Genomic DNA, 70268 nt, shown 5'->3' with positions numbered 1-70268 from the left:
AGAGTTCCTTTCCCAGACCTCTAAGCCTGCGCCTGCTTTGCCTCATTCCCAAGAGGCCAGTGCCGGAGCCCCTTTGCAGGTTCCGAGGTGTAGGGGGGCCTTCTGCCAATTTCTCTCATCTGGACTAGGGGCGGGGGCGCTGCAGCCGCTCCCCTCCCACCTGGGCTCTGAGCGTGGGGGTTGGGACCAAACAGCCGCCAGAGCCGCCCACCTGCCCGCGGTGTCATGGCAACGACTCTGTTCACGTGGACGATGGGGAAAGGGAGGAGAAGAGAGGAGAGGAGACATCAAGGCAGACGTGAAGGTGGGAGGGGGGCTCCTCAGGGGTCCTGCGTGCTGGATCCCCCATCCCTCCAGCTTGGCCCGACCTGTCTCCTTTTTCACCCCAATACCCCAGGGCCTGGTGGGACTTGTGCTCCGGTGCTGGCCTCAGAGTGTGCGTGTCCTTGGGTGTCCTGAGTATGATGACCTTGGTCTCCTGTGCTTGGGGCCAGCAGAGTTCTGGGGGAGATGGGGCTTCGGCGTGTGCAGACCTCTCCTTCTTTCCCCACCCGGCAAGTTCTGGATGGTGCCTGGGGCTGAGGGGATGAGAGCCCGACCTACTTCTCCATTTCCTCACTATTTTTCAAAAGGAAAACGACCCACTTTTCAGCCAATCGGACTGGAGCCCGTTCCCAGGCTGATTGCCTTAGCCCCCCTGCCCAGGCCTCTTCCCCATCCTCAGCCCATTGGCCACGTGCTGGACCCGCTTCCTGGGGGAAGCAGGTGCACTTATGTGGAAGGGTCCTTCCCTGCCGCCTGCGCCAGGCTGCGGAGGGGTCTGTTCTGATTGGAGCAGGCGTGGGCCAGGGCCGGACTGATCCTACTCTCAGCTCCACTTTGGGCAGATCCCTTCGAAGGCCACAGTCCTGGGCACTTTGAGTGTCCTGTCCAGCATCTCCATGCTCTCCCAGGACTGACTTTGTGGAGGGGCAGGTTGGGCCCTGGGTATGGTGGGAGGACTGTAGCCCTCCTCTCTCTATGAGTGGATAGTCGTGGGCTGTTATCCCAAACTGCTCCATTTCCACCTGGAAAAGGAGAGCCTGCAGCACTGGAGAACCAAGTGGGCCTGTCTGTCTGTCTGCCTGCCTGTCTGTCAGAGCTCCTCCCAAAGAACCCTCCTGGAGGGTTCTGTCTGTGCTTCTTTTTCCAAGCCCCTCCCCCCCTCTCTATGATATTGGTCTGGGCCTCAGAGCCCCCTCCCTCCCTCAGCTTATTGGCCTGGCTGACTTGGGGGGTGATTAGGGATTTAATTATTTAGTTTCTCCAGCTCAGTAGATTAATTCCATCCATCACAGGCAGGCTGAGCCTTCTACCCCTCTCAGGGCTGCCTGGCTAGCCCCAGAGGGAGGGAGCATCATTGCTCACCTGGGCCTAGTATTGGATCTGGGAACAATGGATAAAGTTCTTGTTGGGGGAGGATTTGGTGTGTGATATTGAGGAGATTTGAGTGCCTAAGTGATGTGAAATGCAAATGTATATGTGTTGCATGGGTATCAACATGTGGACACGTATATAAGGTTCTGTAGCTGTGCAGCTGTGCAGTTTCTGTGTTCACAAGCATCAGTGTCCATTGGATGAAAATGCACATGCATGTGAACCCCTTGGGAATGTTTGCATTATGTGATGACTGTATATGTGAGGGTAGATACCATGTGAGTTGTGTTGGGTAACTCTGCATGTCTTGTAATTGGCCTCTGGATGAACACGTGTTCGATTAAGAATAAGCAGTTTGGGGAATATGTATGCCCATGTGTGAGGGAGAGATGGCAGGGGTGGAGGTTTCCAGAGGCTGAGTAATGAGTCAGGGCTCCCTGGGGGTCCATCTGGTGGCCTTATCAGACCAATTTGGTCAGAGAGATACACTACTTTAGACCTCCAGGACTTGGTCTCTTAGTGCTGAGAGTGCCAGGGCCTATACTCAGACCCAGATTTAAATTCCTCTTCTATCACCTGTTGTGACCTTGGGCAATTTTCTTTACATTTCTAAGCCTCAATTTTCTCATCTATAATGTGGGAGTAATAATGGTATCTAATGATAGTTTGCAAGGACTACACGAAAGAAGTGCATCTAAAGCATTGAGCATAATGCCTGCTCAGTTGTAGCCACTCTGAACCTTAGACTTCAGAGGTTGTCCGGTCTGAAATGTGCCCAATGCTTGAATCCATCCTGTACCAACTTCCAAAGTGGTCCTCCAACCTCTGCTCCTATGCCTCCCTGGACAGGACATTTCCAGCTCTACAGGGAGCCCACATCACACTGGATCAGCTCTGCCTGTTGAGGAGTTCTGATTTAGCTGCAGGAAGTCATTTCCCTCCCGCCTTTTCCTGTTTCTTCCCTTCTCCCTATGGCCCAGCTGAGGGGTACTACTTCCTGATGGCTCAATCACTGATCCTGAATGTATTGAGCATCTACTATATGACAGTCTTGTTGATACAGAGATAGATCAGATGAATACTAGTTTTCAAGGAGCTCATGGCCTGCAAATATTTACCCGATTGCATTGAAGTATGGGACCCAAGATGAGGTAGCAACTGCTGTGCCCTGGGGTTGATGGGGAGGGCACTTGTAGGGAAGCTTTTCTAGAAGAGAGAAGACCTGAACTGCATCAGAGGGCAAAGTTGGGAGGACAGTCTTGTAATATGGAAGGATCTCACAGTCTCTGCTGCCTCCTCTCCCCATGCTCTTTCCTATTGTGGTCCTGGCTATGGCTAAGCCTAGAATCCAGAGAGGAGAGCAGTGGCTAAGGTACACTGAAGGCTGGAGCAGGATCAGGCAGTGCCAAGGGGTGGAAGGTGCCACCACATAAACCTAGCAGTCAGCCAACTCACTAGCTCCAACGAGTCCTGCGAGGCTCATCCCTGTGCTTGATTCCTCTATGAGAGAGGCCCAGAGGAGGAGACAGGCCCTGGTGTAGGCAGCCTCTGTCCCAGGTCACAGAAAGAGCTTATAGGAGAGTGTGCTAACCCAGGAGGCAGTCTCTAAGCTCTGGACTCCACGGGGGAACCCAACATTTGGGCCAGAGAGTAGGAAAGGCCAATGGCCTAGTCTGGATGAGAAACTGCTGCCCAGCGGACCTTGCTGTTGACTTTGGACCTTACCTGTTTTTCTCTGATGGTCCTGACAGGTTCAGGTCTGGCAGCATCCTGGAAGCCAAGGCAGCATCAGCCCAAATCTCATAAAATACATACAAATGAAAGAAGGCACCAGGATGCTAAAGTCAGGAGACGTCAACATATGGAGATATGTGTGCTAGTTGCCTTGGGTAGATCAGTTTATTTACTCATTGCCACAAACCTAGGAGGTAGGTATTGTTATCCCTATTTTACAGATGTGAAAATTGAGGTTTAGACAGATTAAGCAAATTGTTCATGGTCGTGCAGGTAGGCTGCAATGTAATGGTTGGAGGCAGATGATTGCCTTTCCAACACCCAGCAATAAGGTTGCCGGGTTTTCCCTTCCAGATTCCTGGAGATGTAAGAGGAACCACCAGCCTTGGCTGAAGGGGTTGGTGGGGTCTGCAAGTCAAGTTCTCTCAGATGCCACCATCTTTGGCCACCAGGGCTACTATGCAGTCTCTGGCATGCTCACGGAGTGGGAGGTCTTAAAAGGAGTCCAGACAAACAGAAACCCAGGCTGGATTTCCAATACGGAATCCTCCAGGGACTCTCTGAAGCCTCTAGAGGAAAAGGAGTAGAGGTCCTTTCTGAGGGCTGTTGGGCACAGGAGTAGAGTAAATGAAGACAGCAAGAGAAGACTTTCATTCATGCAGTAGGTAGTTTTTAAGTACCTGTTCATGCCAGGCATTGTGCTAGATACTGAGAATATACTACAGGCATGAGGCAGACATAGTTCCTGCCCTCCTGGGGCCTATATTCTGCCATGGGGAGACATACTATAAACATGTCATAGATAAAGAAAATAATTTTAAAGAGCAATAAGTGTTATGCAGGCAATGGAACAGGTGATGTAGAGAGTACATGGGGGATGGGGCTCGACTTTAGTGAGTGGTCAGGGAAGGCCTCTCTGTGCTGAGACCCAGAAGATGAGACAAACGCCGCCATGGGAATATCTGGGGCAGAGTGTTCCAGCAGAGAGAACATCAAGTGCAAAGCCCCCTGAGGTGGGATTTTCAAAGAGATTATAGGTAGTGTGGGTTATTCACAGTCTGAGCGCTGTCCAATGGGTTCAGGAGATAGATTTAGATTTGGGTCTGCCTAAATGTCTTGAGTGTTTTGGAGCAGTAAGTCCATTTTCTGTGACATTCTTACCTTAAACCCCTAGAAAGAATTGATTAAATACGGTAAAGCGATAGATGAAAAAGACCCAAGGCCTCCCTCCTATTTTGTTTCTCCTTCCTTCTCCATTTTCTGGGTGCAGTGAGAGTAGAAGGAGGTTTTCCTTTGGGGTCGTAGGGACTGGGGTTGGGAACAAGACATGTGGAGTCTGCAGCAACAGGGCTGGATAGGGGGGTGGAGAGAGGCCAGGGGTGAGGACACCAGCCCAGCTACAGAGATCCTGTCAAAGGCAGCTGGGCAAAGCCAGTGTTGAAATGGTCAAGGGGGCTCAGGCAGAAGTGGATGCAGGAGGAAGAGAGCCTAGGGGAGGAGGATAATCCATGGGCTCAGGAGTGTGGGCTGCAGGTCAGAGGCTCTGTGTTAAGGCTCCCCAGTAGCTAGCCCTTTCACAGTGGACATACAGCCCCAGCCACTCCAGCTGCGTCAGGGTGGTGGGGGGTGGGGTGTAGAGGACTGGACAGAGAAACTGCAACAGAATCCTGGCCATTCTGGTTAAGCCAACACAGGGAAAGGGGATGGATAGGCAAAGCCTGAAACTTTGGGGTCCCAAGGGCACACATGGCTCACACACAGGCATGGAAGAGCCCAGGCCTGCAGCAGCCAAATGAGTTCCAGGCCGCGCTGTAAGTTCTGCTATGTTGGAACTGGTATGGGGATGACCTCATAGGCTCCAGTGTAAGGGACAAGATGGGCTGTTCCCCAGCAAGAGAGCAACTGTACCCCTTTGCTGCCATCTGGACTATCATGTCCAGCTTATAGCTCTCCAGACAGCTTCCTGAAGGAGAGTAAATCAGTTAAATCATATTTAAAATCTTTATCGCTGCCCAAGGCATCACTTTGCGTCAACCACTAAGATGCTGGCATTTGTCAAACACACCTTTGGTCTTATATGGCTGCCCAAGAGGGATTAAGTGACCTACCCAAAGACACACTATAAACCAATGGAAATCATAAACATGAAAGTGCAAATAGTGATTGCTACCTTTATTGAGTATTCAGCATGGTTCAGTACTAAGGGATTTATATGCTTCACCTTGTTAACCATCATGTCATTAGTACCTTTCTGATGGCTCTATTATTATCCCCATTTTATTTATTTTTATTAAATTAATTCGGGTGACATTGGTCAGCATGAACATATAGGTTTCAGGTGTGGGTTTCTATGTTACAAGATCTGTATATTGCACCATGTGCCCCACCCCTGTCTCTCTGGAAACCACCAAACTGCTGTTTGTGTTCACAAGTTTCCGTTTTATATCCCACATATGGGTGGAATCATATGGTTCTTAGCTTTTTCTGACTGACTTATTTCGCTTAGCATAGTGTTCTCAAGGTCCATCCATGTTATTGCAAATGGCTCTATTTCATCCTTTTTATGGCTGAGTAGTATTCCACTGTGCATATGTTCCACATCTTCTTTATCCAGTCCTCTATCTCGGTACCCTTTGGTTGCTTCCATGTCTTGGCCACCGCGAATAATGCTGCAATGAACATAGAGGTGCATATATCTTTGCGAAGACATGATTTTGAGGTTTTTGGGTATATACCCAGGAGAAGAATTGCTGGGTCATATGGTAGCTTTATTCTCAATTTTTTGAGGCTTCACTAGATTGCTTTCCATAGTGGTTGTGCCAGTCTACATTCCCCCCAGCACTGGATGAGGGTTCCTTTTTTCTACAACCTCTCCAACACTTGCTATTGCTTGTCTTGTTGATAATGGCCACTCTAACAAGTGTGAGGTGGTATCTCTGTGTACTTTTGATTTATATTTCCCTAATTGCCGGTAAGGTTGAATATCTTTTCATATATCTATTGGCTGTTTGTATGTCTTCTTGGGCGAGGTGTATTTTCAAGTCCTCTGCCCACATTTTGATTGGGTTGTTTGTTTGTTTGGTGTTGAGTTTTATGAGTTCTTTATATATTTTGGAAATGAAACCTTTGTTGGAGCTACTGTTTGCAAATATCATCTCCCATCTGGTTGGCTATCCCCATTTTACAGATGAGGAAATAGGCTAAGGGAGATGAATCATCTGCCCAAGTACACATAGCTAGTAAGTGAGTGGAAAGGGACTTGACCCAGAGAGTCTACACCAATAACTGCTTTGATCCAGGGAGTTCGTGAGTCACCTAGGTCTCAAGAAAGGAACATCAACTGATCTGGCTGGGCACGGCCCCCGGGGGAGGAAACCGCCCTGACTCCTTCCTCTGCAACCCTTTTCCTTCTCTCATTTTCCATTCTTTTTCTGGAAGGTAATTGCTTGGGGCAGTGACAACCTCCTGGTGAATTACACAGCTGGTTTCCCAGTGAGATTTGTAACAACAACCCCGCCAGCCTGGCAGCCCCCAGCAAGTTCCGGTTTAGGAAATAATTGCTGGATTGTGTAGTTGGTGCTAAATTGGGTAATTTCTTGGTGACGGCATGTGTGCCACTTCTTCCATTCCCAGATAGATTCGAGCTGCATCAGAGAATTTGTCACATGCGGCACCCTCCCAGGCGCCTTCACTCCCCCACTCACCAGCCAGCCACAGGCAATTGCAGACGTGACTGCTTCCCTGGCCCAGAGGTTCACCATGTGGGCAGCGCTCTGTGTCCTGGGACTGTAGAGAGATGACTTGGAGCAGTAAAACGGGAAACATAACACCGGCACCCAGAGTTGTCACAGGGCTGCAGAGAGCTTCTTTTACTCTGTACTTATCTGACCTTGGACTTGGAACAAACTCAGTACTCACCACACAGGGGAAAAGGCTAAACCACACTCTGGTTAGCTCTAGAGTATGTGGTATGTGGGAGGTTTTTTTTTTTTTATTTGTTTCCTTTTCTTAGAATTCATTTTCATTACTGTGTTTACTTCAGAATGGTGTTTAATACGTTTGACTTCTCTGGGCTGGCATCCCAGGTGAGAGAAAAGCTAAGGCGTGGGAGAGGCCACACTGGCTTTGCCACCAACTCTGTGACCTTAGCCTCTTCAAGCCTCAGTTTCTTCTTCGGTAAATTGGGGAGGGGGGTAATACCTTTCCCTTGGAATAGTTGTGGGAATGAAATAAAATGTCCTAAGTGAGAGGATCTTGTTCTTGGTAGGCTCACATTCACTCAACAAACACCTGCCACATGCCAGGCATTGTTCTAGTGGTTGGGGATGATGCAGTGAAGAAGATGGATGAAATTCCGGCGCTTACATGGAGCTTACATTCTAGTGGGAGAGACAGACAATCTCTGCATCACTCAAATTGAAAATGGTAATAATTTAAGAGCTATCCAGGCCCAGAGTGCCTTGAGAGCAAACAGCAGGGGGATCTGACCTAGTCAGGGAGGCCAGAGAAAGCTTCCCTGAGCAAGCAACAACTGGGCTGAGATCTGAAGCGTGTGTAGGAGTTAGCACGGCAGAGGTGGGCAGGCAAAGCTTTCTGGACAGGGGGAACAGGCCCCATGATGGGAGGGATCCTGGGACTGCAAAAGACTGGCCTGGCTGGAGCAGAGGAAGTAAGGGGGAGCATGTTGTGAGAGGAGGTGGAAAAGTAGGAAGGGCCAGACCTGCAGGCCTTGTTGGACAGGTTAGGGTGTTTTATCTTAAGAACATCAATAAGCCAATGAAGAGTTTTAAGCAGAGAAGTGACATGATCAGATTTGTGCTATCAAATGACCATTTGGATTGGATCAGGGTAAGAACAGCAGCAGGGACAGCAGTTAGGAGCTTTTGCAGACGTCTAGGCAGGAGGTGATGTTTCGGAGGTAGTTGGATTAGTTAGCAGTGCTTTCTGCTGCAAATACAGAAAACCTGGCCAACAGTGATTTAAATAAAGAGGAGTTTATTTCTTACCACATTTAGGCCTGGAGGAAGGGAACTGCTTGTGTTGGTTCCCAGGCTCAGTGACTCCAAGACTAGCATTTCTGCAATTCTCTAGGCTTTTCTCTCCTGTTGTCAAGACAGCTGCCCTCGCTCTGGCATCATGGTTGTATTCAAGCCAAGAAGAAAGGGGGGAAAGATGATACTAGCAAGCTTCACCCTTTTTATAACAAAGGCCAAATCTTCCTTAGAAAGACTCATTCAATTTTTATATACATATCATTAGCCAAACGTGAATGATATGTCCTCTGGTTCCAAGGGAGGCTGGGAAAGGAGGTTGAGAGTGAGTTTTAGCTACTCAGCTAACCATGATTTGGTGGATATGGAAATAAGTGGGCAGATCTATTGTTAGGAAGCAAATTCCAGAGGACTTGGTGATGGATCACATTATTAATCTCCTCTTTGTTTTTCCTTCTTATTGATTATGTTTAGTAATAAGATGGCATCAGGAGGAATGTGATTGTAAAACATAACACAAAGGAGAAAGCCTATGTAATTAAATCTATATCAATTCAGTCTTTTTTCTGTGTGTGTGTTAATTCTCACTCGAGGATATTTTTCCCATTGGTTTTGAGAGAGAGAACGAGAGAGAGAGAGAGAGATAAAGAGAAACATCGATGTGAGACACATTGATCGCACATGACCTCACCAGGGAATCGAACCTGAGACCCTTTGGGCTGATGCTCTAACCACTTAGCAACACCAGCCAGGGCTCTTCCACTACTATTAATCATGCCCGAAAAGCTAGCTCTTCTCCCTGATATCCCTGTGTCTAATAATGGCATCATTAGTCTTCCAGTCACGGCTGTTGCAAAATTTAGAGTCGTCTTTCTTTCTGACTCTCTCTCTCCCACCTCTTGAAAGTATTTGCCAAACCTTAAATGTCTACTGGAACCCTCCTACCCCATCCCTCAGAATTCCTTACTTGGCCCCCTCTTCTGCCTTTGTGCCTGTTGTTTCCACCACTGGGAGTTCTGTCTTCCTGCCCCACCTATGTCTGTGGAACACACAGCCATCTGAGACTGGAGCTGGGAGAGCCATCTTGTTCCCATCTCAAACACACTCTGCCTTTGGAAGTCTTCCTCAGTTTCCCTCTGTTGCATCTGGTCTTGCTCTCATCTGAACTATCCCAGCATCTTGGTACCTCTTTCCAGCACAGTCATTTACTCATCTACATAGTGAATATTTATTAAGGACCTGCTCTGGGCAGAGCCCTGAGTTAGGTGCTAGAGATCCAGAGATAAATAAGCATTTAGTTCCTACCCTGCAGAAGACCACGTTCTAGTTGGGGGTGGGATGGGGGAGACAGAAACGGAAGCAGACAATTTCAATGTAGTATGATAGCTGCTTTCATGGGGAACCCGGGGTGTTATAAAAGCCCAATAGAGAGGCATAACCCAGAATAAGAGTACAGAAAGTCTTTGAGGGAAGGTGGGGCTTAATATGAGCAAGTGGGAAAGGGAAAGGGTTGGGGTGGGGAGGTGGATGAAAGGAAATTCTAGGAGGAGGGACCAGTTTGTGTGAAAATACAACGACCTAAAATAACCCTGTTATGTAAGAGGTTGTTCCCCTGTTAGACTATAAGCCCCTCGATGACAGGGATCACACTTACATCACCTTTATACAATTCTCACTCAGAATCTTGTTTATGGTAGCTGCTGAACAAAATTTAGTGGAATGGAATCATATTGGAGGGCAATGAAAATGCAATGGCTCAGCACCATGGACAGATCACTAAGACACCTGCAGTTGGAGGTAGTCCAACCTGTAAGCTCATTTCCATGTATTTGCATAATGAAGTCAACCACATTTCCCTAGGGGTCCAAAGGCTCTGCATCATGGGGGATACAATCAGTCCTGGTTTGGGGGGTTGGGAACGGAAATGGGCAAAGCCAGAGGCTGGTTCTCTGAGGACTCTGGGAGACTCTCTGTCCTTTGCTCTCTTCACCATCCTTTTCTTTTTCATCAGGAGCCAGTGGTCCTGAGCCTTCTGAAGTTAGGATTCTGCCTGGTGGTGGGGATCCTGACACCAAGGATGGGACACCCAGGATGGTGAGTCTGGTAGGGTAGTCTGAGAGATGGGGGATTAGATTGAGGTTCTCAAATCAGAATTAACTTGAGTTTGAATCTTGATTTAAAGTGACTCACCCACTCACTGGCTTTGTGACTTACCTTTTGAGCTCAGTCTTCTCACAGGTAGATGTGGATAATATCGACACACAGGATTTCAGTGGGATTAGAGAATATTATGCACGGCACCTGGTACATAGCAAGTGCTTGGGGAATAGTAGGAGATGAGCTGTGAGTAGGATCTGGAGGAAGGCTGAAACACGATGGATATTAGGAGGTGGTGGGTGGGGAGCAAGGGAGGATGAGTCTTGAAGGGGCTGTTGTCTGGAGTCTTTGATGCTGTCATCCCCTCCTGGTCAGCAGATGGCCCAGGAGCCTGGTCTGGGATGAGGGAGGGCGCCGTCTGCCAGCATCTCAGTCCCCATTCCTCCTGCTGTCACCCCCTCCTGCCATAGCTCCTGTCCTGGCAGCTCTGGAGTCCTGATTGGAGGCAGTTCTTGCTGAGAGCTGACCTCTCTGTCCTGTAGCCGTGGCAAGCCTGGGATGGGGGCCAGGGGCACTGCTTTCAACATTTTCTCTCCATCACTCCCTGCCCCGCGAGCCCGCTGTTCCTGGGAGGCAGAACTCCTGGGTTCCAATCCCAGTTTAGGATTCAGATGCTGCCTTGTACAGCCAGCGTTCCTCCCATTTATGGTCTCTCCACCCTTCATGATTCCCCTGTAGTGGAATGGGGGTGGCAGGTAGGGGTAACAGACCAAAGGGGAAATTCCAGTGGGGAATATTTGAAATCTGGAAGAGAAAAGGAGTCATCTTAGGTTATTCCTTCCTACCTCAGTCTTGGGGAGAGGGAGAATGAGCCTGCAGCCAGATGGAGGGACCTGAGTGTGAAAGGAAGGGGAGGGGCTTCCTTGCATAATCAAGCTGGATGTTTAGATTTGGGTCTGTATTCTCTTTGGTTATTGCTGCTGGGCGTTGTGACCCTGGGGCCTGGCTCTTCACAGCAGGGGAAGTGGGTAGGGATGGGTTAGAGGGTGTGTCTCTGGATCAATTTGCCTAAAGTCAGCTTGTTAAAAGCCAGTTCACTTAATGACTGGTTTCTTTGAATGTTTTATACATCTGTGTGGGTATCCTTTTATTTCTGTTAACCCTGGGATTTAAAAAAAACCCCACCACACACAGCCATTTGGCTGCAGGCATTTCCTTTTGTGAATAAATATTTATCAGATTTGCAGCATTTGATGAATGACAGTATTATTTTGTGCCCTTGTGAGTGTCTTTGTCTAGCATGATTCTTTTAAGGACTCTAAGCCCATTTGTGGAAAGATAGTACAATTAATCACCATAAATTGATATGCATTATCTAAAGGGATACCAGAATCCTAATAAAAGATAGTTTTAGGTAAAGTGGCCTATTGTTCAATCTGAATCCCTTTTCTCCCTGTCTCCCAGGTGGTTCTTGGGGCCTGGCCCCCAACACTATGAAGAGCCCTTGCTGAGGCCATGAGGGGTTACCATGGCGACCGAGGCAGCCATCCCCGCCCAACCCGCTTTGCTGACCAGCAGCATATGGACGTGGGCCCAGCTGCCAGGGCCCCGTACCTGCTGGGCTCCGGGGAGACCTTCTCCACCGAGCCCCGCTTCTGTGCCCCGAGAGCTGGCCTGGGACACCTTTCTCCGGAAGGGCCCCTGAGCCTGAGTGAGGGGCCATCAGTAGGCCCTGAGGGAGGGCCAGGGGGGACTGGAGTTGGGGGGGGTAGCAGCACCTTCCCCAGGATGTACCCCGGCCAGGGCCCCTTCGACACCTGTGAAGACTGTGTGGGCCACCCACAGGGCAAGGGTGCCCCCCGCCTGCCTCCTACACTCCTGGACCAGTTTGAAAAGCAGTTGCCAGTTCAGCAAGATGGCTTCCACACGCTACCTTACCAGCGAGGTCCAGCAGGGGCCGGGCCCGGGCCTGGGCCGGGATCTGGCTCTGCCCCAGAGGCCCGCAGCGAGAGCCCCAGCCGCATCCGGCACCTTGTTCACTCCGTGCAGAAGCTCTTTGCCAAGTCCCACTCTCTGGAGGCCCCGGGGAAGCGGGACTACAATGGGCCCAAGGCTGATGGGAGAGGTGGCTCTGGGGGAGACAGCTACCCTGGCCCAGGCTCCGGAGGCCCCCACACCTCCCACCACCACCACCACCATCACCACCACCACCACCACCAGTCCCGGCATGGCAAGAGGAGCAAGAGCAAGGACCGCAAGGGTGATGGGCGGCACCAGGCCAAGGCCGGGGGCTGGTGGAGCTCTGACGACAACTTGGACAGTGATAGCGGCTTCCTAGCGGGTGGGCGGCCTCCTGGGGAGCCAGGTGGTCCCTTCTGCTTGGAGGCTCCAGATGGGTCCTACCGGGACTTGAGCTTCAAGGGGCGCTCAGGCGGGTCGGAAGGTCGCTGTCTGGCCTGCACTGGCATGTCCATGTCACTGGATGGACAATCGGTTAAGCGAAATGCCTGGCATACCATGATGGTCAGCCAGGGCCGGGATGGATACCCAGGGGCCGGGCCAGGCAAGGGGCTCCTGGGTCCAGAGGCCAAGGCCAAAACCAGGACTTATCATTACCTGCAGGTGAGGCTTGGTGGGGGTGGGGAACAGGGCATCAGTCCTCATAGTGTTGTCACCCAGTAAGTTCTGGAAAGGGTTGGATGGGAGCCAGCTGTTGCCATGATAGAGGGTCTAGATGCAGGGAGGGTCTGCCCTGCTTCATTCTGTAAGACCCTGAGCCACTTTCGGGACCTTGGTTTCCCCATTTGTGCAATGAAGGGGCCCTTTGATTCTGACGTTGTGTGGCAGTGCCAGGAGGGCTTCCCCTTGACTTGCTGTTTTGGACAAGCTGTGCTGGCCTGTCTTGTGAGGTTGGAGGCAGAATGAGGTTGAGGGTAGGCAGTGGACAGGACAGCATGGTGCTCCCTGGCTGTAGCTTCCCTTAAGATGGAAGGTCAGCAGTTGGAAAGCAGCTCTCCTGCCCCAGGCCTTCTCCAGACCTCTCTCTTCTCAAATCTGGGTGGTCCAGATATTGTTGGAATATGAAGGTCAGTTCTGGAATGTTCCTCTGTGGAGTTTGTCATTCTGGGGTGCCTGTGGTAGGATACCCGCGAGGCTGTGGAAGAGCCCTGGGAGCCTGTGCTCTGGGTTTTCCTAGGCTGGGGGCCACACTGGAGTCTGAGCCAGGACAGGGCTTCCTGGGATTGGATGGTGTAGCTAATAGCTGGCTTGCTATCCCCATCCGGTCTCACCATTGTCCATGATCTCTGTAGATGAGGCTAAAAGCTCTGACCTCTTCTTCTTATGGAGTCTTCATCCATCCCACACTGTCCACTCTCCATCTTCTTACTGAGATGGGATCTGGGGCTCATCTCACCATCAACTTTCCTCTTTTCTGTCTCAGACACCCCTCACGTACCCCCTGAGCTGTTTCCTTGAGCCTTCTCCTAGTTTTAGGAGGAAAGGTCAATACAAATTCTGGAGTCCAGCAGACTTAGGGTTACCTCCCAAGCCCACATTCCATATAGTTAATCCACAGTCATTCATTCAGTGAGCATTTCCCGGATGCTGTGGATACAAAGATGAAAACACAGATGCTGCTTGCAAGGAGCTGTTTAGAGGTGGGACAGATAAGGAAGCAGATAGTGTATAATGAAAGAAGGCTGTGATAGGAGAGAGTGGTGGGCACCATGGGAGCACAGAGGAGGCATCTCACCTGCCCCGGGATGATGGTGGCCAAGCACCTTCTGGGAAGAATGTCCTCTAAGTTGAACCTCAGTGCAGAAGTGGATTGAGGGTATTTCAGGAAGAAGCCACAGCACGTTCAAAGGGATGGGAATTGAGCTTGCATGTGTCTCTTGTGTGTCACTGGTCTTACTGGTAGGTTGTTCACACGTTAGGACTCTCCTGGGTGGGGAGCTCATGAAAGCTCAAGGGGACAAATGGGTCACAGTGGGAGCAAGAAGGGGTGGGAGACAGAAGGGAGGTTGGAGACTGCTAGGATTCAGGACTTCTGGGTTGGCCTTGGATTGCCCCCTCCCTGGGTAGAGAGCTTCTCTAAGCTGCAATTGAAGGGTCCAACAAAAAGGGCTGAGGAGGGAGTACTGACCTTTCTCCCATAACCGAGCCCTTGTCATTTCTGGAGCCTCACCGCCACTCGGCTGCTCCCTGCTGCTACTCCAGGGCTGCCCTGACCTCCCTGGGGGCTTCCTTGTTAATATGCACCTCACAGTGTCCTGCAGCAGCAGCTACGGAGTGGGAACCCTGCAGTGTGGCAGAGCGTGCCCTGGCTTTCCCGTCTGCTAGCCTGCCTCTCTCTGCCTGCCTGTGGCTCCTCTCTGTAGAGTATGAAAAAGGGGAATGATCCATCAGGGTCTGGGGTTCTAGGGCATCTTAGGACTAGGAGGTCTGAACCCATTTGGGGGAGAACAGGGGATGCAGGGACCTTCCAGACAGCTTGGTGTTCCCCTGACACAAAAATGGGAAGCTGACCCCATCAGAGTAGGTGTCTTTGATGGATTCCCAACCCTTTTTATTGAGACCCTGTTCCTCTCACCAGTCTCCAGCTCTCCCTCAACCCTGTCTCTGCGTGGGTTCCTTCATGGGGTCCCATCCCATCCCTGGGTCTCTGTCCCCTCACCTAGCTTCATCCCAGAGTCTGTGTCCCTTCCATGAACCCTGACCCCTCAGACCTCCAGTCCCACCCCAATTTAACCTTTTTTTTTTTTTTAAATAACAGGTGTTTTAAATCTTCCCTCCCTGCCCCAGCTGTCTCCTCCACACCTTCATTTACACTCATTCTTTACAGTGTAAGCCAACCAGCATGGACGCCCTCACTTTTCTGTCCGCCCACTCATGTAGATCCCCAGCCACCCTCATCCCTTTCCTTCTTGGCTCAAGAGATGCCAGGACCACCCATACCAGGCTGATACCTCTAGTGGGTTTAAGCCAGTCTGCCCAGGTTTCCCTCCATCCCTGAACTGTCTGTACCCCCCCCCCCCCATTTAAAGACTATCTTTACGGGCTTTTTCACTGGTCCTGAAAACCTGTCAAGTCTCTCATCCAAAGAAGAAATTTTTCATCAACATTATTCCCCCTTCCATCTCCTAACTTCCCTTCATACCCATGGTTTTAGACCACAGACCCCACTTCTTCACTTCCTCTCATCCTCCCCTTTACCACAGTCTGGAGAGGAATCCACTGACATCTAAAAAAGGGATTTGAAATGTCCCAATCGTGGTCTCTTGCCAGCCTTCCCTGAAAGGTACCTTCCAATGCTTATAATAATAATAGTTAACACGTATTAAGCATTTACTATGTGCCGGCATTCTATACGGCTCGTTTATCCTTCCCCCCAACCCTGCGATGTAGGGCATAATTATTACCAATCACAGATGAGGAAACTGAGGCCTAGAGATTGATCAGTTTTGCTCAAGTTCACCTACTTAGCAAGACATGGGCCCAGAATTTGAACATAGATCTAACTCCTGAGCTTGAATTACTAACCTCTGAATGCTCTTGACATTTGACATTATCAACTCCTTTTATTCTTGAAATGTCTCCTGTTTCCACGACATGTCATTCTCCTGACTTCCCTCCTACCCCTCTGCCCACTCCTTCTCAGGTGACTTCACAGGCTCCTCTTCCCTTCTTTGCAGCCCCCTTTTAAATGTCAGCGATTCCTCCCCGGCTCCTTCTTTTCCCCTCTGGGTACTTTCATTCACTCCTGTGGATTCGGCTGCTGCCCACGACTCCCACACGTCTGCCTCCAGCCCAGATCTCTCCACGGAATTGCAGAACCAAACATCCAGCCACCTGTTCGACAGTCCTCGCCAAACTCGCCATGCTCAACCCTGAGCTCTCACCTTCCCCCACCTGTTTCTCTGGGATTCTATGGCTCAGTGAGCAGCAGCACCATCCCCCAGGTCCTCAGCCAGCAGCCTCCAGTCATCCCCGACTCTTCCCTGCCCCCTCACTCCCCACATCTAATCAGGCTCACTGATGCTCCTCAACACCTCTCATTTCCATCTCCTCTTCCCCTCATTGTCACTGTCTTAATTTAGGCCTCATCATCTCTTGCCTGGAGAACAGCATCAGCCTCCTAATTGGTCTCTTCTGCCGCTTGCGCCCCTGCCCTGCTCCTGGCCCTCACAATCCATCCTCTGTTTGGACTGTTAAAATGTTCTTTCTGAAACACAAATCTGATGTCACTCCCCTCCTTAAAACCCTCTATGGCTTCTCACAGAGGAAAGGGAGGAGAGATGGAGATTTGGGGATATAAGCAGCTTATGAGGATGAAGGACAAGGAAGGGTGAAAGGTGACTGAGGTCAGGTGACACTTCACTGATGAGGGTGGGTTGACAGAGGTCACTTTGGCCTCTGATCTTTGACCTTTTGGCACCTACATGTCACTGCCCACCCAGACTCTCCAGGGCAGCGGTGCCAACCTTTTGAATCTCACGCAGACCACCGGTTGGCGACTGCTGCTCTAGGTTGCCCTCAATTAAGTAGCACCAGGTCCATGCAGGATAATGAGGCATCTCCTGGAAGGGAGGGTACGGCCCGAGCCCTGCCTCCTGCTCTGAATCTGCATGCTCCTGAGTATGGCCTGCCCAAGCCAGGGTAGAGCGCCTCCCACTGGCAGTGGAGAAGAGGGTCCTGGCCTCAGATTCAGCAGGGATGTGTCTGAGAGACAGAGGCCCCTGTTCCTGCAGGTGCCGCAAGATGATTGGGGGGGTTACCCCACTGGGGGCAAGGATGGAGAGATCCCCTGTCGCAGGATGCGGAGCGGCAGCTACATCAAAGCCATGGGGGATGAGGAGAGTGGAGACTCAGATGGCAGTCCCAAGACATCTCCCAAAGCGCTGGCCCGGCGCTTTGCCTCCCGCCGCTCCTCCAGTGTGGACCAGGCCCGGATCAAGTAAGGACTGGGAGGGGAGGGGAGGGGAGGGTGGGGGGCAGGGGAAATGGGAAGCTGATACTGGGTCCCTGCAGGAGGTGTGTGTAGAGTGAGTACCAGTCTGCTCCCTGCTTAAGGTTCAACTGGGGCGTGTCAGTCTGCTCCATAGAAAGAAGGGGTCCTTCTAAGGAGACTTATGTAATACTTTAAACAATAAAGAATTTAAATTAAAAAATATATAATTATACTAAAAAGAGGAAGAAGGGGTCCTTCTGATAACCCCTATCTGAGTGCCTCTTTGGGAGAGTCCTTTTACCCAGGAGTCTTCTGTGGGATCTTGTCTGGGGGATTCTGAGGGGTAGAACCTGCTCAGGGCCCCCAATCCTCTCATTCCCCTCCCCTGCCTCCTCACAGACCCCCATTCTGAATCTGGAATTTTGACCTTTCCCAGCTGCTGCGTCCCACCCCGGATCCATCCCCGGAGCTCCATCCCTGGCTACAGCCGTTCCCTCACCACCGGACAGGTAGGGGGAGGCCCAGCAGCATGCCTGGAGGAAAGGGTGGGGAGGGGATTCAGTCCATGCTCAGCCTTGGCCTTAAAGTCCAAGGTCTGGCCAGGGAGAGAGTGCAGGTCTGATTCTGGGGGAACTGGGAAGCCGGCCTTGGGACTCCTGGAACTGACTGAGATTGGGGATCTCAGAGTCATCCTTAAAAACCAAGCGTCCTCAAAGTGATGAGCATGTGAGGGCACCCTCAGTTCTCTCAGTTCTCCAGCCCTGCCCTGGCCTGGTTGCTCCCAGCCCACCCCCTGCAAAAGGCAGGATTGGTTGTCTGGATGGGTCAGGCAGAGCTGCAGTCTCAGATGATCTGGGCTTGAGTTCTTTCCCCACCACCTGCCCCCGTGGGACCACCAGCAAGACTTTCTCTCAAGGCCCCCGTTTTCTCATCTGTAAAATGACAAGAGTAGTGGCATTTCTCTCGCAGGGGTTTCGTGAGTATTCAGTGAGAAAATGTATGCAAACCCAAATTGCTATTTTATAATTTTGAGTTCTATATTTAAGTGTAGACTTTCCCTTGACTAAAGGGAAGCAAGGCAGTTTAGTAATTAAATGCATGAGATGGGTTTGAATTCCAGCTCAGCTACGTACCAAGCTGAGTGACCTGGGGCAAGTTAGTTGACTTTTCTGAGCCCCATTTTTTCCTATTTAAAAATAGGCAGCATAATAGTGTTCTTGGCCCAGAGCCAACAGCCCATGAAGGTTGGCTGTTTCTACTGTTTGCTGGGGGGGAAAAGCAATGCAAAGGCAATGCCAAAGGCTGTCCTATTGGCTCCTATTGTCGGCTGCTGCAGTCTCTCAGCATCTCTTTGTTACATTTCCTGAATCAGGGAATCTGACTGGCCCAGCTATCTTTTCACATCAGACCAGCCTCTGTGGCTAAAGCCACTAGTTAATGCGCAGTTCTTGTTTTACCTGACCCATCAGCAACATCTAACACAGCCGGTGACTCTCTCCTTCCCGAAACACCTTAGTTGGCTTTGAGGACACCACACCTTTTAGGTTCTCTCTCTGACTGCTTATTCTCAGTCTGTGCCTACAACTCTCCAGGATCTGAACATTGGAGTTTTTCAGGCCTTAGTTCTTGGATTTCTCTCTACACTTACTTCTTAGGTGAGCTCATCTCATCAGGCTCATGGCTTTGATTATTATCGAGAGCCTGATAACTCCCAAATGTATATTTCCAGCTCAGACCCTCCCATAAATGCCAGGCATGTATATCTAATGGTATATTAAAATCTCACTGGGATATTTAGTAGACATCTCAAATCAAGATGTCTAAAACTAAACTGCTGATACTCTTTCCCCCCAAATTTCCTGCTCCATCCAGTGTCTTCTCCATTTCAGGTACTGGCAACTTTATCCTTCCAGGAGCTCTGGTCTGAAAGCTTGAGCCAGTCTTGACTTCCTTCTCTTTCTCCCATCCCACATCCCATCTTTCAGCAAATCCTTTTGGTACCACCCTCACAGTGCATCCAGGATCCCACCACTCCCCACTGCCTCCACTGTCACCACGCCGGTCCAGGCCACCATATTCTTTTGTCTGGACTGTTGGACTGCCTTCTAGTGTGTCTCTTGTTCACTTCATTCTCTCTCAACATAGTCAGAACAATCACTTAAAAATAGAGTTATACTCACTCAAAACCCTCACCTTACTTAGAGGACAATTCAAGGACTTTACTATGATATATAAGGCCCGGCATAATCTGCCCCTTGCTACCTTTGAGTTCCTCTCTCACACTGTTCCCTCCCCTCACCTACTCCAGCCGTACTGACACCAGTCTTAGAGCCTTTGCATCTACTGCTCCTTCTGCCTGGATCGCTCCTTCCTAGACACTCCCATGGATCTCTCTCTCAGTTCTTTCAAGCATTTCCTCAAGTGTTGTAAAATCTAAATTTTAGTTCTCTCCTACCCCAAAATTTCCTATTCCTCTTCTCTGTTTTTTATTTTCTTCTTCTTAGCACTTTGTGTACACATTTCATATTTCTTCTTGGAGATATAGCTTATAATCTTTGCTTTACAGAAGAAGAAACAGGTTTAACACACTAGAGATGTCATTCTATTATCTATAATAATTTTTTTTGCCCTTAAGTCTATGTTTTGGTTTAGTATTTTCCCAGAACATTCTTTTTCCATATTTCAAAAGAATTTTGCCTCCTTATGTTTTATGTATGTCTTTTGTAAATAGTTTATAGCTAGATTTTATTTTATCTACATTCTGACAATTGCTTGAGAGTGTAGTACATTTATATTTATTGTGATTTGCTGATATGCTTAGATTTATTTCTGTCATTTTACCTTGTGCCTTCTATGTATACTGCTGTTTGAGCGATGCTTCTTTTTATTTTTAATATATTTTTATTGATTTCAGAGAGAAAGGGAAAGGGAGAGATAGAAACATCAATGAAGAGAGAGAATCATTGATCGCCTGCCTCCTGCACGCCCTCTACTGGGGATCGAGCCTGCAACCCCAGGCATGAGCCCTGACCAGGAATCCAACCTTGACCTCCTGGTTCATAGGTCTATGCTCAACCACTGAGCCACGCCGGCTGGCCGGGCTGGGTGATGCTTCTTTACTCCTTTGCTGCCTTCTTTTGGGTCAATTGAGTTTTCTTCATTTTTTCCCCCACCACATATCACACTGGCTGGCAGTTATTATTCTATATTGATTTGGAAATGTATTTTTACTTCATTTTTGGAAGATAGTTTGCTGATATAGAATTACTGGTTGACAGTTTTTTTTCTTTAAGCACTTTGAATGTACTATTCTACTGCCTTAGCTTATGATGAAAAGCAAATTGTTAATCATATTGTTTTTTTGTATGTGATGAATTGTTTTTCTCTTGGGTGCTATTAATGTCTTCAACTTTCAACATTTTGAATGTAATATGCCTGGATATAGATCTCTATGTTTAACCCACTTTGGGTTCATTGAACTTCTTTGGCCATTATTTCTTCAGAGATATTTTTTCTTCCCCTTTATCTCTCTCTTCATCTGAAGTTCTCATTACATGTACACTGGTATACATGTAATATTGTCTCATAGGTCTCTGAGTCTCTCTTCATTTCTAGTGTTTTTCCCCTCTTTTCTTCAGATTAGATAATTTATACTGATCAAGCTTCAAGTTTACTGATTATTTCTTGTTCTGAGCCCTCCTAGTAAATTATTTTATTTCTGTTATTATTATACTTTTTTTCTGTTATTATACTTTTAAGCTTCTGACTTTTCATTTGGTTCTTTTTTCTTTTAAAAATAATTTCTAGCTTTTTGTTAGGATTTTCTGTTCATTAAATCATTGTTGCAGTGCTTTCCTTTAAATCTTCCTTTACTTCTTTGAACATATTTAAATTAGCTGCTTTGTAGTCTTTGATCAGTCAAACATTTGGGCAAATTTTCGTATTTATTTGAATATTTCATAATTTTTTGTTGAATACTAAACATTTTAGGTAATATATTGTAGCAACTCTAGATTTTTACTTTACCTCTCGAAGGTAGTTATTGTTTTGTTTATTTGTTAATCTCAAGACTAAATATCTAAAATCCATCTTTCCTGCCAAATGCAAATTCTCCTGTTTCCATCAGTTTTATTCTCTCTTGTTTTTATTTTTAAGCGTGGTTTCCCAGGGGTTGCCCCTGTGTCTACCTAGCTTACTGTTCAGCCAGAAATTGGTGAGAGGCTATGCTCAAAACCACAAGCGAGTAGGACTGCTCTCTGCTATGATTCTATGTATGGCCTGGGAAGTATAATCTTCAGACTGTTTTCACGTCTGCTCTGGCTTTTACTTTTCACCAGGCTCTCTTGTGTTTCCTTTGCACATGTGCACAGACTCCATTGACTCAGGGCCTCTCTGGTTTCTGTTGTGCATGCACCCAGCCTCTAGTTAACCCAGGATATGTGGGGAGCTTATCAAACTGCTTATGGCTATCTCACCCCCGACCTGGAACTCCCCATTAAATCCCTGGTTAGTCTGCCAGTCCATAGCTTGCCCCAAACAGTGCCCAAACCTCAGCCTCCCAGTGCTGCTGGCCATTCATGGTTTTGACACTCCAGTCTACAGACGATGCTCCAATTAGGTGAGGTCCCTTTGCCATTAGCACTGAAGCAGCTAGTTTTCACAGCCTGCTCCACCCTTGAACTACTGCAACTAATAGAACTGGGAACTGGGGGTAATGGCGCAGCTCCAGGCAAGGATACCACAGATTCATGCTGTTCTTACCCCAAGTTCAGTACTTTTCATTAATAAATGCTTCTTTGATTGATTTTCAGAGTGATGAAATAATTGTTTTTGGCAGTTTTGTCCATCTTTATAGTTGCCTTGGTGGGATGGGATTTTGGTGGTCTCCTTTTTCTGTCATGCCTGAAATTGAAAGTCTGGAAATTTCTCGGCTACCACCATCATTATCTCTTCAAGAATTGCCTCTTCCAAATTCTATCTAGTCTCTCCTCTGAAACTCCTACTAGTTGTATGTGGGACTTCTTATTCTTTCCTCCATGTGCCTTAACCTCTCCTTCATTTTTTCCACCTCTTTACCTCTCTATGCTCCCATTGGGTAAGTTTCTCAGAGGTATCTTCTGGTTTCCTAAATTTTTCTTCAGTTGTGTCTCATCTACTGTTTAACTCATTAATTGAGTTTTTAACTTCACTGACTTTTTTTTTTCTTCAGTTCTAGAAATCTGATTTGGTTCCTTTTTACATCTTCATAGTTTTTTTTTCAAAGCTTTTATTCTCTTCTTATATTTTCAGTTTTATCTTTTAACACGTTAAACGCCCAGTCAGTCACCAGTGACCGACACTATACTTTCCGTCTGGAAGACAAAACAGGCTGGGCGCTTAATGTGTTAAGTTTTAGAAATTTTAAGCATATTTTAAAAGCTTATCTGTTTGAGCTAAGGTAACACTAGCTGCTGTTACAGGTAAACCTTGAATTCCCAGGAAGTTTAGTTCTTGTTTGTGTCATAGTTTATATTAGTTATGTATTGCTACATAATGAGTTACCCCAAGCATAGTGTCTTAGAACAACAAATATTTATTATCTCACAGTTTCTGTGGGCCAGAAATCTGAGCACAACATAGCTGGGTGCCAGCTGGGTCAGTGTCTCACAGGCTTCCGTCAAGGTGTTAGCAAGGCTGCAGTCATTCAAGCTGGACTGGAGGAAGATCTGCTGTCGACAGGCCTCAGATCTTGCAGGCTGTTGGCCAGAGGCATCAGTTTCTTGACATGTGGGATTCACCATACGGCTACTCACAACATAACACCTTACTTCCCCCAGAGCAAAGCTCTGAGAGAGAGCGAGAGAAGGTATCCAACATGAAAGCCACAATCTTTCTGTAATCAAATCTTTGCAGTGACATTCCATTGTATCTGCCATATTCTATTCATTAGTAGTGGGCCAATAAGTCTAGTCCACACTCACTGGGAGGGGTTGCACAAGGGTGTGAATGCCAGCTGTTGGAAATCATTAGGGGCCATGTCAGAGATTGTCTGTCTCTCAGTTTAATATTAGCTCATCTTTAGAAAAAAAAAAAAATTAGCTCATCTTCAGTGGAGCTTTATCTGTGAGAATCCTGAGCCTGGATTAGAAGTAGTTCCCCCAGAAAATATTTTGGACTTCTATTCGACAATTAGAGAATTCTTGGTCTGGGACCATTTTATGTTAAATTTTAATTTAGGTGGGGCTGGCCCCTGCAGGCCCATGCAGACACAGAAGCCTGTGTCTGTGAGAAGATTAGCTTATAGGTACAAATTCTTAAAAGGTTTGCTTCCTTTCCCTTCCCCACGGTGCCTAGACTATGGGCCAGCTCCCTTATCATCAGTCTGTGCTGATAATATCTCCCCCTAGTTTACTTTTCACCAAAGGTGTTCTCCTTTCCTACTTTTATGCAGGTTCTCATTTGGTTCCGTGCTTCGTGTGGGCCCAGAGCCTTACAGCTGCCCCCAAGTGGGTGCTAAAACCTAAGCCCTTTGATTACTGAGACCAGCAATGCCTCCCTCCCCTTCCACCTCCACTAGGCTGTTTGTGGCATTGGCTCACACAGTTAACATTCTGAATTTCCAGTTTCCTCTTTGCTTTTGTCCCCTGGGGACTTATCTTGCTTTCTTGCGAGCTCAGCTATGCATATAAAGCAACGTTTGTTATATTTTATCCGGTGTTTTGAAATGGGAGGGTTTTTCAAGGTTATCTAAACTATATGCCATATATAAAGTATACAGCCTAGCCCCCAGTTGGACAATCTACCACGGACAATTTTCAATGAGTCCCTACAAAGTATTTTCTTCTAAATATCCTCCACCCGTGGAAATATTTATTGAGTCTGAATCTGGGTTGGAGAAAGGCTCAGGTTCTTATTTCCCAAGAGGTTTCTTTTGACTTTGACTCTTCTGAAAGTGGGAGCTAAGGAGCAGGGTGGAAGGAAGGCAGCCCAGGAATAATAGGAGAATTCGAAGTATAATGTTACAATTTCATAATCGTAATACAGTAAAGATCAACTTGAGGTATAATATTCCTCTGAGAGTCTATATGATTCTGTATTTCCCTTGGGTCCTGGTCTCCTGTTCAACTCCAGAAACTCCTCTTGGCCTGTGGAGATGGGCGGTGTGTGGCCCCAGGGAGCTTCTCACCCTTTCTATCTCTGCCTTGCTACAGAGTTCATTGTGGGGATAACATATGGTTGGGATTTCAAGAGCTTCAGAACCCCTGGGAAAGAGAGGTCTCCGAGAGGTATTTCCATTGCGATTTAAGAACCTCTTGCTACTAATAATAGTAGCTGAAGTTCATTGAGCATCTGCTGCATGCCAGATATTATGCCTAGTGCTTTACACACGGAAGAGGGCTGGAGGTACAGAGATAAGCTGCTGAGTGAGAGTTCTTCCATCACTGGATTCCTGACTGGAGACCAAATTGCTCTCAGCTCCACGAGGGACCCTCTGGGCTGGGTCGGTTCTAGTGGGGGAGTATCCTGAGCCTGGCCTAGAAGTAGCAGGAGTTAGATCAGCTCCTGAGCCTCAGGAAATACCCTGCCACTGCTGGTCCTTGGTACCCCCGGAAGCCTACAGATAGGAAACTGAGAGGGAGACTCACAAGAGTCGTGGTGAAACCACAGCTGCCCAGGGGTGGGGCTTATGCCAGTCAAATGTGGGCGAACTTCCCAGGATCTTGGATTGATTTTTCCATGGCCTATGACTTTTGTACACTTGTAATCAAGTTCCTTCAGAAAAAGCTGCCAAAAGAAGTCCAGACAGTCCTTTTGTAGATGACTGGCCCCATGTTGGAACCACTGACTTTTGGATCTCCAGTTAATTTGGCTCTGAGCTTCAAAGCAGCCAAAGCAGAGATGCATAGAGTTGAAGAGCCCTGGGGTCAGATCCTTGAGGTGGGGGCCTGAGTTCCTGTCAGTTTAACAAGCTTTCCGGAAGATTCTGCTGTTCAGTCAGCCTGGCATGAGAGCCCGGAAACCTGGCATTTAACTGGTTTTACCACGTACAAGTTGGGCATCCTTGGATAATTCATCTGCCCTCTCTGGGCCTTAGTTTGTCCATTGGTAGACCGGGATAAAAAATTCCTCCTCCATTTGATGTAGAACCCTGTGGTACCATATTATGCTTTTGAGGCTAAGTTATGGAAACACTGAGCTGTATTTTACACATGGATCGAGCCACTCCTTTGGCCTCTGTGGACTGCACATAAACATGATGCCACGAGTCTGAGAGACGTCACAAGTTGCAGCCATGGGATACTTGCTGTCACACTCACCATGTGGATGCCACTGAGGCCCTTGTCCATGACTTCCTTGCAGGGCCTCTACATAATCACTCGTGGGGGGATTTCTCTTGGGCTCCATGACAGGAAGAGTTGTGGTTCTCATGAGCGCTGGCCTGTGTTTACCAGATAGGCCCTGAGACCTTCGCCTGCCACTGACTGAGTGCTGACTGTGGGCCAGTATCGGCACATAGTGCCTCACAGGGTTTTTTTTTCTCTCTCTCCTTCAAATAGACCATGGAGATGGTACCATTAGCATTCCCATTTGACAGAGGCCCCAAAGCTTTAAGCAGCTTTCTCAGGCCACGCTGCCAAGAAGGAGGGGGGCCAGCACTTGAGTTCAGCTGGTCTCACTTCATGACTCGTGTGGGCAACCCATAGGCTATACCCCTCGATGCTTTGGCTGCTCTGAAGCTCAGGGTCAGATGTGCACCCATCCTGTGCTCTGGGTGTAGAGCTTACCACTGGATCGCTTCCTTTTCCTACCTTTATTTTTTTCCCTTTGCTTCAGTTTGCTCGTATAACGCAAACGAAGCTGCAGCCTCTGTGGTATATTTAGTCTTAGCGCAGTGTTGTGTGACAGGATTCTGTGAACAAAATGTTTGTTTTGCTCTTTTCTTAGTTGCATTAATTTTTTTTTTTTTTTGGAACCCTATGGATTCTGCATCACAAAATATCAGAAGTAAAAACAAGAACAATGCTCAGTGGATAGAGCATTGGCCTGCGGACCGAAGGGTCCCTGGTTGGATTCTGGTCAAGGGCACATACTTCAGTTGCAGACTCCTCCCCGGCCCGGGCCCTGGTTGGGGTTCGTGCAGGAGGCAACCAATCGATGTGTTTCTCTCACATCGATATTTCTCTCTGTCTTTCCCTCTCTCTTCCACTCTCCCTAAAAATCAATGGAAAAAATATCCTCAGGTGAGGATTAAAAAAATAAAAATAAAAACGAGAACCTCATCCAGCAATGGCTGAACTTCCCTTCGAGGTGGAGGGCAGGGACGGAACCAGTAGGCCAAACCAGAGCCCTAGTTAGTGGGCAGAAGGTGGGGGAGTCCTGGAAACTTGAAAGTTAATAATTTTTGCTCCATCACTTACCAGTTATTTCTGTCCTGCCACGTGATGTATATCTCTACAAGTTGCTTTCAATCAGTTTTGCAGTGTAGTGGATCATAAATAATAAAATAAAAGCTAGCCTTCCCTGCAGCCCGGCACCCCCATAGAGGGCAAGAGGGTGCCTGTCAAGCCAGGGTCAGGTGAGAGAAACGTGAGGGGCTAGCGCTACACCCAGAGCACAGGGGGCGAGGAAGATGGGGGGGTCTGGAGGCCGAGGTACAGCCACACCTCTGGGAGAGGCATAGATGGGGCGGAGGGGGGAGTATTGAGAGGAAAGACTGGACCCCTAAGTCTGGCCTTAAGGTGTTTTGGGGAGCAGCACAGGGCAGAGGTGCCTTCATCTTTCTTTGCAGAGAATGAGGGTTTCTTTTGGTCCAAATGTAGAAGAGTCGCACAGAGACACCGCCTCCGCAGATCTAGACATAGCCCTATGGCAAAGTGCCTCAGAAACACCCCCGCCCCCCCCACCCCAAGTAACTGTCCTCTCGGCCCCTGTCCCCAGCTCAGCGAGGAGCTGAGCCAGCAACTGGAGGCTGTGTGCGGGTCTGTGTTTGGGGAGCTTGAGTCCCAAGCCGTGGACGCCCTGGACCTGCCCGGCTGTTTCCGCATGCGGAGCCACAGCTACCTCCGGGCCATCCAGGCCGGCTGCTCTCAAGACGACGACTGCCTGCCCCTCCTCGCTGCCCCTGCCTCTGTCTCAGGGAGGCCCGGCTCTTGTGAGTACGCCTCGCACGCCCCCAGCTGGGCCCTAGGTCGGAGGTGCTGGTTCCGACCGCCGCCACTGGATCGCTTTGTTGTGCGTTGTGACCTTGGGCGGGTCGCTTGCCCCTCGGGGGTGGATGATGGGGAGGACAACCCTTGGCTCCGTGCCTGGCAGCACGTGGAGTCCTGGGGCGCCGTGTGGGGGTGTGGGGTGGCGGGACACGGACGCCAAGCCGGCACGCACTTCTCACCCGCTGCGTCTCTGTGTCCCCGGCCACAGCCTTCAACTTCAGAAAGGCCCCGCCCCCCATCCCGCCGGGGAGCCAGGCCCCGCCCCGCATCTCCATCACCGCCCAGAGCAGCACCGACTCTGCCCACGAGAGCTTCGCGGCGGCCGAGGGCCCCGCCCGGCGGAGCTGCAGCGCCGATGGGCTGGATGGCCCCGCCATGGGCGCGCGCACTCTGGAGTTGGCGCCGGTGCCACCTCGGGCCAGCCCCAAGCCCCCGACACTCATCATCAAGACCATCCCTGGCAGGGAGGAGCTGCGGAGCCTGGCGCGGCAGCGGAAGTGGCGGCCGTCCATTGGGGTGCAGGTATGGAAGGAGGAGGGCAGACGGGAACTCGGGCCGGGTCGGTTGGGGATGGGTGGAGTGGGCCATCGGGGCCTTCTGGATACATAGACCTTTTCCTTGGCTTACTCTGAGCTGCAGGTAGCCCCTGGGCCTGCTCGTGGACAGGGCTGCTCCAACCAGCCCCAGCCCACACCTTTGTCCTTCTTCCTGGCACCATCATCCCTACTGGCGCGTGGAGAGTGGTTCCCAGAATTGGCCACCTGGATGCCGCTGATTCCTGAGTCTCTCATCTTGTTCAGGCAGATTGCCTTTGCAGGATCTGCCAGCTGGCTGGGTGGGGGGGTCAAACATTGCTGGCCCTTCTCCCTGGGAAGGGCTTGCGTCCCTGGTCTAGCCCCCAGCCACTGACTCCCCAACTTTGCCACCAGGTGGAGACTATCTCAGACTCGGACACGGAGAACAGGAGTCGAAGAGAGTTCCACTCCATAGGCGTCCAGGTGGAAGAGGACAAGAGGTAGGTCTGAGTGGGGCCATCCTAAGCTTCCTTGTGGGGGAAGAGGAGAGAAGGCTGCATATCGACTTCATTGGCCTGGTCTCCCTGGGCACTCTCTCTTCCTGGCTGAGACCAAGCCCTTTTAATGGGGAGGAGGCAGAGCAGCCACTGGGGTTATCCACAGATAGGCAGTCATCACATCTAAAGTGAGTTCTCCTTATACCCATGCCTGTCCCCGGTGGTCTGAGGTGGACAGGAGCTGTACAGAGGTTGAGGGCAGGGAGTGGTAGGGAGAGGTAAGAGGTAGGTGCCGAGCAGGTCTCCAACAATGGTCCTTTACAGGGGATAACAGGATTTTGCCAATCCCTTGTTAACTTGCGGTGGTGTCCGAGTATGTGAGCTCAGAGAAAAACAAATAAATATGAAGATGGCCACTCAGGGCCCCCTGGCATACATAGCACTCCTCTTCACTTGGCTCACACAGCATGTAACCAGGTGGGGGTACCTATAATAGGCCTGAGTCATTGGTGTACCCGAGATGGTGGCATTACCAACAGCCAGCATTCTGGCATTAGGTGGCCTCAGAAACATTGCTTCCTTAATTCCTCCTGGGAAAACTAGCATTGTGAGCTCTGGAGGGAATACCGGGAGAAGTCCCTCCGTTGTTGAGTTCCTGTGGGAAGATGCTTTCTTTGATGAGCAGGTGGCAGTGTCCGTGTGGCCCATCTGCCCTCTGGGCTACAATGCTACCAGGCCGGTGGCCCTAAGTATGGTTTCTGGGGATCTGCCCGAGGCTGGCTGTAAGAGTTACATGGTAGTCCGTGTTGTTCAAGCCATACCCACTGGAGGGATGAAACTAGAGTCCCAGTAGCAGTCCCTTGCAGCGCTGTTCCAGTTGCCGTTGTTGGGCCTCCCCTAAAGTTCCCCCAACTGTTTCTGGGAACTCCTGGAGTGTCTTGTGTGTGTGCCTGATCAGATGTTTTCCTCCACTCTTACTCTAGCTCTTCCTGCAGCTCCACATGCTCTTGAGACTGTAAATGCCGCCATCAAGGATGGCAAAAATTTGCTTTTGTTGCCCCCCCACCACTCCCGAAAGCTGTTATCCTCCAAACCCTTATTATTGCACAGAGATCACAGAAAAGTAGCACTTTCTGGCCAACTTGATGGTCTATGACTTGAGTTTCTTGAGAGGTGTGTTAGGAGGTATGGAGGGGTGCAGCTCTGTGTTCAGAACCCTTGCCCCCCTCTAATGCTGCCCCATGGATCATAAACCAAGCCCATGTGCTCCTCACTCACTCCCAATGAGGCTTCTTGGTCCCTCACCCAGATACACCTGTGGGGTCCTCCTATTCCTCCTAACAAGCCCGAATCCTAAGAAGAGTGCAGTAGGCATTCTACTGAGACTCTGGCTAAACCAGCAAATTCTGTCATTCATTCATTGAGTCATTCATTCAGAAAATACTTATTAAGCATATGACAGCTCCTGTTAAATGCTCAGGGAAATATCAAAGACCTGACTCTTGACCTCACAGAAGTTATGGTCTAGAGAGGAATCAAAGCAATGAATAAATCATCCATGAATAAAAATATGATTACTCATTGCAGTATAACATATAATGGGGTATTATTTCACATTATGGTGGGAGTATGAAAGAAAAAAAAAGCAGGAGCTGAGAGAGAAAGGACCTTATTTAAGTTAAGCAGGAGACATTTAAGCCGAGACTTGTGGATTGACTAGAAACACTCAGGTGATGAGGGGTGGGGGCGGTGCGGATCTTTCCTGGAAGAGGGAATAGCATATGTGAAGGTGCTGGGGCAGGAAAGAATTTGACCTGCATCAGGAACTAAAAGGAGGTTTATGTGGCCGGTGTGGAATGGGGCAGTGGCAGGGGCCAGGTCATGCCGAGCATGGGCATGATAAAGAAGTAGAATTTAATTATAACTAATAAGTAGCTATTAAGAGGTCAAAGGAGTGTGACATGATCTAATTTATGTTTATAAAAGATCACGAGCTGCTGAGTGGAGAATGAATTTGAGGGAAGTCATAGTAGATATGGAGGAGAAAGGTGATGGTCTTTTGCATTATGGGAGATCTTGTGTTGGGGATTTTTTTCTATTGTACTTTGTAATTGGGCACTGCAAATGAATGGGGACACTGTTAAGTTTTATATATTGGTTTTATATTTAGCAACTTTGCTGCTCTCTTTTATTAGGACTCATAGTTTATCTGACAATCGTGATAGGTTCTCCATATAGTCAGTTATTTTTTTTTTCTGCAAATAAGGACATTTGTTTAAATCTGTTTTTTTTTTTAATTTCTTTTTGTAATAGTGCATTGAATAGGACTTCTAATTCGCTGTTGAGTGTACCACACCTGTCCCAATCCTGATGTTAGTGGATATCTTCTCAGTTCTCACTCATAAGTATGATGATGTTTGCTACAGATTTTGATGAATACTATTTATCAGGTTGAGGAAATTCCCTTCTATTCCTAGTTGGCTAAGAGTTTTCATTTTAATTTTTTAAAAAAATAAAATGAGAGTGGAATTTCATTGAATGCTTTTTTTCAGAAACTACTTAGATGATCATATATTTTTCTCTTTTCATTTGTAGCATGGTGAATTATATCAAATGAATTTTTCCATGTTGACCCATTCTTTCATTCCTGGATAAATCCTACTTGATACTATTATCAGTTGGGATTAAGTTTAGCTGTGAGTAATAGGGCCTCGATAATGTCTTAATGTTTTTCCCTGTCATAAAAAAAAGAAGAAGCCCAGCCTGGCCAGTGTTGCTTAGTGGTTGAGTGTTGACCAATGAAGGTTGAGGTATGATTCCCTGTTAGGGCATATGCCTGGGTTTTGGGCTTGATCCCCAGTGTGATACGTGCAGGAGGTAGATGATCAATGATTCTCTCTCATCGTTGATTTTTCTTTCTCTCTCTTCCTCTCCCTTCCTCTCTGAAATCAATAAAAAATATATATATATTTTTAAAAGCCTGGATATAGAAGTGAAGTGTCAGACCCGAGGCTGCTTCTATCTTATGCATTCCCACCCTTTGTGTATCATCTCATATCCAAGCAGCTATAGGTCAAGCTCTAGCCAGTCTGCATTCTGAGCAGTAGGAGGGAAGAAGAGAGAAGGGGTGCAGTCTTTCCTTTTTAATAAGACTTCCTGACAGTTACACACAACACTTTCACCTGCATCACATTGAAACCTCATCACCTGGTGGTATCTAGCTGCAAGAGAGGCTGTGGAATAGACTAAGAGAAGAATGGATATATTGAACTCTAGCAGTTTTGGTCACAGACTTGTTGGATTATTTTTATATACCTTGTTGGATTTTTGAATAACTATTACTTTACTTAAGATTTTTATATCTGTGTTCATAGCTGATATTGGCCTATTATTTTGCTTTTATTGTTGTTAGTTCAGGTATTAAGGTTATGCTAGATTCCTAAACTGAGTTTGACAGCACTCTCTGTGTTTTGTTCTTTGGAACAATTTGTGTATAGTAGGAATTATCTATTCCTTAAAGGTTTGGTAAAGGTTGCCCATAAAACTACCTCAGCCTGATGCGTTTAGGGGATAGGAGAAACTTTTTAAAAAAATACATTTTATTGATTTCAGAGAGGGGAAGGGTGAGAGAGATAGAAACATTCATTGGCTGCTTCCTCCTAGGGATTGAGCCCATAAACCGGGCATGTACCCTGACCAAGGAATTGAACCGGCATCCTCCTGGAGCTTGAGATGACGCTCAACTAACCCAGCCACACAGGCCAACCAGGAGAAACTTTTTGAACTACAGCTTCAGTTTCTTTAGTGGTTATTGATCTGTTCTGGTTTCATTTTCCTTCTTGAGTTAATTTTGGTGATTTATACTTTTCTAAAAAAAATGGACCAATTTACAAAAATTGACAATTTTCAAAAATTTTGGCACAAATATTCTGTTATAGTATTACAATTTTATAAACTTTTACTGTATCTACAGGTTATGCCCCTTTTCATTCCTTCCTTCCTTTCTTGAACAATCTTGTCTGAGGTTTGTATATTTTATCATCCTATATAATAAAAGCCTAATATGCAAATCGACTGAATGGCAGAACGACTGGTGGAACGACTGGTCGCTATGACATGCACTGACCACCAGGGGAGCAGACGCTCAACACAGGAGCTGCGCTCAGCCTGCAGGCCCCAGACCAGCCAAGGCGGGTGCCAGCGGGGGCCCGCTGATCGCCCCGCAGAGGGAGGCGACTGGCGGCGGTGGAGAGCGGGGCTGGCCAGCGAGTGGGCGGCAGTGGGGGGCGGGGCCGGCGAGCGGGTGGTGCTAGGCCAGCCAAGGTGGGTGTCAGCGGGGGCCTCCCAATTGCCCCGCCAGTTGCCCCACAGATCGGCCCTGATCGCTGGCCAGGCCTAGGGACCCTACCTGTGCATGAATTTCGTGCACCGGGCCTCTAGTTTAAATGTATTTATTAAGTTATATTTTATTAGTCTTAAAAAAACTAGCTTTTGGTTTTGGTAAGCATCTCTATTGTTTGTTTCCATTTTGTCATTAATATTTCCTGCCATCTACTACTTTTGTGTTATTATATTCTTTCTTCTACCATCTTTGTCTTTTTTTCAGCCTCTTGAACATAATTTATTTTCTAACATGCTTTTAAAGCTATACATTCCCTTGTAACTAACTGTTACAGCTGCTGCTCATAGGTTTTGAGATGCACTGTTTTCATTGTTTAATTTGAAATGGTTTGTAACTTTCATCATAATTTCCTTTTTAACTTGTGAATTATTTAGACCTTTTTTTTAGTTTTTTAGTTTTCAAATTTTGGGGGGAGAGGGTCTACCTTTTCACTCTTGATTTCTAAATTTGCTACATTGTGGTCATAGTATGCCTTCTGTATGATATTTATTCCATAGAGTTTGGCGAGGCTTCCTCCCTCATCTATACTAATAATAGACAAATATGTAAATTGACCATACCTCCATGACACCCACAGCCAATCAGGAGTGAGTATGCAAATTAACCTGACAAAGATGGCAGGCCTGTGGCTAGCATGTGTGCGCACCAGCACCAAGCTGCTAGGGTCCCGGGGATGCCACTGGAGTGTCCGGTCCTGTCAGCCCGGCCTGGGGGTGGCTGGAGTTCGCAGTCCTTTTGGTTTGTGCAGTCCCTGGACCAGAAGCAGAAACCAAGAGTGCGGGGAGCACCAGGAATTCTGAGAATCGTAGTTCTGGTGGCAGACGTGTTGTGGGATCTCCTAGACCAGTGATGGGCAACCTTTTGAGCTTGGTGTGTCAAACTTCGCCAAAAAACTGAGCATAACTCGGGTAGTGTGTCACTTTGAGGAAAAAACTAACTCCAAGACTCTAGTCGCAAATGTTTCATCCTCAGGAGCAGCAAATGTTTCATCCTCAGCATGCGGCCGCATGTCATCAGAAATGGCTACGCGTGTCAGTGCTGACACGCGTGTCATAGGTTCGCCATTACTGTCCTAGACACTAGAGCAAAGTGAGCCTGGAGCAAGTTACTGTTGCGGGTGGGGCATGGAGGGAAAGCAAAGGTGAGAGACATAAGTAAAGCCAGAGTGTCGAGGAAAAATTAAAGGGAAGATATCCTGCAACTTCTAGGAAATCTCTACCAATGGAGCAAAAAAAAAACAAAAAAAACCCCTCTATTATTCTGTGAGCACCAAACCAAACTGGGTTGGGGTCTTAGTCAATTCACTCATATGATTGCAAAGACAGACAGAAACTCCCGGATTGGAGAGGGCTCCCCTGAGGGCTCCCAGATTGGAGAGGGTGCAGGTTGGGCTGAGGGACCCAACCTCCGTGCACGAATCTTCATGCACTGGGCCCCTAGTATGCACATATAAGTACATATGATCAGACATGTAAACATTTTTCAAATGTTTATCCTCAAATTTTTTTGGTTTCTTTATCTTCAGTTTTTTTTGGTTTCATCTACCATTTCTGAGAAAGGTGTGTTAAAATGTCTCCCCATTACTTTTCATGTTCCCTGCTAATTTTATTAATATTTTTAGTTTGATAAAGTGCTATTTAGAAGTGTTCAGGCTTATGATTGTTGTATCTTCTTGGTAGGTTGGCCCTTTTATTATGAAACTAGAGGCCTGGTGCACAAAATTCGTGCATGGGTAGGGTCCCTAGGCCTGGCCAGCAATCAGGACTGATTGGGGCCTTCCGAATGCTGTCCGGGGCCTTCTTTCATTCCGCACCACCCCCTGGTGGTCAGGTGTATGTCATAGTGAGCGATCAAACTCCTGGTATCCCGGTCGAACTCCCAAGGGGACAATTTGCATATTAGGCTTTTATATATATATTAATAGGCTGCTTTTCATCTTTACAAATGGCTTTTGCCTAGAATTATGTTTTGTCTGATTTTATTGCTATGGTTGCTTTCTTTTGGTTAATTTTCCAATTTATCTTTTTCATCTTTTATTTTCAACATTCCTATATCCTCCTGTTTAGATGTGTTGCTTGTAAGCAGTATGGACCTAGAGTTTAGTAGACATATTTCATCCACTTATATGTATTTTGATTACTGATTTATTTCTGTCATCTCTTTAAAAATTTTCCATTTGATATGCTTTTTTTTGCTGTGCCCCTCTCCTACTTTTCTGCCTTATATTGAACTGATCAAATTTATTTTATCTCTCTTTTTTTCCCCTCCACTGGCTGGGAAGTACATTTTAGTGATAGTTTTTCTCAAAATTTTAACAAATATACTTAATTTATATTTTTCTAATAGTCTAAAATTTGTCATTATTTCTATCCTTCTTAGGTACAAAACAAGTACCTTGAACACTTTAATTTTCTTTTTAACTCCCTCCTCCCATCTTCCATGTTATATATTTATCTAGTATTTTGATTATACCTCTTTTTAAAAAACTCTTCTAAATCAGTTGTTGTTATATCTTTTATGGTTTAATATTTAGTTTTACAAACATGTTTTAACAATTTATGTGTTCACTATTGTTTGTTACTGCCCACTCCTTCCCCTGGGTTCAATTTCCTTTATGCTGAAGTACTTCTTGAGCTTGAGACCAGTTTTAGAGTTAATATCTCAGCTTGAGGTTTCTATATTTCACTGGTAGTACTCATTTGAACCCCACACCCACACAAAAAACAGCCTTAATGTTTTGTTTTCTCAGCATCTTATTTCTTAGCCACTTTCCTGAATCATGGTGTGAGTTTTCAAGTCCAAGTTTGTAAACGAAATGACCGTTCTTGGCTGCTGGCTTTATGCATAGGGTCTCCTTCCAGCTCACCAGATGCACAAGTTTGGGGTCTCTCCTCTTATTCTTCCTGGGTGTCACCATCCAGCCTCTAGCCTATGTCTGGCCTGATATTCCTGTGGCTCATTTGGCTTAGGTCCCCTCTCACTGCTGGTGTTTCGAATTTCCTTTTTGTTTCTAGTACCTGAAGATTTCTCTTTTCTATTTCAGGCTTGGCATTATAGCAAACCCACCTTTCCCACTTTATGTTAGCCAGCATTTCTAAATGTTTAAGGGGTGGGTGGGAGCTTCCCAAGTTGGTTCAATCTACAGTATTGATCATTTGTCTGGACTAGGCTGATAGCAGCAGATACAGGGAGAAGTGGACCAATTTGAGAAGCATTTGGAGTGAAGTCAGGAAGGGCAGGGACAGGCAGACAATGAGGTCTTCTTTGCTCTTGTGTAGGTATTCAGGGAGTTCTTGGTGGGGTGGGCCAGTGAGATGGTGTTGGGTAAATGCGTAAAGAACCGAATTACTTGGGATGATCACATTGGAAACTCAGAGGGGGTGACAGGTGGGGAGAGAAGAAACCTGGCACATCTTTCTGGCCAGGCTCCCTTGCTTGTCGGCTGAAGGCATCCTTAGTTATACACCTGCTCTATCCTTTCTGTCCCTTATGTCCCTGGCACTTTCAGTCTGACTTACCACACACCATGCCCCAACTGGCACATAAAAGTGAACCATGAATACCAGCAGCCTTTCTAGGCAAATATCGAGGACTAGCTGCCCCCCTCCCTGCACCCGCTGCCACCCCATTTTCTTGTTTTTGCTTTTATCTCACTGGTCCCAGTCTCTCTCTCTCTCTCTCTCTCTCTCTCTCTCTCTCTCTCTCTCTCTATGTATATATATATATATATATATATATATATATATATATCTCCCACCCCTCTCTCTCTGTCCCTTTGGTTTTAAAACTTGGCAGGGAGGAAAGGTCTCTATTTCTGCCTTTCAGACTGTTCCTTGCTAACCTATTGGGTGAGGAGTTCAGAGTTATTACCTCTGATACCTGGGAGTCATCTGCAGGGACTCCCAGTTGTCCATCATTAGTGGTGACTTGGCTTAAAAATACACAGGGGTGGGAGTTGGTGCTCCTTCAGTTCCATCTCCACTGCACCTCCACCCAAATGTTTATTGTAACCCTGTTATTTGTCAATTACTCTGCTGGGCACTGAGGATACACAGGTGAGCAGAACACACAGCCCCTGCCCTGTGAAGCTTATGGCCATGTTCACCTACGAACCTCACAGATGAAGCAGGAAAAAATATTATGTTATTTATTTGAAATTGAAATTTAACTGAAGTCCTGTATTTATTCTGACAACCCTACTTTTGCCCACTGTGCCCAGTCAGGGCCGTCTGGAGAGCTCTGTGTAGGAAAGTCATCCTATACCCATGATCTTTCCTTAGGATCATGGTCATCTCTGGCTTTGGGACCTTGAGAAGGGAGTGTGCTGAAAGAGCAGAGCCCCTTGAGCGTTGGGAAGGAAGCTTGCATCCTCATGAAGCTGTATTCCAATAATAGTCCTGCAAAAACATTGAGCTGCTAACTGACCACAAGCCCTGATAGCTGAAGAATGGACACTGCTTCCATTCTTCAGCTATCAACTCCAAGATGGTTTCGGACTGACCATCATGACTCTACTTAAATCTCCCACCCTATCATAGCCCCCTAGGATGGAGTCGGGGGACTCAGGGACCCCAATTGGTTCTATGTTTAAGTTCCTAGATGCTTTCTCAAAGCGGGAGCCAGCACAATGGCTGAGCCTTGCTGAAATGTCCCTGCGCTTACTCCGCCGCCCCCACCCCCCGCCCACTCCCCCCACATCCCCTGTCAACCTGCTGCCAAGTACTCTTGGCAAAACCTCTTGACAACTCCTGGATGTTGAGCATTCCTTAGACACTGTGTCTCCTGGGATGAACCAGTTTTTTCCCAGAGCCTCTTGTGTTTTCCCCTAGAGAATCACAGTAGAAATGTCTCCCTGAAGTAACCATGATAACAACTTTCAGAATCATCAGAAATGTGATCATTGTGGCCCTAAAGAACTCGAGGGGAGGAAGCCTCCTCAACTTTGTCAAAAAGCTTGGGGAGAAAATATTGGAAAAGGCATTGTTATAAATTAGTGACAATTCGTAACTGAAGTCAGGTTCTGTTCTATGTTTACAGCATTGGCGAGGACCACAGTGGATACTGCCAAATGCAAAACAAAATAGGGACATAAGCCCTGAACTTCACTACCCTGAAAATGCATCTATTATAGTTAGGATTAGGTTTGGCTGTGAGTTACAGAAAACCCCCAAATGACAGTGACTCAAATATAATACACGTTTATTTCTCTCTTGCTTAGAAGAAGTCCGGAGAGAGAGTCAACTGAGGGGCTGTTAGGTGCTCTACGGTGTCAGGACCCAGGCTTCCGCTATTTCATTGCTCCTCCATCCTGATTTCCATCTCATGTTCCAAGATGGCTGCTTGAGGTCCAGCCATCACGTCTGTATTCTGGTCAGCAGGGTGGAGGAAGGAACAAAGAAGGGCATGTTCTCCTTTTAAGAACATTTCCTGGCCCAGCCAGCATGGCTCAGTGGTTGAGCATCGACCTAAGAACTAGGAGGTCACGGTTCAATTCCCAGTCAGGGCACATGCCTGGGTTGCGGGCTCGATCTCCAGTGTGGGGGGTGCAAGAGGCAGCCAATCAGTGATTCTCTCTCATCATTGATGTTTCTATCTCTCTCTCCCTCTCAATAAAAATAATATTTTTTTAAAAAAGAAGAACATTTCCTGGAAGTTGCACATACAACTTCTGCTTATATCCTGCCTAGAACTTAGCCATACATGGCTACATCTAGCTGCAAGGGAGATTGGTAAACAAATCTTTATTAGAAGTGGCCATGTGTCCATCCTAAAATCGTGGGATTTTATTACTTGGGAAGAATGGATGGTGGGGATTATTAGTGTTCTCTGCCATCCTTTCTTCCAGCCAACCAGTCAGCTAACATTTAAGGATGAGTAACTGCCCTATTTAGTAAGGGAGATAGATATGCAAATAACTCACTGCAATACAATGGGATATGGAGTATAAAAGAGGTTTTATTCAGAGTGCTGTGGGAGAACAGATGGAAATGATCAACAGCAATCATAATAATGAACAACGACAATGCCCTAGCTGGGTTCGCAGTGCTACATTCCCATGATTTCATTTGTCCAGCTTCCTTCCTTTTCAGCAAGAGCCACAGTCCTCTCTGCCTCTCCATATAGCAGCTAACATTTACAATGGGCAGCCCAGGTGCTGCTCTAAGTTTCTTACATTTATTGTCTCGTAACAATCCTAGGAGCAGGTACTATTATCATTCTTCTTTATATGTGAGGAAACTGAGGCACAAGCCATAGTGCTGGGTGTTGGGCCCAGGAAGTCTGGCTTCGGAGTAGGGTGCTTAACTACTCTGCTAGGCTACTCCCCTAAAGCTGCTTGTTTTCATTCCTTCCCCCACTTCCCCACCCCCAAGTAGCCAGCATTCTTTCTGCTCACTTTATTATAATGACTGAGGTCATCTGGTGGGACCTCTCTCCACTTCTGGACCAACTCCTCACTTACTTGCATCTTTTCCCTTTCCTCCTCCACCAGTCCTGCCTCAGGGGTGAGTCATCTTGCTTCCTGATTAAAGCCTCCCCTTTCCCTCAGTCCTAGGTGGGCAGTGGAGTGTTTGAGAGCTGGCCTCGCAGCCATATTGTACTAATTTGATAAATGTCTGATCTTAGGGAGTCACTTAACCTAAGTCTCTGTTTTCTCATTTGTAAGTAGTGGTAGTGCTATCTCTCTTATCATGGGACTATTTGTGAGGATTGAGCGTGTTTATTCACGTACAGTGTTTAGCATATACTAAGTGCTCACTGAGTGTTAGTTATTATCTGCTAGAGGCCCAGTGCACGGATTCTTGCACTGGTGGGGTCCCTCGGCCTGGCCTGCAGGGATTGGGCTGAACCAGCTCTCCGACATTCCCTGAGGGGTCCCAGATTGTGAGAGGGGGCAGGCCAGGCCAAGGGACCCCACCAATGCACGATCGGGGTGGGGAGGGACCGCAGGAGGACTCCAGGGCGTGTTTGGCCCATCTCACCCAGTCCCGGTGGGCCAGACCCCAGCAGCAAGCTAACCTACTGGTTGAAGCGTCTGCCCCCTGGTGGTCAGTGCATGTCATACGACTGGTTGAACGAATGGTTGGACACTTAGCATATTAGGCTTTTATTATACAGGATTCCCCTATTTTCTGGTTCCTTGGACTACTCTCTTCTATACCTTCAATTGATTTCTCTTTACAAGTTTATTAATTTCCTATTGGTGCTGTAATAAATAACCACAAATTTAGTGGCCTCCAATAGTACATATTTATTACTAGAGGCCCGGTACATGAAATTGGTGCACAGGTAGGGTCCTTAGGCCTGGTTGGTGATCAGAGCTGATCTGTGGGGCGACTGGCAGGGTGATTAGGAGGCCCCCACTGGCACCTGCCTTGGCTGGCCTGGCGCCGCCCACTTGCCAGCCCTGTCCCTCGCTGCCATCACCGGTAGCCTCCCATTTCAGGGCAACCAGCGGGGCAATTGGGGGCCCCCTGCTCCCACCCACCTTGGCTAGCCTGGGGCCTGCAGGCTTGGGGCAGCTCCTGCATTGAGCATCTGCCCTCTGGTGATCAGTGCGCATCATAGCAATCAGTAGTTCTGCTGGTCATTTAATTTGCATATTAGGCTTTTATTATATAGGATTTTATTAGAGGCACAGTGCACAAATTCGTGCATGAGTGGGGTCCCTCAGCCTGGCCGGTGATCAAGGCCTGTCAGGAGGCTGGCTGGCCAGCTGGGGGTGAGGTAATGGGGAGGAACCCTAGGAGGTTGACTGTGGGAGCACACTGATCACCAGGGGCCAGCTCCAGTGTTGAGCGTCTGCCCCCTGGTGGTCAGTGTGCGTCTAGAGGTTGGAAGTCTGAACTGGGTTTCACTGGGCTAAAATCAAGGACTGATCCCTCTGGAGATGCAGGGAAGAATCCATTTAGTCACCTTTTCCAGTTTATAGAGATTGTTTGCATTCCTTGGCTTGTAGCCCACTTCTGTCTTCAAAGCCAGCAATGGCAGGCTGTCCTCACATGGCATCACTCCAACCTTGATTCCCTTGTCGCAACTTTTTCTCTGACTCCGACTTCCCTGCTTCCCTCTTTCATTTATAAGGACCTTTGTGATTAAATTAGACACACCTGGATAATCCAGTCTCTTTTCATCTCAAGATCCTTAAATTAATCTACAAAGTCCCTTTTGCCATGGAAGGTAACATCCACAGCTTCAGGGAATTAGGGCATTAACCTCTTTGGATAGCCATTATTCTTTTTACTCCCCCCCACCAAGTTCTCCCCCCTTAAGATATGGCTTGTGAGAACCATCCTAAACAAAATACCCCTCTATTCTTTTACCCAGATTTTTGAGATGTAATTGACAAATAAAAAAATATATCTCCCTTAAAGGTACACTGTCATACTAGCCAGTTTGGCTCAGTGGATAGAGCATCAGCCTGTGGACCGAAGGGTCCCAGGTTTGATTCCAGTCAAGGGCACATGCCCAGGTTGTGGGCTCGATCCCCAGTAAGGGTGTGCAAGAGGCAGCCAGTCAATGATTCTCATTATTGATGTTTCTATCTCTCTCTCCCTCTCCCTTCCTCTCTCAAATCAATAAGAATATATATTTTTTAAAAAGGTACATTGTCTTCTCTCTTCCTCCCTTCTCAACAAGCTCTTTTCAAGAGCTGTATTGGCTAGTTTTCTCCACCTCCTGACTACCTGCTATCTGCGTCTGCCCCCATACTCCACTAGTCCGACTTGCCCTCATCACCATTGGCTTCCATATTGCCAAATCAATGGACACCTTTCATTCTTAACCGGCTGCATTTCCCATGTTGATTGCTCACTCCTTCTTGAGACCCATCTGCCCCCTATCTGCCTTTAAGAGTCTTTGTCCTGGTTTTCTTCCTTGTTCTTTCTGGCTTAGGCACCTTAGGGGGTACACTCTCTCCACCTACCCATGAAATGTCCTTGTTCCCTGGGGTTTTGGATCTTTGTTCCATTGCTCTTCTCTTGGGTGATCTTGTCCCACACTTCTGGTTGTAAATGCCACTTGCACAAGGATGATTGACCCCTGCCTGTGCTGTGAAAATCTCTGGCTGGAAGTGTTGATGAAGATTGTGCTTCCAGTAATCCCATAAACTCAACTTTGTTGGTCTTTCTTGAAGTAGACCCAATGAGAGAGCTCCTTGAGGTGGGTGCTGACTTGAGAACCATGAAGCCTGGGGTACTTAGGCTTTTGCTCCAGACTGTGTGGCCTATTCCGTCAAGAATGTATGGTCCTTTCAGGACGACCCGAGAGGACAGGTGAAAGGCAGCAAACCCGGTGGTGCCAAGGGACAGACCCATGTTTCATGGGAGTAACAGGAAAGCAAGCAGGGAAGGCATGTCTTCAAACCTGCGTTTATTGGGGCAAACCCCACCTTTATCTGTGTGCTTTGCAACTGCTGGAGCTCTGAAGGAGCCAAAGGCTACCCGGAGCTCAAAGGCACAGAAATATTCAAAGGGAGCTAAAGTGCATCCCAACAGTTCAGTTAGCTAAGACTCTCACCAGAAACAGAGAACAGTGTAACCCAACAGTGGGGCTGCCTCCAAATGCAAGAAGATTGCTGAGGGAGGTACGGTACAGAGGATGGTCTTGGAGGCAGTCTGGAGGTTCACAGAGGAAGAGGAGACTTGGGCAGAGAATGGAAAGGGAGCAAGGAGGAGGGAAATAGCATGGGCAAAGGCTTAGAGTCAGGGCCAGTATAATCTACTTGGGGAACAAGGAGAATGCAGGGGAGATGAGGTTGGAGAGAACTGCATCCAGAGGATATCCTCGCATTAGGGTAGATGCTAACATAGGAAGCTTGAACTATATCTGGTTGGCATGAAGAAGCTATGGAAAAGGTTTGAGCAGGGGAATGAATTGAACAGAGGTCAATTTTAGGAAGACTACTCCAGTCCTGGGTGGATTGATGAGGGGAGTGTTGAGTACGAGATCTTAAAATATGCAAGATGTAATTTTAGAGAGAAGAGGAACCTTGGCAATTACTGGTCCATTCCTATCATTTTATATAGTGTGCATATTTATGTATCATATATAATCATGTATTATATACGCACACATGTATATATTAAATGGCCTAGCTAGAGGGTGAGTGACTTCCCAAAGGCACATAGCAACAAGACCAGCATTAGTACTCAGGTCAGACTCCTAATCCAGTGCTCTCCCGTGCCCTACTCAGTAGAGGCAGAGATGTGTAAAAGGAGGCTGATCCAACAGTCAAGGCAGAGAGTGATGCAAGTCTTGACCAGGGCAGGACAGGGCCGACACCAAGGTGAAGACCATGTGCGAGGCAATGTGATATATTCTTTCTCTCTCTCTGGGTGGGGGTTGGGACATAGGGCTTGTTGGAGACTGCACATGAGCGCATCTCTTTTTCCTGGGTCCTGCAGCATCCTTCTGGGCCTGGTTTCTATGGCAACAGCTCCCAGCAGGCAGCCTGCCAGCTGGAGGGAAGCAGGCAGGCAAGGCAGGCAAGGCAGGCAGGGAGAGAAGGCCTGGGCAGCAAGAGGAAGGCTGAAGTTGTGGGGGTTGGGGGAACCTCCTGGGAAGCTGGAGGGGCCCCCAGAGCTGGTCCCCAGCCCCTCTCTCCTGATAATATGAGTAGAGTTTGCTTAGGACACAAGTGCCTTTCTTTTGTGATCCTTGAAATTCCAGACCTCAAACTTCTGTTCACCTCTCCACCCACCCCTACATCTCCGGACTCCCACTTCAAGTATAGTCTGACCCCAGCCTCATGCACTTCAGGGGCCACTGATTTCTTCCTAGAACCCAGAGGGGGAAAAGAACAAGGCCATTTGACTTTCTGTTTTGCATATGATTTGCTTATTATTAACTCAAAGAAGAAATTTCCAGGCCTTATGCCATTCCTGCCAACAACTTAATTCAACTCCATTGGCACCGGCTGACTGTGTCTGGCCAGGCTCTGGGCTGAGCCACGGGGTCCCTAGAGGAGGAGAAGTCCTCCCAGCTGCTTCCACCTCCCTTCTCCCCAGCTGCTCCAAGGCAGTTCTTCCTGATGTTCCAGCAGCTGGTGCCTTGGGAAGTACTTGGGCTGTGGAGCAAGCCGCAGCCCTTGGTCCAAATGCTGGCTCTGCTTCTTGATAGCTGGGGACCCCTGGGCCTCTCTGGGCCTTAATTTATTCATCTCCGCAGGGCTGAGGACCTACCTGTACAGCTGGTGTAAATAAGCAGACACAGCATTTGTTAAGGTGCTGAAATAACCTCTGTATTCATTGGCAAATACCCTAGCTCCTCCCTGGCCCCTCTGGTACCCCACCCCCAACCCAGCTTCTGCAGGGAGATGCTGTAGCACTTGGGCTGTGCCTGTTTTCGTTGGTATATGCCAGCAGCTGTTGTATCACCCTGTCCAGAGGCGATGCAACAGGTAGGTGTATTATGTACCCACCTGTTACAAGGACTAATATAGTTAAGGTCATGTAGGTTTCCTTTCTCAACCCTTTTCCTGTTAGCCTGGGGTGGGGGGTGAAGGCTGGGGTGATACTCAGTAAGGGCAGAGATAACCGCCACCTCTCTCACCAGGCGGGCAAGGTTCAAGCGCTCCAACAGTGTGACGGCTGGCGTGCAGGCAGACCTGGAGCTGGAGGGCCTGGCCGGCCTGGCCTCGGTGGCCACAGAAGACAAGGCCCTGCAGTTCGGACGCTCCTTCCAGAGGCACGCCTCTGAACCCCAGCCCGGGCCCCGGGCCCCCACCTACTCAGTCTTCCGCACGGTCCACACGCAGGGCCAGTGGGCCTACCGCGAGGGCTACCCACTGCCGTACGAGCCGCCGGCCACCGATGGGTCACCAGGCCCTGCCCCTGCGCCCACCCCGGGCCCTGGGGCAGGCCGCCGGGACTCCTGGATGGAGCGTGGCTCCCGTAGCCTCCCCGACTCAGGCCGCACGTCCCCCTGCCCGCGGGACGGCGAGTGGTTCATCAAGATGCTGAGGGCGGAGGTGGAGAAGCTGGAGCACTGGTGCCAGCAGATGGAGCGCGAGGCGGAGGACTACGAGCTGCCCGAGGAGAGTGAGTGAGAGCACTCTGCGTGGAGGGATCGCGGCTGGGAGCTCTCTGGTGGGACGTGAGGGCGCCGTCCTGAGGGTTTGGTTCTCTAGCACCAAACCTTGGGGGGGTCCCCATTGGCAGCAGGGCGTTCTGGAGCTCCTGGCAGGAAGCAGGGAGCAGCTTCAGAGGCCAGGCTGGGACTGGGGAAAGGGACCAGGCCGGGCCTCTAGGAGTTAGCTGCCAGCCCATGGCAGCCAAGGGAATTCTTCCCCTCTGCGCTGGTGTGGGGGTCTGGGCCTGCTCCAGGACTTAAGACAGGGCCAGGCCGTGCACAATGTCAGGGCGTGTCTCAGGCACCGGTGAAGACTAAGCCAGGAAGACATGGCCCTTCCCTGCAAGTTCAGTCCGAGGGGAGATACAGTCTTACCCCAGAGCCCCAAGGATGGGATAGTGACCGGTGAGACAGGGGTCATACGTGAAATTTAGTCATTCTTAAGGAGTCAAGGAGCCGCACACTGGTGGTCATGGAGCGAGTGCCTGCTTGCCGTAGGGCTGTCGGGCTCGGCTGGGACTGGTGTTCTCAGTTCTCTGACCCGGGAGGATAAGCAACTTAATACATGTAGGTTGTACGAAGGAAGAAATGTCCGTGTGAAGTAGGATAGGAGCGGCTTGTTCGGAACCCGGGGATAGGATGGGGAGGGGCAGGAGGAGACACACATAGAAAATGTCAGGTAATGGAAGGGCAAGAGTCAGTCAGGGCAGACTTCCTGGAGGCGGGGGGAAGGAAAGTCATCATTCCCCTCCTTGAATCTGCTTCTGCTCCCCAGTCCTGGAGAAGATCCGCAGTGCTGTGGGCAGCACGCAGCTTCTCCTGTCCCAGAAGGTTCAGCAGTTCTTCAGGCTGTGTCAGCAGAGCATGGTGAGTGCCCCTGGCTGCGAGCCTATCAGACGTGTGTGCCTGGAAGGTGCCGTGTGTGTGTGTGTGTGCGTGCGTGTGTGTGTGTGTGTGTGTGTGCGCGCGCGCCTGGAGGCGGGGCCAGGTGTTTGTACCCAGGAGTGAGAAGCCTAGGCTTTCTTGCCTCCCTGCCTCCCACTCCCCCCACCCCACCCCACTCTCCCAAGTTGAGCTTCCTGGCAGTGAGGGTGGGTGGGGCTTTCCCAGGTCCTGGCTGGGGCTCAGACATTCCTGACCGGCTGCCTCTCCTGTGTCTCCTTCCTCTGCAGGACCCCACTGCGTTCCCCGTGCCCACCTTCCAGGACCTGGCGGGTTTCTGGGACCTCCTGCAGCTCTCTATCGAGGATGTGACCCTCAAGTTCCTGGAGCTACAGCAACTCAAGGCCAACAGCTGGAAACTCCTGGAGCCTAAGGTGAGGGAAGGTCCCTTGAAGCCAAGAGTCAGACCCTGGAAAATGCCCTTCCCCGTGGAGGCATGTTGGGGGTGGGGGTAGGGGGACCGGAGGAGACCCGTGGGCAGCAGAGGCAGCCCTGGACAGGTGATGGTGACCACCTTCTTCCAAAACGACCACCCTTGGTCCCTGCCGTCTGCTGGGCCCTCGTGCTCATCGCTGCCGAAGCTGCCGGAACCCGAGGTGGCGGCAGCAGGTTGAGGGAGCAGACCTAGAGCTTCCCGAAGGGCGGGCCTAGAGGGTCCCCTCAGCCCTCATCTCACTAGACCTTGTCGTGATGGGCCCCAAAGCCCGGTGTGTGCACCCCCATGGCCTTGTCTGCGGCCCTCCCTGACCTGGAGTGAAGCACACACTGATTCGGAACGGCGCCACCAAGGGGCGTTCGAATCAATATTTTTTAAAAAAAGAAACATGTGGGTTTTGACCTTGTGGGAACCGGTACTCCTGGGGTTCGGGTGCAGAGCAGCCTCTAACCGCTCTCGGGTGGCCGAGCCTCGGGAGGTTCCTCCTCCAGCGGAGGGGGCGCGCCTGGGCAGGTCAGGGGGGCCCCGCCCCCAAACTCAGCGGCGCCCTCTCCGCAGGAGGAGAAGAAGGTCCCTCCGCCGATACCAAAGAAGCCGTCGCGGGGCCGGGGCGTGCCGGTGAAGGAGCGCTCCCTGGACTCGGTGGACCGGCAGCGGCAGGAAGCGCGCAAGCGGCTCCTGGCGGCCAAGCGCGCCGCCTCCTTCCGCCACAGCTCGGCCACCGAGAGCGCCGACAGCATCGAGATCTACATCCCCGAGGCCCAGACCAGGCTGTGACCCGCCCGGCCGCCCGGCCCGGCCCGGCCCGGCCGCGGTTTTCTACCCGTACTGTACACCCAGCGTCGAGGTCACTGTGAACGCGGGCTGCCCGTGCGCCCGCCCCGCCGGCTCCGCACGCCCCGGCCCCCCTTGCCCGCCGCGCTCTCGTGGGTTTTTTACCTTCCTGACCCCACGCGGAGGCGCCCGGGCTGGGCCGGGGGCCGTGCCTCTCCGCCCTGCGCCCCCACCTGGACCCTCCTTTCTCTCGGTCCGACGCTTCGTCCCCACCTCCTCCCACGGGCACCATCTCTGCCATTCCTCCCCCGCCCCCCACCCCACCCCCACGGGCCAGGCCGGGCCAGGTCCCCCATCTGGGCTCTGCGTCCCCCCCACCCCGCGGGGCTGGGCTTCGTGGGGATCAGCTTCGTGGCTTTTTATGAAGAATCCCGAACCCCGCCTAGGAGCCCGCCCCACCCTCTCGGGGGCTCACCTTCAGCCCTCAGCCCGCCGGGCCCAGGGACCACAGTGGCTGGACCAACCCAGGACCAGGGCGCCTGGGCCTCTCCCCTTTCCCAGCTGCGGGGGAGGGGAGATGGGGGCTTCCCCCTCACCACACCTGTGGCTGTTCCCACATCCCCTTGAGTATCCCAGGAAAAATAAAACGGCAGAACTGCACTCCAGCCATCTGCTCTCTCCTGAAGGAGCCACCTCTGCACTGCGCATGGGGGGCTGGGGGTGGAGGGAGGAGAGGCGGGGAGCCAGGCGCTCCCGTTAGGGGAGGGCAAAGATTGCCTGAGCCAGCTGGGGAAAGACCCCGGCCCTCCTGGAGGGGCCCACGTGGGTGAAGAGGGGAGGACTTCCACCTTTGCACGCCTTTCCCTTTCTGCCTCCCAGTCCTCCAGGCCCCCCCAGGGAGGGGAGCCCAGAGCCCAGTGCCTTGGCACACAGCATGTGCTCAATAAACAGGGAATGTGGTTATTCTCCCATGTGGATGAATATTGATTTCCCTTCCCCGGAGGGCCCGGTGTTCCCTCTGCTCCAGTCATTCCAGATCAGCAACAGAAACACTCTCTTCAATTTAGTGCTACCATATTTTCTGATGCCTCGTATGGGTGGGCACTTCGGTGAGGCGGAGAACAGAACTTTCCTTGGAAGCTAAATGGCAGTCCAAACCTAGTGTTGATGGCTAATATTTTCTGGATACTTACTGTGGGCCAGGCAAAGGGTGAGTGTGGCTCATCCTTAGGACAGATGAGAAAGTGGAAGCTCAGGAGAGGTTAAGTGACCTGTCTAAAGTCACGGGGCTGAGGGTGGTGGACCCAGGTCTGGCTAATCATGAGCTTTTAGCTAGCCCAGAAAAGGCACGATGGCAGTGTGCACCCAGAAACCACCTTTCCAGTCGGTAAGTAGTCCTTGGAGTTGATGTGTCACCCTGAAGCAGGGGGAAAAGATTCCCAGGGGGTTGGCAGCTCTTCTGGGCCACCCTGGAGTAGCCAATTCTCATTCATTCATTCACAAACATTCATCAGGAATCACTATTGGGCCCTAACCGGTTTGGCTCAGTAGATAGAGCGTTGACCTGTGAACTGAAAGGTCCTGAGTTCTATTCTGGTCAAGGGCACATGCTCAGGTTTCGGGCTTGATTCCCAGTAGGGGGCGTGCAAGAGGCAATCGATCAATGATCCTCTCTCATCATTGATGTTTCTCTCTATCCCTCTCCCTTCCTCTCTGAAAAAAAAAATTTTTTTTATTTTTTAAAAATCACTGTTGGCACCCAACACCACGGAGTCAGCCCTGAACAAGTGTAGTTTCTACCCTTATGGAGCTTACAGTCTTATGGGAAAAAACAGTGGACAAGCAGATAAAATAGAAGGGTGAGTGCTGGAAAGATGATGAGGTATTAGCCGCTGAAGGGGGGCTGAGGCTGGGAAGAATGTTCCAAGATCAGACAACAGCTATGCAAGGGCCTGGAGAAGAAAGAGGCATTGGGAGTGCCAAAGCTTGATCATACCGGGCAACTTGAGTAGCGTAGGCACAGCTTCTGCGGGCTGTGGGGAGCCATGGGAAGGTTTTGAACAGAAGAGTGGCGTGAACAGATCTTTTGCAGGCTGGTCTGGGAGACCACCTGAAAAGCAAGAGGTCATACACACACACTCATACGAGACTACTGGAAGGTGGAGAGGGCCCCCAGGTGATCCGAATTTCCAAAAGTGAAACTTCAGGCTGATCTCAAACAGAGTCCTGGGCCCAGTCCAAAACTTAGGGAATAGACTCTCTACCCTCAAAGGACTTTTTAACAAGTGCTCCAGGTGATTATGATGGGCAGCCAGGTCCGGGAACACTTAGATTGGATGACTGTCCAAAAGTTTCCACCAGAAAACCTCATCTGTCTATTTCCTGTAGACTAGCCAAATATGGCTTTGGCTGAGTCACTACCTCTCTGATATTGTTTCTCATCTCTGATATTGGGTCATGGGTGAGGTTTGGGCTAGACAGTACTCAGAGCAATCCTATGAAGCAGATATTGTCATCACCATCATTTTACAATGAGAAAACTGAGGCTTGGAGAGGCTAATCAACTTATCCCAAATCACAAAGCTGGGAAGTGGCTGAGTCTGAGTTTAACCATCCACATTATACAGTTTTTTTTTTTTTTTTTTTATGGGTCTATGCCTTTTCCCAGAAACTGGGCCAGCTTTTCCGGGACGATGAAGTATATGGGAGTGGACAGGGAGAAACAGGTCAGCATCTGCAACTGTGCGGGCATCCTTCTACAGGCGTGATGTCCAAAACCTCCCCAAATGGGGCTGATGGTGGGGGGAGGGTAGTCTCCTTTGGGTATTGTGGCCTGGGTAGTTGTGCTGGATAAGAGAAGGATTAGATCCCCTCCCTGTGCTTGAGTTGCTCCCAGTCCTGGCCATAACCAGGCACATAAACAGAAAGGTATGGTATAAAAGGAGGCCTGGTCTCCCAGGGGGGCTGAAGAGACTAGGGAAGGGAGCCTCTAGCAGCCAGGGAGTCTGGAGAAACTTTAAAAAAAATTTAAAAATTGATTTTAGAGAGAGAAGAAGGGAGGGGGGAGAGAGAGAGAGAGAGGGAGAAACATCGGTGTGAGAAGGTCACTGGATCAGCTGCCTCTTGCACGCCCCAAACTGGGGATCGAGCCCAAAACCCAGGTATGTGCCCTGACCAGGAATCGAAATGGCCATGGTCTGGGAAAACTTTTTGTAAGCGGGACTTTTTGAACTGGGCCTTGCAGGATGAAGTGGAGTTTTGCAGTCAAGAAAGAGAAGGGAAGGAAGGGATAAGCTGGAGATTTTATTAAAAATTTTTTAAAAGAATAGTTTATTGATTTTTTTTTATAGAGGAAGGAAGGGGGAGAGGGGGGGAGAAAGAGAGAGAGGGAAACATCAATGTGAGAGCGAGACCCTGAGTGAAACTTGGGCATGGGCCCTGACTGAGAATCAAACTGGCAACCTTTCAGTGCAGAGGACAACGCCCAACCAACTGAGCCACACTGGCCAGGGCTCATTTAAATTTTATTTTTCTAAAAGAACCTTTGACCAACAGAATGGAAATACCCTGAAAGGGAAAATGGAAGTTAGAGAGACCATTGAGGGAGTTGCTAAGGTGGTCCAGGTGAGAGATAATGATTAATTTGAGAGACATTCAGGAATTGTAGGTTCTATACATAAACTGGATCTTGGGAATAATGCAAAGATGAAGATACCTTGAAGCTTTCACTCAGGCTTTTGGCTTAGTGAATAAGTAATGCCAAAAATGGACATAGGCTATTACAGAAGGAGAAATAAACTTGGAATATACTGGACATACCAGTGACCACTTACTAAGCACGTAGGAGATACTGAGTGCTGTGCACTTTATACACATTATGTGACTTAGTACTCAGAACAACTCCAGGGGGTGGGTTCTATTGTCTTTTTAAAAACATAGTTCTTCTGAGATTAGCAAGCAGCAGAGGCAGGATTTGAACCCACATCTATCTGATTCCTAAGTCTTTTTAAAATAATGTTTTTATTGATTTTTAAAAATATATATTTTATTGATTTTTTTACAGAGAGGAAGGGAGAGGGATAGAGAGTTAGAAACATCGATGAGAGAGAAACATAGATCAGCTGCCTCTTGCACACCCCCTACTGGGGATGTGCCCGCAACCAAGTTACATGCCCTTGACCAGAATCGAACCTGGGACCCCTCAGTCCACAGGCCGACACTCTACCCACTGAGCCAAACCGGTCAGGGCTTTTTATTGATTTTTAGAGGGAGGGGAAGAGAGAGGGATAGAGAGATAGAAACACTGATGAGAGAGAAAAGTCATCAATCTGCTGCCTCCTGCATGCCCTCTATGCCCCCTACCTAGGGAGAGAGCCCACAACCAAGGCATGTGCCCTGACCGGGAATCAAACCGAGACCTCCTGGTTCTTGGGTCGATGCTGAACCACTGAGCAACACCGGCTGGGCTGATTCCTAAGTCTTGAGCCCCACTCAATTCTGCCTGATGGAACTACTAGCCATCACTGGGGACTCAGCTCAAGGGCAGTTGCTCTGGGGAACCTTCCCTAATTCTTCCTGGGACTCCTTCTCTTTGCCACTTGTGTATACTTCTATCGCCACATTTCTCACACTCTTGACTTTTTTTTTTTTTAAATCCTCACCGGAGGATATGTTGATTGATTTTAGAAAGGGGGGAGGGGAGAGAGGGAGAGAAACATTGATCTGTTGCCTCCCGCATCCACCCCACTTGGGAATTGAACCCGAAACCTTTTGGTGCACAAAACAATGCTCAACCAATTAAGCCACCCAGCCAGGGCACTCATACTGTTGACATTTTGTAGACCAGTCTGCTTCCCCATCAGTCAGAGAACTGAGGGCAGGGATGGGCCCATTCATTTTTTGCATCCCTGATGCCTAGCACGTGTTAATTAATTGGCTGGCTGAATGCTGGTTATTCTAGGTGATTCTGTTCTCTGTAACTACTCAATTAGTGAACAAGTTCTGCTAATGACAGTTTCCTGCACATTTCTTTATACTAGTCCTTTCTCTCCATCTGCACTGTTAGATCTTAGCATTGAGCTCTTGGAGATTATAGAGGAAGGGTAATAATCAGTCCAGGAGGCTTCTACAGTGGTATTCCTAAAGCTTGGAAAATGAGCCAGAGATACGTGGTAAAGAAAGGTGGGAAGGGCACTGCAGGCAGATGAAAAAGCATAATTAAAGGCATAGAGGTGTGAAACAGTTTGGTCGGCATGGAGGAAAAGGAGGGATTAAGCATGTGTTACTAACGATAAACATGCCTGGCTGAGACTGGTGGAATGAGGATAGAAAGACAGGGCTAGGCGGGAGCATTTCAAGCTTGAGCTTCAGTGTTTTTTTCTATACGCAATAAAATATATGTCTAGCCTGGTTTATGTGGCTCAGTGGTTGAGCATCGACCCATGAACCAGGAGGTCATGGTTTGATTCCCAGTCAGGGCACCTGCCCAGATTTCGAGCTTGATCCCCAATACAGGGCCTGAAGGAGGCAGCTAATCAATGATTCTCATCATTGATGTTTTTCTCTCTCTCCTTCTCCCTTCCTTTTTATTATTATTAATCAATAATAAAAAACAAAAACAAAAATAGAGCAGTGGGGACATGGGCGTGTGTGTGAATACTTGTGGACCTGAAGGATCAGGTAAAACTTAGGTTTTACTATATTTGTATTATTTGTAAACTAACCATTTATTTCTCTGCTTGCTATGTGGCTGGCATAGCACTTTACTTACATTATCTTATCTAACCCTCACAATAGCCTGTGAAATAGGTGCTATTACCTTTGCCTAGGAGCGGGAAAGGAGGCTAAGACAGATTTATACTGTTCCCAAGGTCACAGTTAGAAAGCTAGCCCAGACCTGAAGAGTCCTTAAGCCCTAGATTACAGTCTGCTAAAGGGAGCTTCCTGAGGTCAGTGATCCTGTCTTTGTGCGCGCGCGCGCCCAGACCTAGGTCTTGGAAGACGCCTAGTAATCGTCGGTTGAATCAATGAGTGGATGACCTTTTCCGCTCTCCACCCGAAAAGCACGTGGTTACGTCACTGGTACACCTCCTAGCCGCTAGGGGGCGCGTGTCCATCTCAGCGCAGCCGGGCTCCATGGCGGGCGCCTCGCTTGCTCCCGCGCCTTTGGCTGGAGCTCAGCCAATCCCTGCACTCCGAGAGAGCTGGGGTTCGGGGGGCGGGATCCCGGGCGAGGCCCCGCGGGCCGCTGGGAGGGGCGGCGGCGGCGGCGGCGGACCGGGCGAGCCGGCGGAGGGCGGGGGCCGGACGCTGCGGCTCCGGTGAGCACGCGGACCCTGCCGGCAGTTCCCTTCCCCGGGGCGGCTGCCGGGCTGCCCGCGGCCTGGGCGACGGCTCCTGACTTTGACCTCTGAGTTACCGGAGAGGTGATGACGAGTGTCCGCTGTGGCCCTGGCCGGGCCTGGCGGCTCCCATTCTAACGGGGGGTTGGAGGCCGAGTCTGGGCGCCCAGCGGGCCCTCGGGGCCAGGGCTTCTTGGTCTCGGGCACGTGGGTGAGGACGGGGGCCGCTGACGAGGCCGTGAGCGTGGTGGGACCGGGGCAGGGACCGGGGGCCCAGCGGAGGGAGACCTCGGCTAGATACTTGGACCCTGCCCTCCCTTGCGCCCCCATCCCTGCACCGGGCTCGAGTCAGGGTCAGGGTTAATCTTCAATCCCGTTCGGTATCCTCTGCCCTGGTTAGCAGTTCTCAAATCTCGGACTTCGGGTTGGGATCTCATTGGGCCTCCGGGGCCCCGGCACAAGGGCAGGTTTGCCGGCAACCCAGCTGACCTTTACCTGACACGTTAGCTCCCTCCACGCCGAGCTGGAAACCCGCGTCCCAGTGTGTGCGAGGCCCTTTTGCCTCTTTCGTATTGCTGCCCCGGGGGGTGGCTTGTTAGAGTCTTGTAATCCTCAGAGGCACCCGCTGTGTTCCTGCTACCTTTTGAAGGCAGGCGGGCGGGTGGGTGGGTGACTGCTGTGGTTTTACATTCGTGTGTTGCTCGAGCTTTCATTCACTCATTCAACAAACTTTCCGGAGCATTTTATGCCAGGCCGGGCAAGGGTGGGAGGTGTTGGGGGATGGATAGGGCACAGTGGGCCACAGACATTGTCCTTGCCCTGTGGGTGCTTTAAGTGTTTGGAGGCAGACAAGTAGGCGTAAGCCAGCACAATGTGTGACCCAGAGGAAATGGTTATAAGTGTTAAATAAATGAATTCATTCACTTATTTGAAAATGACTAGAATGCGAGTAGGAGGACAGGGAGACCTGGTGCAGCACGTGACAGGTAATACTTGTGGACTCATACTTGATAGGTTTTAAGAAAAAATGGAAATCTGAATGGAGAGTTACTGTTTAGGGGAAGTGTTTGCTTATAAAGAGAGAACTTGCCCTGGCTGGACTGCCGCAGTGGTAGAGCGTCAGCCCGTGCACGGAAAAGTCTCAGGTTCGATTCCCGGTCAAGGGCAGGTACCTGGGTTACAGACTTGTTCCGAGGCCAGGTTGGGGGACTTGAGAGAAAGACTTCTTTCCCATTCTTGAAAGGTTGGCACACTGGAGGGAAGGCCCTATGGTCAAGATAAGGCTTGAAGCCCGGCCAGCATAGCTCAGTGGTTGAGCATCTACCTGTGAACCAGGAGGTCCCCTTTCGATTCCCGGTCCAGGCACATGCCGGGTTGTCGGCTTAATCCCCAGTGTGGGGCGTGCAGGAGGCAGCCTGTCAGTGATTCTCTCTCATCATTGATGTTTCTATCTCTCCCTCTCCCTTCCTCTCTGAAATCAATAAAAATATATTTAAAAAAGAAAGAAAGAAAGGTGCCCTCTTAGCGCAGTAGGCAGCACGTCAGTCTCATAAAAAAGAAAAAAAATAGACTTGAAGCTTTATTAGGTAAGCCCAGAGGTCCCCTCATGGGGGACTCGGCTATACATGGTTGCATAATTGTCAAAATGTATGGGTCATAAAATGGAGAGTCTTGTCCCCTTCCCTAACAATTGAATCTTTAGAAAATTTCTGGATTGTTTCAGGGACCCAGCTGTTGCATAAAGCAGGTACTCTCTTGCGTTACTCTGCACGGGGTGGATGCTCAGTAAATTGTGCCAGGCTGCCTAGTAAGTGGGGAGCTCCGTAGTGATCCATTTGGTGGGGAGGGGCAGCTGGTGTCTCCCTAACGCTGCCTTGTGCTCTTCTGCAGATGTCATGTGGCCTGTGTTTTGGACCGTGGTGCGTACTTATGCTCCCTATGTCACATTTCCTGTGGCCTTCGTGGTCGGGGCTGTGGGCTACCACCTGGAATGGTTCATCCGGGGAAAAGATCCCCAGCCTGTGGAGGAGGAGAAGAGCATCTCAGAGCGTCGGGAAGATCGAAAGTTGGATGAGCTGCTAGGCAAGGACCACACCCAGGTGGTGAGCCTTAAGGACAAGCTGGAATTTGCCCCTAAAGCTGTCCTGAACAGAAACCGCCCGGAGAAGAATTAATAGAGGACACAGGGCCGTATGGGCCCTTCCATAGGCTGTGACTGGTCCTGCCACCATGCTGACCCAGCTCCAGAATCCACATCTGATTTGCGTTGTTGCTTATTCTGGCCCCTCGGGCACCGCCCAGCCACACACATACTGGGTGCTCTCCTACCGTCAGGCACACGGACACACCAGAAGCTGAGGGGCCAGTGAAGAGGAAGGCCCTGGAGGGTTCCGGCCTGCAGGCTGCAGCTGCTGTTTGGTGGCCACAGCTGCCCCGGCTCCTGGGCGCACTTCTGGGAGTAGCGCTATGAAATGAACCTGGGCTGTCAGTCCCTTCGGGGAGGCAGTTTGACCTCAAACTGAAGTGCATGGGATTGGGGTGTTGCCTTAAGAGAGATACCACATGTCTCGTTCCCGTTTGCATGGGAGGAAGTCAGACATCTACCTGGTTCCTTCCCTCGTTTTGCCCAGTCCTTTGTGCTCACTCTTGCTGAAATCCTGTCCCACCAGCTCAGGAAAGGGGGGGACTCGCTGGGGAAGGGCTGTTCTTGGCAGCCCAGGCTGTTCACTTGGGGTAGGTGAATTTGCTTGAATTAGCCACCATCTTTCATCCCCCATCACTGTGTAGTGCAAAACTCGATTAAATGGCATCTGAGAACCATATTGATCTAATTCTATCTTCCAAATGGTGTGTGGGGTCTCCTTAGGAGTTATGCAAGTGCAAGCATTTCAGGATGGGATAACGTTGGCCTTTAACTAAGGAATCCAGGGTATGGAGGCTTTGTTTTGCTAGTGTGGTTGCACTGGGTCCTGGAGGTGGTGAGTCCTGGAGGCCCAGGTTCCCAGGAGCTTTTCTATCATGGTAATAAGAGGCTTATTGGACCTTTCAGAATCTAAATTAGAATAGACCAGGGTGCTTAGCAGTTGCTATCAAATTTTCCAATTTCACACACACACTGTTCCCTATAAAAATAATCGATGTACTTAAAAGAACATTTGGTAGGGATTTTTAAAAAAGGGCTCTAGTACAACTCCCAGGGCTCTCATACAACTAAAAAGCTAACATTTTGTTATGTTTTTAACAATTTTCCTATTGCTGGAGGACATTTAGGTTGTTTCTGGTTGTTCACCAGTATAAATAGTGCAATGAATATCTTATATAAGGCTTTTCCTGAATTTTGGGTTAAATGGTAGGAATAGTAAATGGCATTTTGGATGAAATGGGATGAGCAGTTTTAAGGGTCTTAACACATAAAATGTCTTTCCTAAAGAGCTGCAGAAGATTATACTAAAAGCTACCACTTTTAGTATAATGTGCTGCAGGGCCCTGGCTGGTGTGGCTCAGTGGATTGGAGCATCATCCCATACACGGAAAAGTCAGTTTCGATTCCCAGTTAAGGCATATGTCCAGGTTTCCGGTTTGATCCACACAAAGGAGGCAGCCGATTGATGTCTCTCTCACGCTGATGTTTTTTCTCTCTAAAATCAATAAAAACACCCTCAGTGTGAGTGTTAAATAAAAAAGATGCTGCTGGTGAGGTTGGAAGGGGGTGAGAGCAGAGGGCAGGAAGAGGTACAATAACCTATTGCCTCATGGGGTCAACTGACGTTTAACCTAAGTGAGCAAAGGCAAGTGATGCCCATTGGGTGAAGAACAAACTGCCTTTGATGGTGTTCACAGGTGATGAAGGTAGAATTCCTGAACAGGTAGAAATCCCAGCTGTGGAATGAGAGGAGCTGGGAGGATGTGGAAGGTGGTGGCCAGAGACGAGGAGAGAACAAGTCAAGTTGCCCAGGCCCAGTGGGACTGTTGACATGAGCTGCTGTTAACTTCTCAGGGAGCAAATCTGATCGGCAATGAGGAGGAGTGTCTGCTACCCAAGTAAGGATGGGATTTCTGGTTACCAAAGCTCAGCTTGGTTACAGGCCTCATTGACAGACCGGTGCTGCCCCCCGGTGGCAGTCCTGAGCATGACACCAAGTCTGGGATCCCTTCACTGGGCTTTAACTCGGAGTAACAAACCCGGATGCCTACAGGGGTCAGTCAGGTGGCTTAAATGATTGCGCCAGGCCAGGAACTGGGAAGCTCAGGCCTGCCTAAAGGGGGCAGTCGCTACTCAGCATCTTCCAATTTGTGCTGCTTGCCCAGTGATACCAGATTTTTCAGGTTTTCTAAAAAATGGTAGAAATTCAGATTTTTGTGTGTGTAATCTTCTGATTCACCGATGACAGTTCATTTTCTAAAAAGTTCTAAGCAGGCTAACACACCCATGGGGTTAATTTGATCTCAATGGCTGCCAGTTTTTGACTTCTCAAACTGCCCCTCTCCTTTTAATTAACGAGTTTGCCCCGCTGTGGCAGACCTGAGCATAATCAATAATTAGTCATTAATAAATTATTGACAATGAATAAATTAATAATTGAAAGTTACCAGTTAATTATTTTGGAAACCTAACAATTTGTAGCAAATATTAGATCCCAGGAGTGGTTTCCCTTGAAACGGTTTTGATCATCCTGCGCATATGTAGTGTAATGTCAGCCTAAGCAAAACGTTAGCAGTCAGAAGAGCTACAGAAACACCAAAGTTTTTTTCCCAGAGACTTAAGATATTTTGGGATTTTCTAGAATAACCCTGCCACCGCTGGTGCACCTCCTCCCAGTGCCTGGCCGAAGAAGCCCTCCCTGTGGAAATCCAAGTTGCTCCCTTCTTCCAGGCTCACTTAATTGTGCCCCCTTTTAAATGATTTTATTTCCTAGGGCTTGCCCTCACTGAATTTCGCCCCCGGCAAGTCTATTAATATCTGGGTTAGCTTTCTTTCCCACGGGCCGGCGGCTGCCTGCTGCCGCGGTGCTGCTACAGGATCGTGCGTGCTCCCTTGCATGCCAGGTGACAGTAGGTTGCAGGGTGGATGTGCGAGCAAAGGCAGGCAGGCCAAGGTTGCTGGTTTTCTTCCATGCCTGCTGGCTCACTCTGGCGCCCTGTGGCCCTCTCTTGGACTGGCCCCGTAGTCAGATTCACGGAAACACTAGTAAGTGGACGTGCTTGGGCCTTTTTGCTTGCCCTGCCTTGGGGTCCCTTCCCGGCCCAGTGATGGTGGTGGCAGCGTTATCCTGTCCGAACACGGCAGGAATCACTTCTCTCCCCTCTGAGGCCCAGTGTCTGGTGCTTTTCCATTCTCTCTGGAGCCTTTCCTGTGCCTGCTGCTGTGTTAGCACAAGTCTGCTGGCCGGCTGCCAGGACAAACCTGCCGGGGAGCCCTTTGACTCCTGTGAGCCTCCCAGGATCCCAGCTCATGGGGCTGTTGGTTGAGTTAAACACTGTGGGATTAGGCTCCCCCGAGTCACTTGGGAGCCAGGCAACAACAATGAAAGGCTCACTTTTCTTTTTCCTCTTTGGCGTGGGTCTCGAGGCCCTTGTAGGGTGGTGAGCCAAGGCGGTGTGGTAGAGTAAAAATAAAGTGGGATCTGGAGTCTAACAGACCTGAGTAGTGAATATTGCCTCAACAACTAGCTGATTGACCTTGGGCAAGTCACTTAGCCTTTCTGAACCTCAGTATCCTCGTCTGTAAAATGGGGGTGAGAATACCAATTTTTGCTGAGTGGTTGTGAGAAGGTAACGTGTGAAGTTCCTAGCAGAGTCCTTGGCAACCAGTAGGTGCTCAATAAATATTAGCTGCTTGCATTTTATACAAGAAAATCCTACATTTCCTGCAATAGTTGCATGTGTCCTTGTGATCCTGGTGAGGCAGGGATCCGGAGGCGAGAGTGACATTGACTGGGAGAGTGACGTTGGCTGGGAGAGTGAGCTCACAGGCCTGGTGGTTGAGGGCTTCTTTGGGGTGTTTTACAGAAAGGACTGCCTCCCATAAGAACCAAGCTAGCCAAGGGCCAGCAAGCTCCAGACCCGTGTGGCTAAGGAGTCGTGCCATTGGTGGCGTCTGCAGGGTCAGAGATGAGAAGTGGGGAGGAAGGCGTGGGATGCCCAGGAGTGTCACAGATCAGGAGAATGGGTAGGGGTGAACCTTGGACTTGGAGGCAAGAGAACTGGGTGACCTCAGACATGTGCCTTCACCTCTCCTGGCCTTAGTGTCCCTACTGCAAAATGGGGGTACTCATGTATTCCTGCTGATGACATAAAAAGAGTGAGAAATCAGAAAGTGCTGAAAACAGGCAAGTGCTATGTTACATCCCAGTAAAACCTGGCTTTTATCGACTTGGGATGGCAGCCTGTCTGAATAATGAAATAGAAATAAATGCTCTTTTATTCCTATTCTGTACACAGTCTCCCAAAGTATTTGCTAAATAGGAGTTTTGGGGGAGTCAGCTTTAAGAGTAAAGAGGAGTAATTAGTAATTAGTGTGTCAGTCCCAGTGGTGCCTCTGATGTATTTAAAAAGCTCATTCTTTTTGAATTAAATTTGTTAGCATCAGTTATCTGTTTATCACATTCTTCCCAAAGAGGAAGGTAATGCAAAGGTAAACGCTGGCTTTGTTTTTGCTTAAAAATTCCAAATGGGTCCTCCAAATATTTGAGATTTTAAAAGATCTTTGCTGCCGAAACCGGTTTGGCTCAGTGGATAGAGCATCGGCCTGCGGACTCAAGGGTCCCAGGTTCGATTCCGGTCAAGGGCATGTACCTTGGTTGCGGGCACATCCCCAGTAGGGGGTGTGCAAGAGGCAGCTGATCGATGTTTCTTTCTCATCAATGTTTCTAACTGTCTATCCCTCTCTCTTCCTCTCTGTAAAAACTCAATAAAATATTTTAAAAAATAAAAAATAAAAGATCTTTGCTGACATCCCAGCAGGGACAGCTCTTCTGTCTAGAAGGGCCCACAGTCCTTTGTGCCCGTATGCCCCTCTCCACTGCCCCTGTTGCCTCACTGCCAACCCTGGCTCCACTGTCCATTTCTATTTGCTTCAGCGCCTGAGCTGCCAAGTGCAGCTGGAAATATTTGCATGACCCTATTGCCTGGTGCTCTCCATTTATGGCTTCTGCATGCAATCCTCAAGATCAGGAGTTGCCAGCCGGTGGTCCGCGGACCACTGGTGGTCCGTGAGGTCCGAAAGGTTGGTGACCACTGCTCAAGATGATTATATATATATATATATATATATACACACACACACACACACACACACACACACACACACACTAATAAAAGGGTAATATGCTAATTAGACTGGATAGAGCAGACATCTTCCTGTCCTCCTTCTGGTCAAAGCCACGGTGGCTGGGGCCGAGGCAGAGGTGGTTAGTGGTGATCAGGCTAGCAGGGGAGGGCAGTTAGGGGCGATCAGGCTGGCAGGCAGAGGGGTTAGGGGCAATCAGGCTGGCAGGCAGAGGCAGTTAGGGGTGATCAGGCCGGTAGGCAGAGGGGTTAGGGGCTATCAGGCAGGCAGGTGGAGGCAAGTAGGGGTGATCAGGCAGGCAAGCAGAGGGGTTAGGGGCAATCAGGCAGGCAGGCAAATGAGCGGTTAGGAGCCAGTGGTCCCGGATTGGGATCGGGCCTAAACTGGCAGTTGAACATCCCCCGAGGGGTCCTGGATTAAGGGGTCCTCAAACTTTTTAAACAGGGGGCCAGTTCACTGTCCCTCAGACCGTTGGAGGGCCGGACTATAGTTTAAAAAAAAACTATGAACAAATTCCTATGCACACTGCACATATCTTATTTTGAAGTAAAAAAATAAAATGGCAAAAACACCCGCATGTGGCCCGTAGTTTGAGGATGCCTGGTATATATATACTAGAGGACTGGTGCATGAAATTCGTGCACTGGGGGGGGGGGGGTCCCTCAGCTCAGCCTGTGCCCTCTCACAGTTTGGGACCCCTCGGGGGATGTCCGGGGCTCTCACAGTCTGGGACCCCTCACTCCTTACCGCCTGCCTGCCCCCTGGTGGTCAGTGTGCGTCATAGCGACTGGTCGACCAGTTGTAACGGTTGCTTAGTCTTTTATATATATAGATATACTAGAGACCCGATGCATGAAATTCGTGCAAGGGGCTCAGCCCTTGCAGCCTCGGCTTCGCTGGAAGGTCGTCCGGAAGGTTGTTTGGCTGTTGGGTCTAATTAGCATATTACACTTTTATTATTATAGATGTATTCCAAGTGCCTTAAGTTCCCCACCCTATCCTTGGACTCCTCCGCCCTTTGCTGTTTGCTCTCCTCCACCACTACTGTGATGAAGCCATATTGGCTAAAGGCCTTTGTAGCTTCTAATGTCATATCTTCATGATCCCCACGCATACGGTGGCTCTTTGCTGTATTCAGCACTTTTTATGGAATTCATCTCAGTCCTGTCCCAGCTCTCTCTACTCTTCTAAATGTGAGTGTTTTCCCAGCTTCACGCTGGACAGTTTTAGCCTCATCTGTGGCATCAGCCACTACTTATATCTACCTTGACCACTCCTAAGTATCTCTCTCTAGTTATGAATGTCCTCCTAAACTCTAGGTCATTCTCTGAAACAGCTTACTACACATCTCTGTCTAGATTTCCCAAATAGTGTGATGGTTAAAAGTGTTGACCCAGGTTTGAAGTTTAACTCTAATTTAGTGTGGCTAGAAAAGTAACTTACCTTCTCTGAGCATCATCTGTAAAATGGGGATAGTCTGCCCACCTCTCAGAGTGACGAAGGCTGAGAAGATGCTCCTAAAACACCCAGCACGGTGTTTGGCACAGGTCTGTTTCCTCTGTCCTGTTGCCCCGCCCCCTCTCCTGGGTTCCATCGCCCACCGTGGTGACTTCTGTTAATTCCCCCTCTGTTCACCATCTCACATCCCTGCTTCATGCCCTCATCGTTTCTTGCCTGAATTTTTAATCTCTTCCTAAAAATTCTCCCCATTCCTGCCAGCATTTTCTTTCAAAAACATCTTTGATACAGACATCCGTGGCTCCTCTCACCAAAGCCCCTGCAAGCCATGCGGGATCATTCACCGCCTTCCGTTCTCTCCCATCATCCCATCCCCAGGACAGAACCTAGTTTTGCCATTTCTTGAACGTGTCGTGCTTGTTCAAATCCTGATGCCTCCGTGTGCACTGTGCCTTGTGCCTCCTGGGCTACCTGGGGAACTATCATACTGCAGGATTTAGCATCCATGGGTCCGTATTGTCATTCCCTCCCTGAGTTCATTCTTTGGCAGCATTTGTTACAAGGCACTGTGATGGGCGAGTGTCTGTCCCCCACTAGACTGGGAGTTCCTTGAGGGCAGGGACTAAGTCTCACTCTCCTTTCTGCTCTTTGCAGAGGCCTTGCATCAGAATCATTTCCAATAAATGTTGAATGAATGAAGAGGCCCCTGAGTGTGATTCTGAGGTGGCGCAGGTACTGGGGCTGGGTGCAGAGACGAGCCTCTTTGGAAGACAGGTCTACCAGGTGCTTTGAGGGGCCAGCGGCCTCAAGCTCAGGACAGCCCTGTCTTGCTACAGCTTTGCCTTCCCTGAGGCTGGCGAAGAGCTGAACCCAAACGGCTGCCTTCCGTTTCCCAGGGGAAGTGGGGCTTGGGCAGAGGGCTGGCTTTCCCCACTGGGTAGGGCCTGCACTAGCAGAGGCCGTGATGAATTTGACCCTGATGACTCTGTAGTGGGGAACAATGTCCTCAGGAAAGCATTCAGGAAGCCCTTCGTGTAGTGGCGATCAAAGCTCCGCAGCAGCCCAGTGGGTGGAGGGGAGCGCTCCAAGGAATGGGGCGAGGCCCTGGGGACCACTTGAAGCCCTTACCAGGTGGGGCTCGCCCTCAGCTCAGCAGACCCCAGGGCTGACCTCGTGGGATGCGGAAATCCTGAGGAGGCGTGGGAATGCCTGGGAGCAGGAGACACCGCTGCTTCTGGAGTCTCTGCTTTGTCTCCACTTTCCTTAGTGCCTTCCCTCTGGCCGAGGCTGGGAGGGTGGAGTAGGCTGGAAGGATGAGGCAGCAGGAATCCTTGCAAACAGACAGGGCAGGCTTTGCCTTCCTCATTTCATCAAGGAGCTGATGTAAAACGTCTTGCATTTATATAAGCCCTCTTTTCATTTGTCCCTCCATCCCTGATGACTTCAACTAGAAGGTTGAAGAGCATTGGTTCTCCTTATGCTAACAACGGGGATCTGAGGCCCAGAGCAGGAAATGGCTCACCCAAGATAACACAGGGAATTCTTGGCAGAGCTGGGCTTGCAGCCACCCTGTGCCCGCCTCCCCTTCCCAGTTTGCATCTTGTCCGCACCCCAAACCAAGGTCTTCTGGCCTGCAGACCGGTTGACTTGAGGAGGATAAACACCCTGGAGGGCCAGCTTGCCAGCGGGCACAGAGCGGGCACAGCTACAGCCCCTCTGTTGGCAGCTCCCATGAGATTGAACCTCTGATGGAGGCTGCAGCCTGCTTTTCCGGCCCCTTCCCGGTTGCACTTAGTGCACAGACCAAAGCTAAACCTTTCGGGGTAGCTCTCTCCCTTTGATGCTCTCCAAGCTGTTTTCCCCACGTGTGGGAGGGCAGGAGGTCACAGTCTTTCCCACAGATGCAGTCCTGTGTGTTTATAATGTGGTCAATTGATGACAAGGTGGATTGTTCAGCTGCTGTTGTCCCTAAAGGCCTGCTCTTGGCTGGCGTTTGCCTTGCTGACATCTGCTGGGGCCTCAGTGGGCTCAGATCCCAGCCCTCCCTCTGCCCCTCTCTGAAACTCGGTTGTGGAGTTAGACTGCTTGGGTTCAAAGCCCACACTGTCAGTCATCGCTGTGTGGCCTTTGCCAAGCTGCTTAACTTCTCGGTGTTTCAGTCTCCTGTGTCAGATGGGGCGAATACATTACTTATCTCAGGGTTATTGTGAGGATTAAAAGGAAACATGCAAGGCATTTGGAACAGAGACTCAATATAATTAGGGCTTAGGAAGAGTTGGTTTTTTTTTTAGATTAGTAGTATTTTTCCATCCCATGGACTAACCCACCCTTCAAGACTTGGGTCTCTCTGGGCACTAAAAGGGTGTGCCCGTGTGTAGAAGGGAAACCAAGGCCTCTAGCGATGCGGGGCTGAGGCTGGGGAATGGTGCGGCGCTGATTCTCAGCCCCGAGGCCCGTTGGCTCTGCCCTCTGATGCTCCTCTGCCTCCCCCACCGCCCCGTCCCTCCTGCACTGCCTTGGAATCTTGTGGCAGCCCCAGCCCCAGATGGGTCCTGTATAGATGGAGATGAGAACAAAACCAACTCCATCTTTGGTCCCTGGAGTTTCCATGCTGTGGCTTTTGATCAACCTTAATGTCTTTAGCAAAGCATACCCCCCGAAAAAGCCTTCTAGTTGATTGTGTTCCTTAAAATAGGTAGCCATAAATATTTTTGTTAATAATAGTTGGAATGGCATGACAACCGAGCTAAATATCAAACTGGTAATAGTATTGATTATAAACAATCATCCATCACAAGACCACCAGGAGGTATGGCTCCTGCATACTTGGTCTTGTCAATCATTAGTATCTGAGTTATACTATTTGAAAAGCACTGTAACAGGGGTCTGTTAGCAGAAAGTAATTTTCACAGAACTGCTGGTCATCTGTCCACTCTGACCCTACATCCCTGTAAGTAAATTGCCCTCTAATAAAGTTGTTATAGTCTATGGAGTTGCCTGCTTTGTTTGTTGGTCTTAAGATACCTTCTCCCGCCGTTGGTATGGCTCAGTGATTGAGCATTGACCTATGAATCAGGAGGTCACGGTTTGATTTCTGGTCGGGGCACATGCCTGGGTTGTGGGGTCGATCCCCAGTGGGTGTCATGCAGGAGGCAGCCTATCAATGATTCTTTCTCACTGATGTTTCTATCTCTTTCTCCCTCTTCCTTCCTCTCTGAAATCAATAAAAAAAATATATATTTTTAAAAATGATACCTTCTCATTATGGTAGCCATTACGCTTTTGCCCCATTGTTGGACAGGTCCCCAGCACCCACACGGCCCTAGCTTGGTTGGCTCACTGATTGGCTTGTAGGCAAATGAAGATTTCTGGAGGAGGCTGTAGAAGTTGGGCTGAAGGGCCCTGCCTGCCTGGTTATTCCGGCTCTTGGCCTACCAACCCACTGGGAGGCTCAGCTGGGAGTGTGTGAGGAGGAAGTCCCCCCAGACCCCTCCTCATGATCCCCCGGATGAGGCAAGGCAGGTGTCTTAGTTCGTTAGGGCTTCGGCAACCACGGGCTGGGCTGCTTACACAGCAGGACTTGACTTTCTCCCGGTGCCGGAGGCTGGAAGGTAGGCAGGGCTGCTTTCCTCTGAGGTCTCTCCTCGACTTGCAGATGGCCACCCTCCGTGCAAGGGCCCTGGTCTCTCTGTGTCCAACCTCCTTATAAAGACACCGGTCAGATTGGATTAGGGCTCACTCTAATGGCCCCATGGGGGTAACTTAATCACCCCATTAAAGGGCTTATCTCCAAACACAGTCACATTCTGAGGTACAGGGGTTAGGGCTCCAACATAAGGATTGGGGAGAGGATGATTCGGCCTGTAAGACAGGACAGAGCCTGGAAGGGACTGCCTCTGGGGAAATCCCAGGAGGAGTGGCCCCAGCCAGAGCCTGGACATGGGGGGCCCAGCCTCTGGAAGTGGGGTCCCGCTGGTCCCGGGCTGCTCGCCCGGTCCTGGGCTGAGGCTGGTGCTGGCTCTTCTTCCTCCTCTCCCCAAGAGACCTTAGGGTGGGAACTAAACTCCAGAGGCCGGAAGGCGCTGGGAGCTGATTATCCCTGTGGTCTCTGGGGTGAAGGAACAGTCAGGGCCCCAGGCGTGGGTCCTGTTCCTCCCCGGCCTTATCAGAGCCTGGATGCTCTTCCTCTAGACAACCGTTGATAGGCTGGGCGCGCCCCAGGCTCTCCCAGTGCCGGCACAGGACTCTGAAGGGGCAGCCCTTGTGTTAGCTGCGCTCCCTACCCTCTGCACCCTGCCTCTCTCGGTTCTCTTCCGGAATGGGAGTGATAGAAACAGCACCAAGAATCCAAACATCACGTTCATTATTTTTCCAGAAGGTTTACCTGCCTGAAGGGGTTGGTTCAGGATGGCATTCTAGTACAGCCTTTCCCCGCTGAGCAGAATGCAGGGCGGGGAAGTGGCTCGGAAGTGGTTTTCTGGGATTCTGCATTGGCCACGGATTACACGTGAGCACCTGGCCTTGACCTGGAGCCCCCCTCCCTGTCCCTTTCATGCGGCCTATTGCTCTTCCCAGCTCTCAGTGTCTCCCTCTGCGGCCAGCAGCCTGGGGTCTCTCGGGCCGCTGGTTCCCCCAGGGTCCAGGAGCCAGCCGTGGAGGCAGGGGAGAAGGATGAGGCTACCAGTGGAGGAGCGGCCAGCTTGGGAAAGGGCTGGAAGGCAGCCACCTCTTCCTCCCACAGACCTTGTTAGTCTCGGGAAACTGAGGCAGGACAATCCCAGAAAAAAAAAAAAGAAGGAAAGCCTGCTTGCACACTGGGTTTCAGCTTGTGTTGGGCTGGGTGCTTTATAATCTTTCATTTAATCCTCCCCAAATCCCTGCAAGGCAAGGAGTGATGTCTCCATTATTATAGATGAGGAAACTGAGACTCACAGACCCTCTCAGAGCGGGGAGGTGATGGTGCTGGAAGGCAAGCTGAGCTCAGCTGGCTTTGCAGCGCCCCCTCTCCTCCGTGCCCACCCCTCCCCACCCCTGCAGGCTGTCCCTCCTGGTTTCCCTGTGCTCTTTGCCTTTCTTCCCCTGTGACAGTGCGGGGAGGAGGGTGGGAAAGTGGGGGAGGAGGGTGGGAAAGTCGGCGAGGGCTCTTTGTTTTATTCCTGGACACTGGGGCCTGTGGCTCCTCACTGGCTGGGCTGCAGCCCTCTGGTCTCCAGTGGCTAGGCGGGATGAATGGGTGGTCACCTATTGACCTTCCCCACCAGCCCCCTACCCCCAGGTGACCACAATGGCCCGAGGCTGCTTCAGTGCCTGCCCTGTTGAAAGTGGAGAACAATACTCACAGAGGCAAGCCGCTGGCAGGGTGGGTGCAGCCAGCGTCCCTCTCCAGGGTTGCTGCTCCAGCGCCAGGAAGTCGGCGGGGGGGGGGGGGGGGGGGGGGGGGGGGGGGAGGGAGGCTCAGTGTCTGGGATATGGAATGGAGATCCTAAGGGGGTGTGAGAGGAGGAGGCGAATGGTTTCCTCCCCGTTCCCCTACACCTATTCCTGTCTCTCAGTGCCACCAAGCATCACTAGGGCTCTGCCTCTTGTTAGCTGGGCAACCCTGGGCCAGTACTCAGTCATCACCTATGTCACCAGGTGATGGAGGGAGAAGCCTAGTCCTGACTCCAGAGATACTCAGTACATTCGCTCCCTTCTTGCACCCGCCTCCCTGCTGGTTGGTAGGGGATCTTGATCTCTTCAACCAGCTTCTGCTGGCAGGCAGGGTGCATGGGGAGGCATAACCTGGGAAGCCTGTCCCCGTGTCCAGCTGGAGGAGAGAGAGGGGGCCCTCTGTGTTACAGAGCAGAGAGTGTCTGCCCGGCGCTAGCAGAGCCAAACAATAAACACCGGGAATTGCAGTGGAGAAATATTGGCTATTTTATTATGGATGGCGCCACCCAGGAAAACAGGAAGCTAATGCTCAAAAGCCGGAACTCCCCCTGGCATGTAGGTGCAGAGTATGGATGGCAAAATCACAAGACACCATGGGTTAGGGGTTCAGGGCTGTGCTGGGAGCTGATTGGTTGGAGATGAGGTAAGGGCAATAAATCATTTCTTCAGGTCTGAGGACAGCTCTGAGGTCTTTTCCTCTCTTCAGTTCCACGGGGAAATAGCGAGGGGGGCATTCCACCTTTGGACCGGAAACGTAACCTAAGATGTTTCAGCCGCCAGAGGTCCTGGCCTTGTGTTCACCAATCGGGTCCGGGCTACCGTCTTCTGCTCCTCCGGGGTGTACACGAGATGGGCAAAAGTAGATTTACAGTTGTGAGCACTTGAAACAGAGTTTATTCTTGTATTATTAGTTATTAATTATTGTATTATTTCCAATACTGTATATAGAGATATGATTTCTAGGGCTAGGCTTTAAAACTAAATTTAAAGTCATAAGGTCCCTCAGTTTCACCTGCCTCCCTGCCGTCTTGCTGTGCTTTGCTTTTTGTGACAGGGAGGAAGCTGAAGGATCTGGGACTGTCCACTCTGGGGAGATAAGGCTGAAGGGGAGGCTCAAGAAGCATCTGTAAGCCTATCGGAGGTTATCACTCAGAGTCCAGTGACCAGCGGACACTAGGAAGTGCGTTTCATGTGCAGAGATCAATGCACGTGGACATGGGAAAGCCTTTCCCAGCAGAGAGGGAGGGGGCACTGACTAAGGTGGTGGAATCTTTAAAAATAGGTCCCTCAGTTCTGACTGGCCTTGGGTGGGGTTGGTCAGGAGGTGGAGGGACTGGTCGGAGGCCAGACGGGAATTCACTGTTGAAGCAGACATCAGGTGAGACAGTGGCATCCTTGGGGACATGAATATCTGAGTCCTGTAGGAGAGCCTGGGGGGCAGGAGACAGGGAAGCCCTTGCCCCTGCCCCCAGTTCTGCCTTGCTGTATTTTCGGAGACAGCACAGGAAGTGGGCCTTCACAATGTCAGGATGCAGGAAGCTATCAGACTATTGAACGCCACTTCCTGTGAGCTGGTCACTCACATACATTTGTCACCGGCTATCAGGCCTTTTGGGCTCTTCCATTGTCTGGAGGGGCTGCAAAAGTCTGGGGGCCGCCAGCCGAGGCTGTTGGACACAGAATGCACTATTGTGCTTAACTGGCAGCACCCCATGGGGCGGGGAGGGAAGTGGTGGGTAAGACGGGGACGCCTGCCTCTCATTGTCATTGACTGCACAATGGGGTTGGGGGTGGGGGTCCTCTCCTGCGCATGGGAGCCTGACCTGGGAGAAGGGAAGGCTGCAGCAGGAGCCGGGCTTCACGAGTGCAGGACTTCTTTGAGCCATGGTGGGTTTTCTAGATCTCTGCCAAGAGCCAGAATGGGCTTGGAAGCCTAGCCGGTTTGGCTCAGTAGATAGAGTGTCGGCCTGCAGACTAAAGCGTCTTGAGTTCGATTCCAGTCAAGGGCACATACCTCCGTTGCAGGCTCCTTCCTAACCTGGGCCCAATCAATGTGTTTCTCTACACATCAATGTTTCTCTCTGTCTTTTCCTCTCTCTAAAATCCATGGAAAGCCCTAGCTGATTTGGCTCAGTGGATAGAGTGTCGGCCTGTGGGTTGAAGGGTCCCGGGTTCAATTCTGGTCAAGGGCACATGCCTGGGTTGCAGGCTCGATTCCCCAGTAAGGGGCATGCAGAAGGCAGCTGATCAATGATTCTCTCTCATCATTGATGTTTCTATCTCTCTCTCCCTCTCCCTTCCTCTCTATAATAAAATAAAATCAATGGAAAAATATCCTCGGGTGAGGATTAATAAAAAAGGGGGGCACTTGGAGTTGGGCAGACCACATTCCGCCACTATCAACTGTGTGTGTGACTTGGGCTCACCTCTCTGAGCTTCAGTCCTGTTCATGCAAAACAATAGTCATAGTTACCTCCTAGGGATGATCGTCACTTGAGATAATCTGTTGAACTTCTTAGCTTGGTACCTGGCACATAGCAGATATCTAAGAAATGGGAGTTCCTTCTCCACCCTCATCTCCTTCCCTTCCAGCTCACTTCTGACCCCGCTGTCCGGTCCTCCAGTGAGGGAGCGAATCAGCGTGTGTAGGGGGATGAAGAGGTGTTTTAATATCAGCCCAAACAAAGCAGAGCTCTGCCTTCCTTATGCCAAGAATATCAAATCAACGGTTAATTA

At 49.7% G+C, this 70268-nt stretch overlaps 2 protein-coding genes across 6 annotated transcripts; both read left to right on the top strand.

Moving 5' to 3' along the window:
* The first annotated feature begins 11753 nt into the window (after nt 1-11753).
* On the top strand, nt 11754-47018 carry DLGAP3 (DLG associated protein 3). The gene is made up of 10 exons (XM_008156964.3): nt 11754-12860; nt 16991-17196; nt 17627-17699; nt 27109-27322; nt 27589-27902; nt 28310-28395; nt 44348-44832; nt 45639-45730; nt 46036-46179; nt 46800-47018. The coding sequence occupies exons 1-10, from the start codon at nt 11754-11756 to the stop codon at nt 47016-47018; spliced, it is 2940 nt and encodes a 979-aa protein (XP_008155186.2).
* Nucleotides 47019-53247: 6229 nt separating this feature from the next.
* On the top strand, nt 53248-56176 carry SMIM12 (small integral membrane protein 12). Of its 5 annotated transcripts, none has more exons than XM_054720675.1 (2): nt 53248-53356; nt 55247-56176. In XM_054720675.1, exon 2 carries the CDS (start codon nt 55252-55254, stop codon nt 55528-55530), a length of 279 nt encoding a protein of 92 aa, XP_054576650.1. In that variant the 5' UTR covers nt 53248-53356; nt 55247-55251; the 3' UTR covers nt 55531-56176. The 5 variants fall into 5 exon arrangements, with proteins under 5 accessions (XP_054576650.1, XP_027989068.1, XP_027989067.1 ...); XM_028133267.2 differs by having other exon boundaries at nt 53249-53335; XM_028133266.2 differs by having other exon boundaries at nt 53342-53440.
* The last annotated feature ends 14092 nt before the right edge of the window (nt 56177-70268 follow it).

This window comes from Eptesicus fuscus, chromosome 9 (genome assembly GCF_027574615.1).
Source record: "Eptesicus fuscus isolate TK198812 chromosome 9, DD_ASM_mEF_20220401, whole genome shotgun sequence".
Classification (NCBI taxonomy): domain Eukaryota; kingdom Metazoa; phylum Chordata; class Mammalia; order Chiroptera; family Vespertilionidae; genus Eptesicus; species Eptesicus fuscus.
This window is presented reverse-complemented; position numbering and strand designations above follow the sequence as displayed.

Excerpts from the sequence above, each read along its gene's own strand:
- SMIM12 (XM_054720675.1), top strand. The coding sequence starts at position 55,252 with ATGTGGCCTGTGTTTTGGACCGTGGTGCGTACTTATGCTCCCTATGTC.
- DLGAP3 (XM_008156964.3), top strand. The coding sequence starts at position 11,754 with ATGAGGGGTTACCATGGCGACCGAGGCAGCCATCCCCGCCCAACCCGC. Across the intron at positions 27,323-27,588 it reads CTCAGGGAGGCCCGGCTCTT|CCTTCAACTTCAGAAAGGCC; the intron begins GTGAGTACGCCT and ends CCCCGGCCACAG. Across the intron at positions 46,180-46,799 it reads GGAAACTCCTGGAGCCTAAG|GAGGAGAAGAAGGTCCCTCC; the intron begins GTGAGGGAAGGT and ends CCCTCTCCGCAG.